The 72089-nt window shown below is 36.9% G+C and overlaps 2 protein-coding genes across 5 annotated transcripts; both read right to left on the reverse strand.

The window, feature by feature from the left end:
* Positions 1-22346: 22346 nt before the first annotated feature.
* Positions 22347-27270, reverse strand: LOC113348414 (protein PHR1-LIKE 3-like). Of its 2 annotated transcripts, none has more exons than XM_026592176.1 (6): positions 26841-27270; positions 25305-25381; positions 25139-25193; positions 24291-24360; positions 24140-24209; positions 22347-23383 (listed from the first exon to the last, which is right to left on the reverse strand). In XM_026592176.1, the coding sequence occupies exons 1-6, from the start codon at positions 27058-27060 to the stop codon at positions 22898-22900; spliced, it is 978 nt and encodes a 325-aa protein (XP_026447961.1). In that variant the 5' UTR covers positions 27061-27270; the 3' UTR covers positions 22347-22897. The 2 variants fall into 2 exon arrangements, with proteins under 2 accessions (XP_026447961.1, XP_026447960.1); XM_026592175.1 differs by having other exon boundaries at positions 24291-24369.
* Positions 27271-42873: 15603 nt separating this feature from the next.
* LOC113348415 (synaptotagmin-5-like) lies at positions 42874-49479 on the reverse strand. Of its 3 annotated transcripts, XM_026592177.1 has the most exons (13): positions 49141-49478; positions 48955-49059; positions 48711-48761; positions 48489-48609; positions 47207-47328; positions 46616-46717; positions 46415-46489; positions 45540-45619; positions 44886-45036; positions 44574-44804; positions 43655-43948; positions 43449-43562; positions 42874-43097 (listed from the first exon to the last, which is right to left on the reverse strand). In XM_026592177.1, exons 1-13 carry the CDS (start codon positions 49243-49245, stop codon positions 42951-42953), a joined length of 1698 nt encoding a protein of 565 aa, XP_026447962.1. In that variant the 5' UTR covers positions 49246-49478; the 3' UTR covers positions 42874-42950. The 3 variants fall into 3 exon arrangements, with proteins under 3 accessions (XP_026447962.1, XP_026447963.1, XP_026447964.1); XM_026592178.1 differs by lacking the exon at positions 46616-46717 and having other exon boundaries at positions 49141-49479; XM_026592179.1 differs by lacking the exons at positions 48955-49059; positions 49141-49478 and having other exon boundaries at positions 48524-48609; positions 48711-48754.
* Positions 49480-72089: the final 22610 nt, after the last annotated feature.

The following is a 72089-nucleotide window of genomic DNA, read 5'->3' on the forward strand; positions in this document are numbered from 1 at the left end:
GTAAAATTCAGGAAGAACTCAGGAGGGATGTTGCGGGCCCGAGGTGGCATAGTCGCGCCCAGTCATCCGTTTCGTGGAGCAAGAAGGAATCTTTATTTTGTTCAAACTCTAGAAACTCCATCCGCATGAAAAGATATATTGACCTTCTTCTGTTTTCTGTTGCTCGTCCGGATTCGTCCTTTCGTCTGCAGTGTCTCTCCAGTGGATTCCAAAATTTATCAAACTCCATTGCATTCTTGGGACGGATGGATGTGGTTGCGTTTTCGGTCCATCCTTGATTTTAGGTTGTTCAGTGCCTGGACCCTCTAATCGTGATGACAATATGTTGTGGATGCTTGTATTGGTCGAAATCTTCCGGAGACACTGGATGAAATAGATGAGTTGGGAGAAGTTTCGTTGGCAATGTGCTACTATCAAGTCCCCAGTTATGCTTCTGTGGAATGGGATGTGGTGAGCAGTCCCCAGTTATGCTTCTGTTAGATCCGATGGCTTGGCTGAATATGTGAATGTATCTTTGTGGCGTGCATTTGGAGTCTTCGGTGCACATGTACAGCTTCATGTTGAGAAATTCCTGAGGCTCGTAAAACTTCGACAGTGATGATGTTGAAATCAGAAATAACCTGGTTGAGGGGAGTGAAAGCGTCCGATGTTGGTAGTCCCCATGTGTATCCTACTTTCATTCCATCGCCTTGAATCCACGTCCACGGAATTTGATATAAGCTTATCGTACTTTTCTGGATGTGGCGCTGGGGTGATCAGAATATCACATGATGAAATATCCTGGATAGTGAAGTGGTAGGAATGAGAGAGTTATGTTGTTTATCATGGATCCCTCTGTTTCTTCAAGAAAAATTTTCAGCTGCGTCTATGGAGTTATCTCATGAGTCTTTGATGGTCGTCGGGATGGAATGCGATGAGCAGTCCCCAGTCGCATTTTTATTCAGTTTCTGAAGTTATTTTCCTCTGAGCAGGCTTGGGATCCTTCGCGTCCTTGTAAAGTGTTGAAGGCGTCTTCTGGAAAGATATGTGATGATTTTCTTGCGTTGCACCCTTGAAGAGTAGATGACCTTGTTGTGTCTATGACCCTTTGGTTGAACGTGTCTTCTGAGCTTTGACAGTGAAGGGATTCCGTGTATATCCTCAGTACCCAAGTATGGTTTACATGTTTCCATCTTGTATGGTCAGTGGGTTGACCATGATAAAGACATCACCATCGTGTGTTCGTACTAGTGATTTTGTTACTTCTTCCACGTGGAACTTAAAATATGGAGGAGTACAGGTTATTTTTATAGTGATTACTGCTGTGGTGAAGCTCCGGCTGGTATCAACAAATGAGCGGCAACAGTTCTTGGTAGCAGATTTAATTGGAAGAGACTACATTTTCGTGGTAACAAAGTAGGTTGGCTGGAATTGTATGGGCATCCATGGAAGTAAAAGGATTGGCTGGACGCGTAAGCGAGCAAACTGTCCATGATCAAGAGTTTTCGCGAGATGGATCAAAAGGCGGTCATGACTACGAAGGTTGGCTGGCTATGATCATGATCCTTGACATGGGGAGCGTGGTGGTACGACCCTTTGCAGGAAGAAACGGCGTTGAAGCAGCTTCGGCTCTTGGAAAGGATGTTGAAACTTAAGGAGCCAAATGTTGAAGCTTCGACTTCGGATTCTGGAGAAGCTTATGGAGAGAACATTGAAGCGGAGCGGCTGCTTGAGCGAGCGTTGAAGCGGAGCGGCTGTCTGAGCAAACGTTGAAGCGGAGCGGCTGCTGGAGCAAACGTTGAAGCGGAGCCGCTGCTGGAAGACGTTGAAGCGGAGCGGCTACGTTAGTCAGTGTGCTATCAAACTGGACACCCTTCAAGCGAACAATGGTTAGGAGTCACCAGTTCCATCTATCAATCGTGCTTTCCAGGAGAGGTTGGGGTTTCTAGGAGAGGTTGGGGTTTGGGAACGGTTTCTATGGTTGGAAACAGCTGCTTCCCTGATGCAGTGCGGTTGAGGGCTGCGAATATGTCTTGACGCTGCGCCTATAGAATAATAAGTGCATCATCATATACTGCACGATGTTGTGGGCGAAGTCCCCGGAAATCATGCAGCTCCTGACAGGAAGAGAGTCTTTGTGAACTCAGGGGAGTTGCTGATTTTCTTTGCTTCGATTTTGGAGAAGTTGTTCCTGATCTTTGCGTGTGATAATATTAGATTGTTGATTCCCTTCTATTGGGCGTTCAAAAGACAACGCTGGAAGGATGCAAGCTGCTGGCGCTGGAAAGATGCAAGTTGTTAGCGCTGGAAGGATGCAAGCTGCTGGCGCTGCAAAGATGCAAGCTGTTAGCGCTGGATCGTCTTGGAATGGGCGCTGGCTTGGCGTGGACGTTGGCTTGGATTTGGTATGGTGGGGACTGTTGGCTGGGCATGGCACGGACTGTTGGCTTGGCACGACGTTGGCTTGGCACGACGCTGGCTTGGAGTGGTGCGGACTTGTTCTTGCGGGCCCAAGTTGCCTCTTTCCATACGTAGCTCAAATAGGGAATCATTTTCTTATTCAAATTCTAAAAGTGTTATGCGTATGAAAGGGGTTGTCTCTCCTTTTTATCTCGTATCTTTGTTCTCACGTCCTGGTGTTAGCGGTAGCGCGGTAGCAATAAAGCGGGCAAGCGTATTCCATCTATGTACTCCAGCGTTTCTCTTTCAATTTGTTTTCTTGTTTTGGGGCAAATCCTAGCCATAGGTATACCTTCCATGAATATGTAGAAATATTGTTCTTCTCTTCGAATATCACTGTAGTAGCATCGGCTACCTCATGAATAGTGACTGGTAATCGTTATTATGCAAAGTAGGTACATAAGGGTAGATGACTGATTCCACGAGAAACTGGGCGTTAGGGTTTCTATGATATCCAAAAGTTGCAGTCCAAGGTGACCGAAGGTCCTTCTGCGGACGTGGTCAAACAACAAGAAGCATAGGTCGAAAGGCTGTCCAAAGAGTTGGAACTGAAACAGGCGGTCCTCCAAATGACGAAGGACGCCTTCTTCGAGAAGAGAAAAACACCGTTGAATGGCTTCCTTTGAATGCACTTCTTTCTTCTGAAATTCTTCTGTTCCGTTTTTTTTTAAAGGCAAATGAAACACCTGGCTTTATGGTTTTGATTTTCTGGATTTTTGGGTTGATAGGAAAGTGTTACCTATGAGGGTTTTGGATTATTATTCGGGATGAACTGTTTTAGGATGATGTCGTTTTTGGTTATGATTGTAAGTGACACAAACATCCCAGGGAAGATATGGAACCGTGAACGTTGCGTGTCGGTAGATGACATGGGATGAAACATAACATAGTTATCGGTTTTATCATTCCCGTGAAACTGGAAATAGTAAACAATGTATTTTGTCTAGGCAAGACTTACTCGGTTTTTTGGATCTGCTAACGAAAAATGAGTCAGGTGCAAGTACGAGTTTTGTGAGAAGCACCGCAATTGTGGAAAGTCCCCAGTCGTCCCTGAGTCACTTGATAATCGATTCGTCAATCCCTGGGCGGATCGTATGCTTTTAATCTATGGGAAGTCCCTAGTCGCCCCTTGCCGTGACATGACTGTAATCGGGTCGTTTGGTAACTGAGTCGTCGATCCCTGAGCGGATCGTATCGCGCCGTCTGGTAGTTGAGTCGTCGATCCCTGAGCGGATCGTTTGTCTCTACCGTCCTAACGTCTGGGTAAAAGTATGAGATCGAGGATTGAAAATTGACATTGTAACCGAAAGACCAATCTCCCATTGTGGTCTCCAATTGTTTGAGGGTGAAAACAGTTTCTGCTGGTTTCGGTAATTTCGTGTGATTTGGGTGAGAAACAAATCTAAACCCTAAATAATGTACTGCAAGGGAGTACTTTAGATTCGAGAGATCAATCTGTACAAGTCCGGCCTAAACCAAGAAATGGCCGTTCCAAACTTTCTTCGGTCACAAAGTGGAGGAGAAGGGTTGGTTTTGGGGAGGGAAGCGAAGAGAGTGTTGAGACCAGAATAGTTGATTCTGGAAGAGTAGTTGTTTTGTGACTTGTATCAGAAAGTGTGAAGCTAACAGATGGGAAAGCTAGCAAACATTTTCTGATTGTTGTGTGCTCCTGACCATATCTTGTTGTTCGGTGGAAATAGCTAATGCCTATTTATACAAGTCGAAGTGAAACGTACTCTGGTCTTATTAAGAAATGGAAAACGGGTGAGTAAATGGGAGGAGGTGGTAACCGGCAACGCTTGGAATTGATGTTCCATAAAAGAAAGCGTTTCACCATTACTCCCTGTATTTACTAACCGCCTCATCCTTATGATACTTTCTAATAACGAGCGTATTGTAAGTCGTACGCTGTAAACCACCAAACCAATTCCCAATGAGCATCCCCCAGTTTGTGACATGTGTTGATGTCTCGAGTGTTTTCGTGGAAAACATGTAGCATATTGTTGTTGTCTGGAAAGTTGAGATTGGGAGACTTGCCGGCTCGGTGGTGACCTTCAACGGTCGAGATTTTGCATCTTAAGAGGAAGGTAGCCATTGATTATTGCAACCTTTCGTTTGGTATCCAGTGGCATGAAAGTATGATCAGTATGGCTTTAATATGTCCCAGTTTAGGCGTGGCCAAAAGTTAGGGTTTTGGCTTTGTTTAGGCGCGACCAAACTAAGGCCAAAGGTTTCCATGCGTTAGCTGGTAACCTTGGACGGCTAAGATCTTCATCTTAGATGATAAAGTGGTCGTTGATTGTTGCAGGCCTACGTTTTGGTAGCCGCATAGGGAAGGTCGGCATGGTGGTTGGCATGCCATTGGCACATGTGGCATGGCATGCCGTGGCGCGGTTTGGCGTAGCCAAAGCTAGGGTTTTGTGCCAAAGGTTACCATGCGCTGTTTTGCGACCTTGGACGGCTAGGATTTGCATCTAGGATGGAAGGGTCGCCGTTTATCGTCGCACGCCTTCGTTTTGGTAGACGCATGGGGAAGGCCTGCATGGTATGGCGCGGCAAGGTGGTTGGCATGCCATTGGAACATGTGGCATGGCATGCCTTGGCGCGGTTTGGCGTGGCCAAAACTAGGGTTTTGGGCAAAGGTTACCATGCGTTGTTTGGAGACCTTGGACGGATAGGATTTGCATCTAGGATGGAAGGGTGGTCATTGATCGTCGCACGCCTTCGTTTTGGTAGCCGCATAGGGAAGGTCGGCATAGTGTGGCGCGGAAAGGTGGTTGGCATGCCATTGGCACATGTGGCATGGCATGCCTTGGCGCGGTTTAGCGTGGCCAAAACTAGGGTTTTGGGCCAAAGATTACCATGCGTTGTTTGGTGACCTTGGACGGCTAGGATTTGCATCCAGGATGGAAGGGTGGTCGTTGATCGTCGCATGCCTTCGTTTTGGTAGCCGCATGGGGAAGGTCGGATTGGTATGGCGCGGCAAGGTGGTTGGCATGCCATTGGCACATGTGGCATGGCATGCCTTGGCGCATTTTGGCGTGGCCAAAACTAGGGTTTTGGGCCAAAAGTTACCATGCATTGTTTGGCGACCTTGGACGGCTAGGATTTGCATCTAGGATGGAAGGGTGGTCGTTGATCGTCGCACGCCTTCGTTTTGGTAGCCGCAAGGCCGGTATGGTGGGGCCAAGGCCAATGGCGCAGATGGCTTGGCATAGTGGGGACAAGGGTTTGGTACGGACGGCTTGGAATAGTGGGGCCAAGGCAAGGTGCGTTTTTCTTGGCATGGTGGGGCCAAGGCAAGGTGCGGTTGTCTTGGCATGGTGGGGCCAAGGGTTTGGCATGCCATTAGCGCATGGTGCGGCTGGCATGGTTGGCATGCCTTGGCGCGAAGATGTGGCTGGCATGGTTGGCATGCCTTGGCGCGGAGATGTGGCTGGCATGGTTTTCCATTGGCACAGTGGTGCGGCTGGCATGTCTTGGCGCAGAGATGTGGCTGGCATGGTTTACCGTTGGCACAGTGGTGCGGCTGGCATGGTTGGCATGCCTTGGCGCGGAGATGTGGCTGGCATGGTTGCCATGCCTTGGCGCGGTAGCATGAGAATTAGGGTTTGCTATGTACGAATATGATGTCCGTCAATACTAAGGGTTCTGCCGTGGAACATGACACATGTATATAAAAAAAAGGTACCCTGGTAATTCTTATCGTAGGTATGTTGAATGATCCAATAAATGCGCTAGTGGTTGTAGTGACATCATGTCAGATGTAAGGTTTTACGATTTTAACCCTAAGCTAAAAACCACCATCAACAACTCCTAAATATTCTCTCATAACTCGGCAGTGAAGAAAATATTCTAAGGAATATTTTCTTCCCAGATTTAACTGCACACGTTGTTTTCTCATGCCAAAATACTCCCAACACGTCCAGTCATTGTCCAGAAATGGTCAAACATTCAGCAGGCACGCGAAAACCTCTTGATCACATACTCACAACTCGAAATGGACTAACCAAAACCTGAGATCCCTGATTACTTCAATGCGAGAATCTAGCCAATTTTATCCGACAAAATAAGCCAATTCTCAGCCATTGAGTCTCCTTCTATCCTTCCCAAAACGCGAACCCTAAATTCTGCCATTGATGAACACCGTTTCCCGCCAAACTGGAAATTTGAATGAAGAAGATGACATCCCCTAATAGAGATGGGGTGCGAATAGCAACTGGCGCCCTGGGTGCAAATAGTAAAGGAGGTTCCCCTTAGTAATTGAGGTGTCGATTATCCAAAACTAGGGTCCCTTTAGCACATGTCCTCCAGAGGTGCCCCGGGTAATCTTTCGAGGTGAATTTTCTAAAAATGTTTAGTCCCCAAAAATACCTACAAACATACAGAACACCATAATAAGTACAAATCAAGTACCAACAATACAAAAAATTGAGGAAAACTTAGACACAAAAATGTGTCTATCACTAAGTTAAATTGTGATTTATCTTATTTATTAAAAGACAATTACAAAAATACAATTTATGCTAAGTAATTATATAGTTATGCTAGAATTGTTTAACTTAAGAAAGACTCTCAAAATAAGAAAAGAGTCATAAAAAGGGAAAATATCTCACAAAGTTCAAGCTACCTTGCCTTGGTCATTCATTATAAATAAAGGATCCATGTAGATACACAAATCGTCCCTTGAAAAATTTGTGTATGTTGCATAATGTTATTTTCCACTACTTTTATTCTTCAATAACAAGAGTGAGATAATAAAGACTTTACTTGGGGATCGTAAAACACAAGTTGGTAATAATATTCTTAGCTAGTTATGCAACTTTTATCTAAGTTATTTCAATAATCCTCGTCTATCCTAAGGTCATTCTATTCTGATATAAGGCCATTGAAGGATTACTGATCATAAACCCTAGATTTGATAGATTTCAACCCAACATCGTATATCGACATTAGTTTTTCAAAATCTAGATAAGAAATAAAAATTCGTATATCATCAATTCTTTATGAAGTTTTACAAGATATCTTTAGATTTATTTTTTTTGTTTTTGTTGTACAATAATTAGGTATCAGAGTACAAACCCTAACTCTAGAAAAAAAATTTGTTATGTACTTTTTACCTGGTAGTTGTTCGAAACAATCATAAAATTTCCAAAACCTTGAATCATATCTAAAGGGAAATCAAACAGGTGTCTTGTGAAAGCTAAATATCAAAAAATTCTTCATTAAGGTTGAAGCAACTGTTAGGGTTGTAAAGAACGTCAGTTAAGGGAATCAAGTGCGTAGAACTACGTTGGGTTCAAAGACTTACATGAGCATGACTACAGCCGAATTGCTTAGAGGATTAATTCGGTCTCAACTACAGTCTAGTCCTTAATATGATAGTAGGATAGGGTATGTAGCATCTTAATATAGTGTGATATTCAAACTGGACTAGGTCCGGGGTTTTTTGTGCGCATTGTAGTTTTACTAGTTAACAAAACTCTTTGTGTCTTGCTTTACATTTTATTTTGGCATTTTAATCGTGATTGTTGTAACTAAAGTAAAAGCAAGTGATTCAATAATCAACCTAGATAGTTTTCGATCTCGGATTGGTTAAGATCATGTAAGACTTGTTTTTGATGAATTCATATCTTCAAGGTTACAAGACTTTTTGTTGTTGAATTCATATCTTGGAATATAGATTACAAAACTTGTTCTTGTTGGAGTTATGATTTTGTACAGTTCGAGTACATATTAGGTTGATCTTGGATATTGATTTTTGAGATCATCTAAGAGTTCTTGTACGTAAACAGGTACACAAATCATTGATCTATATTACTGATTGTATAAGAAAGATAAACTGTATATACAATCAAATACAATGATCTTTTATAAATATCTAATTGTTGATAATATTAGGTTTTGTCTCATAGGTTTAAACGAAAAAGTTGGTGGTGTATTTAGTACCATCTCCTTTTCACCTCTCCTCATTAAGGGCACTTTGTTTGATGCTCAGGACTCGTTATTAGAAAAATCATCAACCTCCAGAAAAGTATGTAATATTTTTTTAACAAGTATATGAAAATAAGTTTTGGGAAATGATCATGAGGTTACTCAAGTTCAGAAGATCTTAGTTTCTGACAACTTCCTAGGAACTCATCTTTTCATTGTAAATCCAAAGAGAAGTGCTTTCACTCATAGATTTAAAACCTGGCTAGTTTTGGGCCTACAGAAATTATTTGAGGACTACCACTAGAAGACAAAAACAGGTCATTATGAAGTAAAATCAAAAACCCTTTATCCAACTATTTTCCTTAATGTCTAATTTATCCCTGATTATTTATTGATAATTTGGGTGATTAATTGATGTTTAATCTTGTTAATCCGAGTTGATGTGCTTCATTCACGAAGAACACCAAGAATCTGTGGATAAGACTTATAACATAGACCGATCGTTCTTGATCCACGAAGAACGTCAACATAGAGTTGGCATATGTTCTTCATTTATGGTCGATTGATCACAATTGATCGATACAATCCTCTATAAGTGCCTACTTTAAGAAAAAGAAAAAAAAACTCAAAATTTATAAATTTTTACATAAAAATACGTCTATAATCGGTGGATATAGCTCCCACGTGTACCGTTTATAAAAAACTAAAATTCAAGAGTTTCTGAATTATTATTTTTTGCTAGAGAAATGTAAACTAATTGTAAATCTGGCATTTCTTCGATTATTTTGCTCATAGGTTCTTTATCCGATGTTGGAATGACCTCCTTATTTTTTGCGTTCAATTCGTATTTTGATCATGTTCTATAATATAGAGATAAAAATCTATGGGATCGTGTAAAAATTGAAACATGGTTAATGAATCCATTGATATAGGCATTATTATATACCGATTGTTGTTGATGTTCATCACACATAAAGAACATCAACCCAAAATCAGTTGATGTGTGTACCTTATCCACCGATTTTGGGCGACGTTCTTCCTATTTGATAAACATCAATAACAATCGGAATATGTAGTAGATCCACATTAACTGATCCGGGTAGAGTTTCAGAAAAATTTGATGAGGAAATTTCAGAGATTCATAGTTAAATCATTGATGAATTCATCTTAAAATGAATAGATTGAAGGGATTTAACTAGATAACTCGAATTGTTTGTCGCTGAAAATATCGTCTGAAACCTCTAAAAAAAGAGAATTGAATTTTTGATTGGGATTAGGTTTTAGTATTTGATTATCATGGAAATTGAAAACAAAAATTGATCAAAGATTGTTAATATAAATTGTTAGAGCTCTGCTCGGTCGATCTCGCAAGCGTTGTTATCTGAAGCTTGTTGTCAAGTTTAGTTGCCAAAACTATAAGTTTTGATTTCTAGTCTACTTATAGCTAAGTCTCGGATTAGGATAGTAAATATAGTTGAGCATTAGACTTCACGGCTTTCATCGATTGAAGACAAAGAACTACTAAAGGAAGCTTGTGGAACTTCACCAACAAAAGGTATGTGGAGACTTGAACTCATCTATCACTCAAAAGTCTATCTACTCTATCTTCTATTTGAGACAAAAAAGTTGTATAGCTAAATAGACTTCGATTATACACATTTGATATTTCGAGCTGAGTTTAACTCGGTACATATTTCTCGAAATACGTGTTGGTAAGCTTTCTCTTTAACCAAGTTCATCTTATATTCTTGACGAAAGTCAAAACATGATCACGTGAATATCACCTAGTAACAGTTTACATGATTTGTGTAGGACGGTCATTTGATGTAGACTCAGAATGTTTCGTATTGATCATTCGAGAACTTGAAAATTGCTTTGAAGCTAATAGTTTGTGTGAGACAGCTATTGTCGTCTTGCAAGAATGTTTCAATGATTGAAATGGGAGTTTAGAACAATTAACCATGATTGGATATAGCATAGTATGCGTACTTGTATGCTAAACTGTTGCATGTTATTCCAAGTCCGGGAACCATAGTATGCATACCCGTATGCGTACTGGTTGGTTAATGAAAGTCCGGGAACTTAGTATGCATACCCGTATGCGTACTGGCGTAAAGTTCATGTCCGGAAATTCAACTGAGTTTGGAGGTATGCGTACCCGTTCGGATACTGGCGAACCCAAACTAAGTCCGGCCACTTAGGTATGCGTACCCGTTTGCATACTTGAGTAGGTTATGTTCTAAAATCGATTTTTTCATGAACTAATACATTTATATATTAAGGAATGCAATCTTTTGCAAACCGTGGATATAATGTTCATGAATTGATTCGACTGAATCCAAATCAATATTGCTTCAGTTGGGTCTTGTATACTTCTATGAGAATATACACAATTGAACAACTCTTTAACTAGTTTCACTTGATTCATTTGAACTAGTTATGGTTAAGATGAATAAGTTTGATATGAAAGTGTTCATATGGCTAACTTCGGTTAACTATTATTGAGCCAACAAGGTGTACATGTATAGGTACGGTTACTCATTTCTAAATGCAGTCGCTTTATATTTGTGTGTAACAAGCTAAGTTCGATCTAACAGTTGAAAGATATTAGCTTGAGTCTAATCATGTTTTAATCTAACGGTGAATATTGAATGATTTGTTACCAAGGTAGCATTGATTTTAAACCATGATTTGCAACAGAGATTTGTCGTTGCGACCCCAGTCAGCAACAACCAGGGTCCGTTACGAATCCCTAAAAATGGTGTAGTGGTTGTGTGTAAGTTCAATCAATTGTGAATCCAACCTTTGGTTGTTGATTGAATTTATTGACACTTGGATATTGGTTTTTGATACCGTCCAAGTTGTTTCTTATAATAATCAGGCTAACGGATTTCTATCTGTTTGGTTTGATGATTACATTGAGAAATAGAGATATAACTCTTGGATATATTTCTTGATTGATCTCGCTTTATTAGTTGGTGCTCTCAGAATTATATTGGAGTTTGTCCATACAGATTGCCTAAACGAAATATCGGGTGAGGTTTTTAGACCCCCGCTTTTTCAATTGGTATCAGGGCAGGCAAACACGTTTAACACCTTATAAGTCTTTGTTTGTAGCGATCTGCCTCTATGGATAAAAGTTCTATATCAATAAACGTACCACCAGTCTTCGATGGCTCAAATTACTTACGGTGGAAAATTTCTATGCGTCCCTTTCTTCAAGCGCGTGATTTTCATTCATGGGTTTATGTTTTTAATGTCTATGATCTTCCAATGGTTACAGTAGACAATGTCTCTATTGTAAAGGATATTGGTAGATATGAATCTAACGAGATTCTCGCTGCAAAGCAAAATTCTGACGGTTTAAATGCTATCATGTGACGGTTTAAATTCTGACTACGGTTTAAATGTTATCATTACCCAGTTCTTCAGCACCATGTGACTACGTGCACTCGGTCTAAAGATGCGTGGGATATCTTAGAAACTGTATTCGAAGGGAATACCACTGAAAAGGAAGCTAGGCTTCAAACCTAAATTCTGATTGGGAAAACCTTTGTATGGCTGATGAAGATTCATTTGATGAGTTTAATCACAAATTGTCATCTTTTGCATTGGGCAAGACTATTCCTGAAAAAGACACTGTGATGAAAATTCTCAGATCGTTGCTAGCCAAATACGATTCTAAGAAACATGTCATCGTTGAAGGAAATAGCCTTAATAATTTATCCATATATACGCTGGTTGGGAAGTTAAAGATCTTTGATCATGAGCATACATCCAAATCTGGGAAGGATATTGCTTTCAAAGCACAAAAGAACATCAAATTACTTGATAAAAGTAAAAGTTTTGACCACTCTGAAGTTGATCCTATTAAGACTGATTCATCAGATGAAGATCTTGACAACTCAGTTTCACCGACCACTAGACAGTTTAGAGATCTTTTTTCGAAGAGAAATAAACAGTTCATCAGAGATAAACCCAGGTCATCAGTCAAACCTCGCGACCGTGCCCCTCCTAAAAAAAGAGACACTATCGACACTGATGATGAGGATATGCCACAGTGATTCAAGCATAAAGGTTTTGGTCATTTTTCTAATGAGTATCCAAATCGTAGAAAATACACTGGGAACAAAGGTCTTGCTGCAACTCTTGATGAGATGTCTGATCACTATGATTCAGATGAAGATGAAAATCCAAGTGTTGTACCTCTTAGTGAAAATATTGATTTTGATAATTGTAGCAATACGTGCATCAATCTTGATATTCTTCCCGGAGAAACTTCGTCAACCACTATGGAGGATAAAATGGATTTTTCCCTGTCTACTGAAAATTATATTTCACACATTTTGGGTACCTCATTTTGTTTAGTAGCATGCTCGGCTATGGCGTCTAAACCGTCCTCCACATTGACATGTTCTTATTGTACTTTTACTGGTCATGAACTCTCTATGTGTTACAAGTACAAACATAAAATAAGATATGTCAATAAACTTCAGCAAATCGATTAACAAACAAGCTCAAACTTGTTCAAAAGTCGTCTGAGGTATGTAAACTCATCTCTTCTCTGAAGTAGTTAATTTCTAAGGAAAAGATTAGATAACTAGTGGAAAAAAATACGGTCTAAACAGTCTGTGAAACAGGGTTCTAAGAATTCCATTCAAGAAAGTTATGGTGGACAGATTATTGTTCACCCCAGCACAACTTAATTGTGATGTTGGTGTATCTTGTCTCAAGTGCCTTGTTCAAAAGATACAAGAAATTGCACACTTCAGGCTTTAAGAAAAGAAAAGAAAAATTTGTTTTGTTTTTTTTTTGTTTTCGCATGTTTGGAGTTTTTTCATCTTTTCATATCTAATTGATATTGAAAGGGCTTTCCCTGTCTGGTCAATAAAAAGAGGGTTAAAATCGATAATTCTGCCTTCTCTAGGATTGAAAATTGTGCGTGCGTGAATCTTCTTTTGTATAAAGGTTCTGCAATCATACATTCCTTTTTTCTTCTCTGAGAAAATCTTTTTATCACAAGACTGCTTACTGAGCCTGATTTGTGAATTCCTCTCACAATCACACACTTATATGGAGACTCCAAGCATTATGTCTTCTGATGGAAAAGATACTAATATGATTGTTAAGCCATCAATCATGAAGGAAAAAGATAAATCTTTTGTACCTTCAACTTTGAAAAGAAAAAGAAGAAATGTGAAAAAACCAAGGGTTGTTCCTTCAAATCTCCAAAAGTTTTCTAGTGTTCTTGAAGATTTGAAGGAAACAAGAAAGGAGATACAACAAATAAAGGTTATTGATTTAGGACTCTTGAAATTCAGAAGGCCCTGGTTCGGCATCAGTCAAGAAGGTTTGTTGGAATTGACTCCTTTCTTTATGAACCTTATGTTCCAATGGTTGTTGACGACAAGGAGTTCGGGGACAAAAAAGAATTTTTCAAAGGTCTTAATGTCTAGAAAACTTCTTATGAGAATTTATTCTTGTGTTTTAAGAAGGATAACTAGGATTTGGAATAACAATTATTGTGAGTACATATAGCTATTACCAATGATTTTCATCTTGCAATGTTTTCAAATTTATTTATTTATTTAAATTTTAAAGTTTATTTGGAAGATGATTTTGTAGTATTAATATTTATTGGTTTCATATATTGCAAAAATTGTTATGGGATATGTGTGTTTGCGTCCGTGAACTATGATTGTCCCATACACGTCAAAAGTTAAGCCTATTGTGTCATTATGCAAATATTGATAGAAGATAGGATGAACTTTTGATTACAAAGATTAAGTGTATGATATCATTATGCAAATTTTGATAAAAATAGAATGAATCTTTGAATATTCCACAATATTGATCTTTCCCCGATCCACTTCTAAGTGAAAGTACTGTGCGGCTCCGTAAGTTCTCTTATGTTGAGCATTTCGGATTAAATTAATCATGGGTTCACTTGCGGTTAATTTAATTGATTTTTCTGGATACAAATTCATGTTTCATGTAATTTTTATTGTCCAAATAAATCTTTCTTTTCTTGCAAAAGTAAGGTCCCTCTTGTTGTTCTTTCAGGAATGACATTAAATGGGGGAGAGTTCTTATTTGAACTTGTGCTTAATTAACAAATCTTTCTGGGGAGTGTGGTTGTAGAATATTGTAGGAGTTTTCTTGTATCTTTATAAACTCCTTGATAAATACACTAAGCTTCGCCTATGTGAAATCGTCGAAACAAAGTTGATATGTTTTCTTTTAGTCATAAAAAATCTCTATGAGAATTTCATTATGATCCTACTAATTTTTGCACCTTTGCCAATTTATATTGACAAAAGGGGGAGAATTAATGTGTAGTTCACACTACAAATACATATGGTTTACGGATCATTATGTAAGAGGGAGTGATTTTCATGTGAGACGAAGTATTGATTAAGGGGGGTGATACATATCACCATAGTATTGTTGTAAAAATTGTGATACAATTGGACTTTGATGCTATGTAATAATATTATGACACTGCATGACAATACGAAAACATCTTGTTTTTATATTATTATAGCTACGGATCTTCAACAACTATGATGCTGAGTTGAACACGTTCAGAATCACTGGAGTACTTGGAAGTGACGAAGATTTCGAGTAATGTTGAAGAACCAAGGAAATCAAGCATTTGGATGACAAGCTTTATTTATTTTGTAATCCATATGTATTGATAGTTTTGTCAATAAAATTGACAAATGGGGAGATTGTTAGAGCACTGCTCGGTCGAACTCGCAAGCGTTGCTATCTCAAGCTTGTTGTCAAGTTTAGTTGCCAAAACTATAACTCTTGATTCCTAGTCTACTTATAGCTAAGTCTCGGATTAGGATAGTAAGTGTAGTTGAGCATTAGACTTCACGGCGTTCATCGATTGAAGACAAAGAACTACTAAGAGGAGCTTGTGGAACTTCGTCAACAAAAGGTATGTGGAGACTTTAACTCATCTATCACTCAAAAGTCTATCTACTTTATCTTCTATTTGAGACAAAAAGTCGTATAACTATATAGACTTCGATTATACACATTTGATATTTCGAGATGAGTTTAACTCGGTTGCATATTTCTCGAAATATGTTCTGGTAAGCTTTCGCTTTAACCAAGTTCATCTTATATTCTTGACGAAAGTTAAAATATGATTGTGTGAATATCTCCTGGTAACATCTTACATGATTTGTGTAAGACAGTCATTTGATGTAGTCTCGGAATGTTTCGTATTGATCATTCGATCACTTAAAAATTGCTTTAAAGTTAATAGTTTGTGTGAAACAACTATTGTCATCTTCCAAGAATGTTTCAATGATTGAAATGGTAGTTTAGAACAATTAACCATGATTGGATATAGCATAGTATGCATACTTGTATGCTAAACTGTTGCATGTTATTCCAAGTCCGAGAACCATAGTATGCATACCCGTATGCGTACTGGTTTGTTAATGAAAGTCCAGGAACTTAGTATGCATACCCGTATGCGTACTGGCATAAATTTCATGTCCGGAAATTCAACTGAGTTTGGAGGTATGCATACCCGTTCGCATACTGGCGAACCCAAACTAAGTCCGGCCACTTAGGTATGCGTACCCGTTTTCATTCTTGAGTAGGTTATGTTCTAAAATCGAATTGTTCATGAACTAATACATTTATATATTAAGGAATGCAATCTTTTGCAAACCGTGGCTATAATGTTAATGAATTTATCGAGTGAATCAAAATCGATTTTGCTTCAATTGTGTCTTGTATACTTCTATGATAATATAAACAATTGAACAACTCTAGAACTAGTTTCATTTGAGTCATTTGAACTAGTTATGTTTAAGATGAATAAGGTTGATATAAAAGTGTTAATATGGCCAACTTCGGTTAACTATTGTTGAGCCAACAAGGTATACACGTTTAAGTACGATTACTCATATATAAATGAAGTCACTTTTCATTTGTGTGTAATAAGCTAAGTTCGATCTAACAGTTGAAATATATTATCTTGAGTCTAATCAGGTTTTCATCTAATGGTGAATATTGAATGCTTTTACCAAGGTAGCATTGATTGCAAACATTGATTTGAAGACTATATAAGGGAGAACTCTAGCAACTGGGAAACCTAATCCCCACACCTCCTGTGAGATACTGGTTGCGACTAGAGTCGATTCTCCTTTAACCTTAGGTTTTTTCCAAAACCCTGTAGGTTAATGACTTTGTTGATGGTGTATTTTCGGCAAGAGATAAAATCGTAAAATCATGATACTGCATGTTTCTGACCCGGCTTCAGGAATGTATGTGACGATTCATATTTTATGATCCGTGAACCGTTTCACGATCTCTGACTGAGCGAACATTCCTCTCAGAGCCATGATGAATATGTTTCTCGAAAGGCCTCCCAGATGAGCGTTCGATGCTTCACACATTTCATCATCACCTCTACATAGAATCAAATGATTGGGCGGCTCCTATACATAATGTTTGTTAGAGAGCATAACGCCTTCAGAACGTCACGCTTCTCGTTGTTCCCTGACTACGTAGAGAGACCGTGTATAGAATCTCTTAATGATTGGGCGGTTCCTAGACATAATGTTTGTTAGAGAGCTTAATGCCTTCAGGACGTCACGCCGCTCGTTGTTCCCTGACTATACACCCCCTTAGAACGAGTATGATGCTTCAACTATCTCATATCTCGATTCTGCAAATAGATTAATTCTAGCATGTCATTCATCAACTGAATTCATAGAAAATAATCTATTCTATCTCATTACTTCGTTCCATGGCTGATCCTCAGCTGATTTCCATGGATTAGTAATAGATAACCATTTTATCTCATTACTCCGTTCCATGGATGATCCTCAGCTGATTTTCATGGATTAGTAATAGATAATCATTTTATCTCATTACTCCTTCCCCGAATCCCCAACTGGATTCCATGGATTAGTAATAGATACTCAACTCATTTTATTACTCCGTTTCATGAATCATTCTCAGCTGAATGTCATGAATTAGTAATAAATGTTCAACAATCGGGCGTATGGGCCACCACCGAGTAAGCCCCGAGAAATTGGTGCAAGTGTACTTGACAATAGTGCACGAAAGAGCACCCGAATGCACGAACGAGCATTCAAAAGTACGGACGAACGAGGAATTTATGAAAGAAAACAATATTGAATAAAATAAATAAGAGGTGTGGGACCGGGCCCACCGGCTGGCCGGTACCCACTTCCATTATTTTATTTCATTTTAATTTATTTCCCTCATCTCATGGAGACTCCTTTGTTTGAGCAAACTTCCTCGTTTGAGCGAAACTTTTAGTTTCTCCATACTTTCCATCAAACGATGAAAATATAGTAAAAAATAGGGAAATGTGTCATGGGACCGGGCCACCTAGACGGTCGGCCATGCCCTAGCCGTGGACGGTCCCACATATTGCAATCCCTTATTTTCTCGTATTATTATCACTTCCTTCATCTCATGGAACTCCATTGTTTGAGCGAAAACCATAGTTTTTCAATATTTTCTCAAATATTGCTCAAACCATGAAAAAGCCAAAAAGTCAAATGGTCACATGACCAACTAGGCTTCTCAGATTAAAAATTAAAATATTATTATTTTAATATTTTTAAAATATCGGTCGCATGAGCGAAGTTCTACTCGCTCATTCGAGCAAAATTGAGAGTTTTCAGTCAAGATCAAACTCTTCTGAAAATCCAAAATATTGCTCAAACGCGCACCAGAAAATACCAAAATTCTCAAGACTAAGACTAAGACACGAATGGTATGGTGACGCGGGCATGCCACCTTGACCGACCAAGGTCGGCCCTTAAGATTGCAAGGTGCTGGTCCCACACTCTTTCATAATTTTGACTTAATTATCTTTCAACTGCTCGTATTGGGTCAAAACTCTCTCCAACCAACTTGGGATTCGCTCAATCGACTGTCAGCTGGTCCCAAGACCACCAAGGGCCGGTACCATGACCCCTTGGTCGGTCCCTCATCTCTCCATAATTAGGTTTTACTACCTAACGCTCACACGAACACTATTTTAATAAATGATTAAACCAGCATTTGATCATCCTTTCACCAATTGGTCAACAAAGGACTTTGGTGCATGCTCACTCGAGCACTTATGCGGTACACATTCGACTATCACCCCGTGTAGCCGGTCACTCCTTCACTCAGTGACTTATCATCAATTGATCAGCAATTGATCAAAATTAGGGTTTCGAACAAATGCTCCGTAAATCATAACTCTGAGCGAGTTCAACACTAATAATTTTATGTTGATCCAGCAATCAACATATGGGTTAAAAATATAATATTCGGTCAGGCTACCAATAGTTTAGTTAATATTTTATTTGGTCACGTTACCAATAATTCAATAATGAACAATAATTGTTTAGTTGCTCGAATATTGATTCAACTATCAATATTCAGTAATTTATAGAATGACCAATACTTGCTCATATGCTCGAATATTGATTCAACTATCAATATTCAGTAATTTATCGAATGAGAAATACTTGCTCAGATGCTCGAATATTGATTCAGCTATCAATATTCAGTAATTTATCGAATGAGCAATACTTGATCAGACGCTCGAATATTGATTCAACTATCAATATTCAACAATTCATCATACGAGAAATATTTTCCCAGAGTATCAATATTCATTATGTTGATTCAATTATCAACATCATCCATTCGAAAATTATACGTCCCAACAGACATGTTCAATTCATGAATCCTAGAGCATTCGGCAATCATGCTCGACTGAACAATACTTAGACCCATCTTCTAATCAAGTCAACGACTGACTAATCAAATACACGTCTACTTTGCAGACTCCACGTTCGTGAGACATCAATCACGTCACATGAGGGATATTAATTAGTGGTTTGGTCTGGAGGCCTATAACACATGTGTTCATCCACGATAAGAAATGGGAGTAAGTCATGCAAGAAGTTGAGGGAGTTAGCAAAGTAGTGGGTGGACAATCAACTAAGTCTTCGCACGACCTGGAACTGGTTAAACCACGATTTATCACTTTTCCCACTCTTTTACTCGAGCAACCGTCACACTTACTGGAGATCAACGTGTCTACTATTCTGACAATATAAATAAGTCTCTGAATCCACGATTGAACAACAGACGAATTATAATCCGAGCAATCACTCTCAAGATTTCAATCAATCGACCAGAACGTATTCGAACTCAACAGTTCACAAAAAACTTGCAGAAACCTTAAACACATTCACAATCCTTGATCATCATTGATCTCACACATTTCTCAGCTTCCCTCCTACAGATCAACCCTCTTCCCTCTTTGTGACCGAATTGACTCTTTAGGCCAGAGTCCTACAGATTGATCTATCAAACTCAATGCACTCCCGTGATGTGCATCTGTTTGAGGTTAGGAAGTTTGCTCGGTATAGGAGCCTCCGTCCGCACGGTCGTCTCTCCATTCCCTGAAAAATCAGCAAATCATTTTCCCCATCAACAGACTTGAAGACTTCATTGGGATTGTGAAGCCATATCCAACTATTTTCTCCGTAGTTGCGTGTTTTGATCTTACTGTATTCTATCGTATTGAGTACTATCTTCTCTAAGATTTGCTCAAGATTTAATCTCCGATAGGCAAGATAAAAAGTAGTCACAAACATGTTCGTCTCATCGTTTGTGATTCCACAATATCTTGTTTCGCTACCATACAATTAAGATTATTGTGAGGTGATTGATATTACTAGGTTGTTCTTCGGAAAAATAACTCCGGCGTATCAATTGGTTCCTGTTCACCTTGATTTATCAAAAGACGGAACAAAACTCATAGGTATTTCTATGGGAGATAGATTTATCTATTTGATAGACTTTTCTGTGTGAGACAGATTGGTTTATCAAGTCTTCAACTTTGGGTCGTAGCAACTCTTAGTTGTGGGTGAGATCATCTAAGGTAATCAAGTGCGCAGTGTCCTGCTGGGATTCAGAGGCGTAAAGAACGCGACTGTACCTTGATCAGTGTGAGATTGGTTAGGGTCAACTACATTTCAGTCCGAAGTTAACTTGGAGTAGGCTAGTGTCTGTAGCGGCTTAATACAGTGTGGTGTTCCAATCTGGACTAGGTCTCGGGGTTTTTCTGCATTTGGGGTTTCCTCGTTAACAAAATGTCTGGTGTCTGTGTTATTTCTTTTCCGCATTATATTTGTTTATATAATTGAAATATCACAGGTTGTGCGTAAGTTCAATCAATTATGAATCCAACCTTTGGTTGTTGATTGAATTGATTGACACTTGGATATTGGTTTTTGATATCGTCCAAGTTGTTTCTTATAATAATCAGGCTCACGGATTTCTATCTGTTTGATTTACTGATTACATTAAGAAACAGAGATATAATTCTTGGATATATTTCTTGATTGAGCTCGCTTTATTAGTTGGTGCTCTCAGAATTATATTGGAGTTTGTCCATACAGATTGCCTAAACGAAATATTGGATGAGGTTGTTAGACCCCTGCTTTTCAGAAATGATTTGGATTTTTTTATTTGTTTTAGATGAGTTATAAAGTTAGTGCCGATGGTGGTTTAGTATTTTCATATACTTTAGACATCTCATATCACCTTCTCTAAGGTGGGCGGGGGAGGGGGGCATGTTTCAAATAATTTCTCCAGGCCCCGATTGGTTGGGGGAAGAAAATAATATTCCTCAATATAATTTCTCTGGGCCTAAACCAGCCAGGTTTTAGAAGACAACTTGAAAATTGGAAGGGAATGTTGCTTCCCTTTTTTTTAGCTAAGAAGAGAATGTTGCTTTCCCCCTTTTTTTTTTACTCGGTCAATAAAATTCATTAACAAACAAAAATATCTACAAGTGCTAAGGTCACGCCACTAGCCAAAGAGGCCATCTAAAGTTACATAGCCTATTTGAAACGGTAATAAACTTCGCCAGGCCATGCAACAACTAGAATGAACATTGACCTACCCCATAAGATTCAAAACTGTCCTCGGCCAACAAACATGTTTGTTTGGCCAAGGCATCTGCAGTAAAATTAGCCTCTCTATAACTATGAACATAGTGAATATTGGAATAAAAAGCACAAGCCATCTTTCACTTCTGAATCAGCTACCATGACAACTCCCCCTTTGCAAAGCTTGAATGCAACTCATTAAATCTGAGCAGACACAAATCCTCTTAATGTTCCAAGTCTCATCCAGCATCAATTCATAGATAATAGCACAAAATTGGTTTGCCAACCAAGGCCAACACACAAAACACCGAGCAGTCTTGAATTGGCATCTCTAAAACTAACACCTGCACCAGCTTGGCCTGGATTACCAAGTGAAACACCATCACAGCAAATCATAATTGCATCACTATTCCGGATGAGACCAACTGGCCTCAACAGGCGTGGAATTTTTACAAGCTTTAAATTGCACTTTGAAATGGGATTGCTGCTTACCCATCTACTAGAATGTGGTAGTCAAGTGAATTTTGGTATTTTTACTCATTTACCAAATGAATTGTTACATGATTCCAGAATCCACAACTAGCCAACTCATATACCCCTTGGGGGTCATTCTCTAGAAGGATTTAATAAATGTAGAAAATAGACATGCTTACAAAAGGGTTTGGACCATATCACGCCCAATTGTATTTGGGAAACTGGCAAAGAATCTCCGGAACTGAAACCCCTTTTCACATAAAGCGCCTGTTAGCCAAGGTATTATGGAATATTCTTCTGTTGCAAACTATCTTTGACATACACTATGCATGCTATAATAACCATTGCGCATATCAATAGACATGGTAGAGACATTCAGAGGTGGCAGCAAACTGCAACTGGAGTCTTTAGCACCAAAAATATGTACAACTTGATCCACAGGCAGACACATTTTGAAGGCAAGATGTGACCAGCTGTTTAGGGGAATTAATCCATGCCCAAAAAGCATCAACACTGTGGCAACAATGGAATGGAGGATAATCAAAAAACAAGAGGGAACAAATAGCCAAGTTACAACCATAAATCGTACAACAGCCGGATTGCACCACCAGCGAGGAGAAACAAAATTAATGTTACGGGAAGTCGGAACCATAAGTCACTCCTTGCCCTCCTAGCGTCTATGGGAGGACCACAATCAACTTAAACTCTATACCAGAAAGAAAATCAGTAACGGAGTAACCTTAGGACGAAAACACTCTATTCAGAAGGCAACAGTGGAACATTTAACCTACTAATACTGCTTTGAAACTTGGAACCATGTCTAGATGCTATTCTTGCCATTTTGTACACACTACACTTGATCATCTGTTATTTAAGCTACTATAATAGCTATGCATTTACAGCTTGGAACACGTCAAAATACTTTCTTGCCCCTTTCCTACAGAACTACAACCTGATCATCTGGCATTCACTAGCAGTGAATGTGATGGATGGTGAGTAAACAACAGAAAGCTAACATATTAAAGAACCCTCCTAACAAGTATATCAAGGACATGTCAAGTAGATGGATTTTTAGTTATATGTTCTGCTTATATTGCTTCATATCCTTCATATCCAGTGGTTTCTTGTGGGTTGACGCAACTCAAATCATTGTCCTGTGCTAGCCTTCTCGTCTCACACCAAATCAGCGAATTTGATACTAAATCCAAATTCCTAACTCGTTTTACACCGCCCGCACCAGTGGAAGTTTCCAAAGACAAATTTGCTGGACTTCCATGTGAAGTCAAGCAGCTTTCAGTAGAACAATCAGCTCTCATTGTTTGAAGACTATGAGGACTATCACTTTCAGGGACAATAACGTTGACTGCTTTTGTCGCGTTAAAAGAGTAGAGTTTTATTTGATCAGAGTTGGGTAAGGAAGGATTTGGTGCTGCCGATTCATCAATGTCTTTGGGCTCTGGTACTCCCCCTTTATCATCCATGCTGTATTCAGGAAGCATCTTCAATGCTCTATCGAGCATCGACGTCATATATCTTAGTTCAGCATCTTTGCGAATCTGCATGTGTTTCTCAACCTGTATCATATAATCCAGAAATAAGAAACACAGCAAACTTCAGAAATTACTCCTCGGTTTAGCAAACTTCATAAAGAGTGTCCAAACTGCAAATTCTCCCATTTCTTAAAGAAGGGTAAAATTGGAAATCAATACACTTAAATCAACTCGAATTGAACAAAATTAGCTAGAATTACTTGCTGTAAAAAAAAGGCGAAAATAAAAAATGTGAGAACTTCCTTTACATAAAGCATGCATCACATTACCAGGTCAGATTCCTATTTATAAACATGTACACCCAATAGTATAAATTAGTTGCCTCTATAAATGTTGGAACTAAAAGAGTTTTCCTCTTTTAGCAGAAACAACCCTAACAAGGGATACATGACCAACTCACTCCACAGATTTAGCAATGTAGCAAACATGGATTATCGATCTTTTAATAATTAACGAAGTTTCCTAGTATTACTCTATGTAACAATGACAACGGGTATAAGTGTCTGACACCGATACAAGGTGTTCAATAGCGACATAAAAACACCAAATACAGGGGCACGAGAGTTAGGATCAGATTAATGTTACCTACATATTTCTTAGAAATAAAAAGGTTACATCCAAGCTTATATGAATCATTTCTCTTTTTCCATTTTATAAAGCTCCATAAAACTAAGTTGCAAATAAATTATAGATTTAATAATAAAGCATATTTGGATTCTAGATTTTTCAGAATATCTAACCAGAGATAAAATTTCAATTAAAGAGGACAGAGAGACATACTTCAACTTGTAAATGTAATTTTCTCTGCACTTCCATCTGCTCCCTTAGTGCCTCCTTGACTTCGTAACCCCTATATATGGCATCTCTCAGCTCATTAGTCAATAAGCATTCTAAATAAAACCTTCCCGAAAAGATCAATTGTTTATCTTACTCATTGATATCCGAAGCTGGTAAGCCAGGAGATGAAGTACCCATGACTGGGCTACCCAAAAGGTATGATGCCGCAGTTGCTTCGTTTTGATCACAGATAAAGTTAGTTTAAACTTTACCAATGGATTCTATTAAAAAAATTACTCTTTCAAGTCAAACCATTATTCAATCACAACAATCAGAAATTAAATTGTTCATTTATGTACTATATTTCCAGTTGATGTGTCACCTTGCAGCTTTTAATCCTATATAACACGGCATCATAATTTTTACTTTTGCACTGTTGATACGTGTCAAAGCAGACAAACCTTATTACAAGCTTTCACAACTTTCTATGTACTTGTTGCCCCCGTGAGAGGAATTTTGCTCGAAGGTGAGCAAAGAAAAGGATGAACAAAACCAAAATCTGCAGCCGACCGTAGTTCATTACAGATTTTGTCCAACAGTGCAAATACTTCTAGTAGGCATTTTGATGATTGACACCCATGAAAGCTTTTTTTATCTTAAATAAGATAGATATTTCTATGCAGAGATACTAGATGAGGAAGCGCAGAAAGTAACATATATCTTAAACTTTGTTATAAAATTATGATCTAGAGGCATGCCCACTTTTTCATTTGCTTTTGGATCAGAATTCCTGACACTGCCCGATAATGACACGTGCAACATATGGTTAGACAGGAGGTTTACCTATCCACGAAGAGGAAATATGAAACAGAAGTTCGACTCTGGGTTAATTGACAGTGATGACAACTTCACAATCTCTTAAGTGCAACATAAAAGAACTTGGGAAGTAAATAAAAGGAAGAGCATGGAAATGCATAAGTTTAACGAACCACAATCACCTACCGTCTTTTGGTGCATCAACAAACTCCTTTCCGGATTGCTTACCTAGCCTGTATTTCTTAATGCAAACAAGTATCACTAGTTAGAAGAAAGATCACGGACTGTTCCCTTTACTTCGAGGTCCAAATTATCAAACAGTACAGAAAGAAGCTTGGTTATGAGAAAAAACCTGAAGATGGCTCTTTAAGTGAAAAAGAGTAAGTCCTTTTACGCCCATAGTCCGCATAATAGCCTTGGGTGTAGCTTCTGCAATTAGGATGCAAAAAGCTGAGATTACTGGCATAAAGAATTTGTTACAGCTTTAAGTTTTTTGGGTTTTTATTTTTTTACACAACAAATGGATAACTTAAAGTTAATACTGAATCAAACTAATGAACATCACTTATAGCTGTGATGGCACCACACAGAGGCTTTGATTGCAGTTCACTTATTAACTTCCCCGCTCCATTAAGTTCTATACATTCAGGTGTCTGAGATTTTTTAACCAATATTCTTACAAAGAAAATCGCATCCCAGATGGAACAAAAGAGGAAAAGAACTGTACACTGAAATTTTAGTGCGACGCGAATATCCAAGATTTATTTTGAAAGTTCAAGGGAATGAAAGTCAAAAACATAACGATAACCAGATAAATGTGGAAGTACCTCCTACTAGAGCATAAGTAAAGAAGAGGAAGAAACAAAACGAAAAGTATTACAACAAAGGAACTACAAAGATGGTGGCTCTGATTAACTATGAGGGAAAAGGGAGAACATCTGGGATCGGGACACAACCAGAACGATAACGCTTCAGCGTCCAGTACAAGTAAAAAACGTATAAACAGACCGAAAGAAAAAATGATAAATTCTTCTCAAACTGCCATGGATCAGAACCTTGGAAACAGTTTAGGTCTAGGAGTTCAAAAACAAAATCTTTTCAAATAAACCGCATTCTCAATTAACTTAAGCCTAAAGAGGAATGAATTTCTGTTAATGAGAGAAACGACAAAACTCCGAGAACGACAAATTGTTTCTGTCAAAATATGAAATTCAACAAAAAGATCACTATGATAAAAATCCCAAGGAAATCTAGTACACATTCCATGTTAAATTAGTTATCCTACAACTAAGGGAAAGGAAGTTACTTTCATTCACAAAGGAAGAATAATACTGCAAACAGAAGGCAAAAACCAATCCCGAAACACAATAAGCGAATCAGGCAAAGAGGACCTTCCAAACTAACACAACCAAAATTCTGCATGTGCATGCACTGCTAACCTCAAAATGAACCATCAAAGTATTTCTCTTTAAACTTTAAAGTAATATACAAATAATCTACACAGAAATTACTCTTATTCTCCGTTTCTATCATCTATTTTTCCCATTTCGTATTTCTCTTTAAAGTAATGTACAAACAATCTACACAGAAACTAGTCTTATTCTTCGTTTCTATCATCTATTTTACCCCATTCCTTAATTTATTTGTGGGTAAGTGGTAGAGCCAAGCAACACCAAATACAAACCCAATGCACAGGCAAGAGCACCAAAGCACAATGCATGTAAAAGTAGTACACTCAATCCAAATCTCCAACAAGAAATACTATCTTTCTAAAACACAATTCTACCAAATAATGGGGCAAAATTACAGGACAACACCAATGATCTCAATGCAAACAAAATAAAAGTAAACCCAATTACTGAAACTCAAAATAGAGACTATTGCTTACTATCAGGGCCTCCGAGTTGAGTGACAGCATCCACAAAACGTTCATGCAAGTCAGCAGTCCATCTGAGACGAGGTTTTGGATCTGAAGTGAGAACCAAACAAGGGTCCAAACGATGATGATGATTGTGATTAGAAGAAATCCCCCCACTTTGGATCTCTTCCTGATGATGATGAGAAATGACAGAAGCAGCTTCAAGGGGTTGAATCAAACCAGAGAACATCCTCTCCTTCTAATAAACAAAGACCAGAAAAAGTAAAAGTGCCCCAAAAAGAGAAAACACCCCTCCAAATTAGAGACTGAAGCAATTATCAAAGTCTTCTCCTTTTTCAGAGATATAATGGAAGGGAGAGGAAGAAAAACAAAAGGAGAGGAAGTTGGTTCTTTTTTTTTAATTTCTTTTTAGTGGTACTAAAGACTTCAGGTCTACAGAGAAAAACACTGACTTTTGTTGTTTGTTTTTGCCTCTTAAAGAAAACGTGGAGGTTTACTGGTAATGGTTAAAAAGATGAGGAGCTTTATTTCTGGATTTGGTTCTATCATCTCGTTCTTTTTATTACATATCCCGTTTTTTGGTTAAAAAGTGTGATCATTTTGTAAAACATCCTTTATTTATTCGGTTAGGGACACTGTTTTACCACTCAAATGCTATTATTTTGCCTCGACATTGTTTTAGAATCCGAATTATTTTTCAATAATCAGGTCATGGAAAAAGAAATATCCCAAAAGTGAGGACTAAGCCCCATACCATGTATTGATTGTATCGATTATTTTTCGGTCAAGGACGTGATTTTACCGCTTAAATGCTATCATTTTGCCTTTGACATTGTTTTAGAATCTGAATTATTTTTTAATAATCGGGTTATGGAAAAAAAATTCCAAAAATGAGGATTAAAACCTCGTACCATGGATTGATTACAATGATTATTTTTCCGGTCAGGGACATGGTTTTACCTCTCACATGCTATCATTTTGCTTTCGACATGCTTTAGAATCCGAATTATTTTTCAATAATTAGGTCATGGAAACAAGCATCTCCAAATGAGGACTAAAACCTCATACCATGGATTGATTACACGATTATTTTTCGGTCAGGGACATGATTTTACCGTTCACATGCTATCATTTTGCTTTTGACATTGCATCAGAATCCGAATTATTTTTCAGTAATCAGGTCATGGAAAAAAATCCTCAAAATGAGGACTAAAACCTTGTACCATGGATTGATTATAACCATGCATGTGAACTGAATCGTGCGATTCAATTCGAAAATTTCTAAATCGAGTCCAATCGTGGTGTTGAATCGCATCTTTGCAAAATCGGAAGATTCTTCCACTTTGACTGTGATTCTTGAATTTTGTATATCAAATACCAAATCGAGTCAAATCATATTATTATCCTGAGACCCTCGGGTTAATAATATGCACCCTCTACCAATGTTTCAACTTGGTTGTTGTTGTTCTAACTTAATATATTTTATATTTACATTAATTGTACATCAAATATCAAAATTAAGAATGTTTCATATAGTTCAACGATATTTATAGGCATATATGTAACGATTTAACAATCAATCATGAATCTTCGATTCACGATTTAATATACGATTGGATTCTCAAAATTGAAAAACGTTTCGCTCCGTGATTCACGATTTCACAACCTTGATTATAACGACTGTCGAGAAAGAATCGTTATCATTGATACAATGTTTTTTAATTAATCAGAAGAAAAAGGAAAATATAAAGGAGGGGGCGTAAGACCTGACCTCCAAGAAAAGAAGAGAATAATAAAAATTAAAATAAATTTCCTTTTGAAAGCAACAAATTGTATAAATTCTTGAATATAAGAGTTCATATATCGAGACAAAATCATTGCCGGAATGAAAAATAATAATTAAATGAAGATTATAATGATACATCACCATGATATAAGTGAAATCTATTACCTAGCTAATCAAACAGTCGTATAAACCTAATTTAACGCTTTTACACGTTAACCAGATCTTACACAAATTTTAATATTAAAATAAAACTAGTGAGATTGCTCCACACTTATAGAGTAAAGTAATGGTATACAATTTGTTATATAAAGATTGTTTAAAGTGGCTAGTAGGGTATTTTCTTTCCATATATTTTTTATGGCATTTATGTTACAAAAAATGGAAATGTTCGTTGCCTTATTAATATTGTATCTACATATTAATATAAAAATATTTACTTTAAATTTTATACCTGGAATAGTTTGATTTGAAAAGTCATACTAATCATGTATCTACGTTATCTTGCTTTAGCATATCTTCTCATTAGCAGCTTCAGAGTTGGTGGTGATTTGTTATGATTTTATAGCCATTCCATTTAGTTTCCAACTGGAAGACAACTTCTGCTCATTTTTCCTCCAGTTGTCCTCTAATATTGCAGTCCATATAGGGTCTCGTAGCTTGGATTGTAATAAGTATATAATTAATAAGAGTAAGTCCAATCCGTGAAGTCGTTGTGGGATTCTTCATTGATAAAGTTATATTTACTCTAAGCTTGTGAAAGTGATTTCTTTATCTGGTTATTTGAGTATGATTTGTAGAGTTTCATCCTGTATAAGGTTATAAAAGAGTGTTCACGTGACATTATAAGTTGGGTTGTTGACATACATAAATATGTTGACAAATTTTACTATTTGTCTTGCTGTCTTTTCATTGTTTTTCTTCTTTATATTTTCTGGAAAGTAGCCTCACATCTTTCTTTCCACATATGCCATTAGATTACAAATTTTTGCCCAACCTAAGATACATTTATCTTTGTTCTCCTCACCGAACCATGCACTTATCTATTCATGGAAAGTACTACAGTATTCACTAACATAATTTATATCGTAGTTTAGATGTATTCATACATGACTTGTAAAATTACATATGAGAAATAAATGAGTCCATGTTTGGAAATTCATTTTGGCGTTGCTCTAGAATCCGAATTATTTTTCAATAGTCAGGTCATGAAAATTCATTTTAACTCCATTTGTATTTACTTTTAATCTTCTACGTGACTGAGAATGTGATCTAGTATTAATTTTTATTTGAATCATTATGTCCTGATTATTAAAGTGACCAACTAGATGAACTACGTAGTAACTTTATGTGCTAATTTATGAGTTTTGATTTTCATCCGAGTAATAACTTCTTATCATCGATAAAGGAAACTTTTAAGCAATGGACTTTCAGTTTTGAGAGAGACAAAGAATGAAAATTGTATTCTTGTTGTTTCATAGACTAGATTTGTGCACGTGTTACGCATCAGGCATGTGGTAACTTTTTTTTTGTATTAAATAAATTTATCAAAATTCGTGTTCTTATTATATAATCTTCTAGATCATTCTGGTAAGAAATTAAGTTTAACTCTCTTGGAGACCTATGTTGTCCATAATATATAAGATTATCCTGTTTATTAGCGGCTAAGATTTGTCCTTGAGGTGATAAACTTGGTTTTAATTGAGTAAATTTATAGATGTTCATGAAATATAAAATAACCCCTAAACCATATAGTGAGTTAATTTGAGCGAGTGTTCCTATGCAGTTATAGGAATGATCACCTACAATATAGACGATTATATACAATATAATAAGATTATTCCATGCATTATTGGGCGAGAGTTAACTTCAAAGAGTAATCAGTTTATGAGTGCATGTAAATTATACTATGGTCGCGCGGATCTCTCAGGGTGCAATAGAATTTGATTTTAAAATCTATTAATTAAGTGCGAGAAATCATGAAATATTACATAGATTGTGAATGCGGAATTTTACATGGTAGAGAATAAAACTTAGATAGTAAAGTTTCCTGGTAATGATAAATCAGGCCCTGGTAATGAAAAAATATAAAAAGTCCTTATATTGGGACTTTAGAAATAACACGATTATGTTCCCGTGAGAAGAAGAAAAAAAACGTCGGAGTTGTTTATCTGTCATTATCTTCGAGGTGCATAATCATATATTTATTTATATCATTATGATTGCATATGGCTAAAAAGGAAAGGATGAATTTCTAGTCGAAATCAAAATTTAATTTTCCTCACAAAGAACCTAGCCATATGGCGAAAGGTGGTTATTATTAAACGTATTAGTGTTTATGGTTAGGAATTTGTATCCTCAACCTAACCGTAATTTTAAAAAAAATTACAATGTTTTTACAGCTAGGTCTTAATATTCAAAATCTAGTCATAGAGGTGTTATTTACTAACACAACTAGGAATAACCATTTACAACTGGGAATTTTGTGACGAAATATTAGATTTTGGAAATCCAATTATGGTTAGGAGTTTATCTTTTCATAACCATAAAGATCGAAAAATACTAAGATGTAGTTAGAAGTTCATCATTTCCTACCCATAGATGTGATTACATGATTTTGTTAAAATCTAAAAAAGAGTCCATGGATTTAGTTCAGTAAAAAACGCAATTAAAAATTGACACGAGTTTAAGAAAGATTCCATTATACTTTATTGGGTTGTCTCCCCAAAAAATATTCTTTTTCCTATATGATTTTTTGCAACATCATTCTTGTTTCATATTTTATCCGTTGAGAACCCTTGTATTCTCTTTGATTTGCGGTAGCTAGACCTTCCCTCCCACTACTCTCATAAAAATTTTAATGTTATGTTTTATAAACCTTTAATAGTGTAAAGGACTCTTTTACCTCAGCGTTAAACTTTTGTTGCTCTTTCTCAGAGTCTACTTTTAATTGTTCGAGAAAACGTGCCCAAGAAATGAAGTTTGCTTTATTCACCACTTGATGGGGTTCTGATAATACTTCACCAGTAGACGAGTTAGAAATACTATTTGAGCATGAAAAGAAAAAAATAATAATGTGATACTTTGATAGAATTATGTAGGTGTTTTAGGTCATAATTAAAACAAAATACCAAAATAACTTTAAACATTACATAGTAAATACAATGGTTTTACAATAGTTTTTCGAACACATACATCAATTCCACCGGAAATCTAGGGTATCTATCTATATAAAGCGTTTCTCTGCAAATTATAGGGTACCCCACTTATGTTTGTTTTATTTTATTTGATCCATAATGAATCAAACAACCATACCACAATAAATAAATAAATAATAATAATAATGAATCAAACAAAAGTGAGATACCCTATAATTTTAAGAGAAAAGCTTCACAAAGATAGACACTACATTTGTATTGGCTTTGATTTATGTGGTCAGAAAATTGTCGTACTTACTCTGTTATGTATAAATTTATTTTGATATTTTGTTTTCATTATGACCTAGAACACCTACATAATCCTACTAATGTATCACGTTTTTTTTTTCCTTTCATACTCATACATTTCTAACTCGTCTAACCATGAATCCACTGTACCCCATCAACTGGTTAAGTAAAGCAAACTTCATTATCTTAGTCATGTTTTCTTAAGCAATCAAAAGTAGACTTTGAAAAAGAGCAACAAAAGTCTGAACACCGAAGTAAAAAAGAGTCATTTACATTGTTAAAGATTTTTAAAACATGACATTAAAATATTATTACAAGAGTAGTGGGAGGGAGAGTCTAACACAAATCAAAGAGATAACACTATCAGTTATTTCATCTGTGCTAAACTTCATCCCCTGTTTAACTTCCATCAAATGATCTTTGACCCCATCAGCTTCCATCAAACGTATAACTTCACCATTGAAATCTGCATATCTTGTGCCCGCGACAACAACAACCTTTTGAAGGCATTGATTTTTTTTTTTACATCTTTTCTCAAAAATGCCCTTATCGGTGATAGAGGTTCCCATAAAATATATCTATTTTCCCTCCCCATTTATATTCAATACTTTGCCGAGTGGACGAGTTGATCTCGAGTCGCTAAAATAAAGTGTTGCTTCAGGATGTTAATGATTAATAAGAATGTTCACCGGCTTCTAATTTTCTGATGGTAAACAAAGGTGCTCAACAGATAAAATATGAAACAAGAATGACGTTGTAAAAATTTATTTATACATAGAAGAGAATATTTTCTACGAGAAATTCAATAAAATTTAATGGAATCTTTCCAACCTCATGTGAACTTTTTATTAGGTTTTTTACTCACTGAAATCAATGAAATCCTTTTTCATATTTCAAAGGAAATCTATTTCAGGGATTTTAGATTATTTACGAATGGCTTCACAAGATGACAAAAAAGGATCATTGAGTGGTAAAGTGAATAACACCTTACCTATATAATTCTCTCTTCCTATTTTTCTCTACTTTTGTCACTTCTTTATTTCATAACAAGTTATCAACATGTAGTTCTAATAACTAAGCTTACAATCGACTTATCTATTTTTTATATTATTTGTAGAATATATTCGATCTTTTTCTTTGTTTTTGTAAAAACTAAATCCTTTCATTTTGATTAGGTTTAACTGTTTTATTCTTTACATCTAAATTTAACTCTTTTACATCTAAATCGACTTAACTTTTTTATTCTTTACATCTAAATTTAAATCTAATATTTTAGTTGTCTAAATCATATGATATGATGTATATGATATAATGTATAAGACATGATGTATATGAAAACAATACTTATGAAATTTTCTATGAAAACAATATTTATGACTTTTTCTATCGTATGATATGATGTTTATGAAAATAATACTTATGACTTTTTCTATCGTAAATCATATGATATGATGTATATGAAAACAATACTTATGACTTTCTCTATCGTATCTTGGTTCGTTGTAATCATAATGATCCTTTTCTTATTTGTTAATTTAATCACTTCGACATCTTTACATCAATTATGTATACCATTCGTAACAAAAAAAATAATTTTTTTTGACAACATTTACCATATTTATATTATATTATCCTTATTAACTAAATAATATTTTTTTTCATATTGTAACAAGACTTTTCACGTTCAAAAATTATGTATGATTGGTTAATAATAAGATGTGAATAGTAGCTCGTTTGAAAATCATCTAAACATTTAGAAGTTTATGAGGGGAGGATTCGTGGACACACTTATATACACATTATCATACATGATTTCCGTTATTTTCTCCACAAAACTTAAACGACAATGAATATAAATATAATACTTTAATTATAATTTCCTCTTAAAAGACTCTACACTCCTAACAAAAATGAGCGCAATTTGAGACGTATAACACCACCATCTACCCCTTTGAATGCTGGCCATTAAAAGTTAATGTTTGAAATTAAGATCGGTAGATGGTGAGGTTTTGTATCTTGGATCATGCTCATTTTTGGTAGGAATGTAGAGTCTTATAAAAGGAACGTATCATCAAAATATTAGATTTAAATTCATTGTCGTTTGAGTTTTGTGGAAAAAATAGCGCGAACTATATATGATAGTGTTCGTATAAGAGTGTCAATGAATCCTCCCCCTTTGTTGAATACATCAAGTATATATTATCTATTATTTTTTTATATATGCTAGTTTGATTTAACTTTTTGCTTAATGTTATGCAGGACCCAACGAGCAAAAGATACGGAAATTACGAGGGTACCAAGTATACTACAATCTTTTCATATTAACCTATACAAACACACGCCTGGTGTAATTCTACCAAAATAATAATGGTCAAAGAATTACTTCAATGAGATGTAACTTGGTATATATTCTACGTTCGTGGCCGAGCTAACTATGGAATCTTACCAAGTGAATTAACGTGCAAGTGTTTTTATTTTATTTTTTGCTAGAAAGGAAAGATGTATAGATAAAGATTACATTTGATTTAGGCTAAATGGAGGATAATTGTCCAACCATTCACCTGATACATTGAATCTTCTACTATATTTAGCTGCTTTATCAGCTCAAACATTAAGATTCCTACTAACGTACTCAGTTTTAACAGAACTAAAATCCCGAAGAATAAAAAGACAATCTTCTAAAATAGAGTTGTTGAACCAGCTAATCTGATCCCCACTGTTATTGAGAAAGAAATGGCATTCTTAGTATCACTCGTGAAGCAAACTATGTCGTAACCTCTAGCTTTCTCCCACTTAGCAGCCTCAAGTAAGGCAACACATTCAGCTTCTTAAGGATTTAGTGCGTAGCCTGCGACTACCTTGCACCCATTGAACTCCCCTTTTTGGTTAAAAATGACAATTCCAATGCCAGAATTATTAGTGTCTTCATCATAATATACTAAATAGCAATCATGTGGAAAGTCTTCATTAAATGGAGAAACATGAACTTGATCAACAATAGAACGACTATTAGGACCAGATGAAACTAGGTATTCGTTGGTATCACTAATCATTTTAGATGCTAGTCTGACAGTACACATAGTACTAAGAGGTTTTGGTTTGAAGATGTAAAAGTGTATGTCCTTCACAATACACCACGCAGTGGTTAAGACAGAAGAACAGAGAGCATCGTTGGACGAAAGATATTTGTTAATCCAATCATAAAGGTTAATGGTAGTATCATAAATTGAAGCACCAAATTTCCAAAGGGCAAAGAATCCCAAACAGATTTAGAATAAGAACAATGCAAAATGATATGCTCAACTATTTCAGGAGTATTGGAATCACACATACTACAAGTATTATCCTGATTAGGTTTGAATACAGATTAGTTGGCAGAATCCCTTCAATGAATGTCCATAAAAACAATTGAATTTTAGGCAAAAGGAAGCTTTCCAAGGATTTAGATGAATATTAGGATCAACAACAACTAACTCACCAGTCAAAAGCTCATAAAATGATTTAACTGTAAAGCTACCGTTTTTAGTAAATGGCCAAATCAATCTATCTAAACCGGAAAACGGTAATCTAATTAATGTTCATTATTTTCTGACTGTTTTCTTGAATAAAAAAACTTGCACTAGGTCTAAATTCCAAGTGTTAGAATCTTTATCAATCAAGTTGTTCACACATATGTTAGGATTAGGATGAGAGATGCATAATGGGGAAGACATGTTTGGCAACCAATTATCAATAAAAGCATGAATGTTTTCACCATTTCTAAGGAAAAAAATTGCTCTAGCGCTGCTAGATCATATTTAATCTAGCAACACCATGCCAACCATATGTCCGTCTGTGATGTCAGCTAACCCGGTCTTTAACCTCAGTTATACGTGAACGGATTTTTAGTTACCAAAAAAACTTTCAGCATAAGGAATATCTGGATACAGTATATCTTTATTTTGGCGGCAACTATAAGAAAACTTCTCTTCGATAATGCTATTGCTTTCTACCAAAATTTTTATCGATACCGTCAAGATGGTCAGGATCATATCGGACCTAAAACAACCCCTCACCTAGAGAACCTCCTACATCAAAACTACAACAACCAACACTACCCATGCCTAAACCCGATCCTGAACTTTCAGATTCTCTCATTCCAAAATCAAAATCAGTTGTGTAATCTTCGCTTGTCGAAAACACAGCCCAATCGTTATTATGAAAAAAAAAGCTGCAAACAGTTGGTGAGGAGAAACCAGTTATGGATAAAAAATAAAAAAAAAATTCTTCTGCGGTAGAAGAACAAATCGTGTTCACTGAACGATGTACTAATTTTCAAGATTATCCACTAACATAAACAGGAGATAAACAAATCCACCAAATTAAACCGTCAATAATGGTGTTTGTCATATGATCTATTAACTGTGAAGCAATCAATAGCCTTCGTAGGAAGGAAATTTTTTAATATTTTTGTTGTTGTTTTGCTTTGCGAAGAAGAACTGACGTGAACTTTTTTTTTTTTACTTTAGTTATAATACAATACCAATAGGATCATTCCTTGAGACGTTCACATATACATGGAGTGGATTTAGTGGGATTTGTTTATTATATATGCACACAGCGAATCAATATTGAACCTTTAGAAACTAATATCCAATCCTTTTAACTATTTGAGAAATTTTATTGAGACAGAGAATATGGTGATTAGATATATCACAATACAGTTGTGAAAGCTTTATACAGATTGTACATGTTTTGGATGAAATATTTATCTTGATTAGGAATCAAGAACGAGGGAAGAATTGAGTAGCTAAAAACAATTAAGAAGTAAATATAGGGAAACTAAAAAGTTGGGGCTTATTTAGAATACGGCTTGACTATGCTTAGATATACTTGAGGTTAAATATGAGTTAGTTGACATAACAAATATACATGGTTGGCCTTGGTGCTGCTAGAGCAAGTTTTTTCCCCATTTCTAACTTCCCAAATAGCATGTTTCTTAATGATAGTAAGACCATGGCATATATTTTTCCAAACCCATGAAGAATCCTTAATATTTAAATGATGCAAAAGGTGACAATTCTTGAAGTACTTGCATTTTAAAATTTTAAACCATGGTTCATCTTCAGAGTGAATAAGTAACCAATCCGTTTTAGCCAGAAGAGATGTATTAATAAACTTTAAATTTCTAAAACCTAATCCACCTCTCATTTTGTGACTGCACGCTTTATCCCATATTTTAGGGTAAAAACCTCCATTAGAATCTTTCCCCACCAGAAGTTTGGGATTGCTCCATCTTATGAATGAGGTCATCCTGGAGAAGAAATGAATTCATATGATAGATGGAAGAAGAATTCAAGACATTATTGACCATTACAAACCTATTAGATTGGGTCAGATTCTTACCTTTCCACTTAGCCACTCCTTTCGCGAAATGATCAACAAGAAATGAAAAAGTCTCATTCTTTGATATTTTCAGGAAAAGTGGAAAACCTAAGTGTTTGTCATTAGGATCAAATTTCTTAACATACACTGATCTAATGAGAGAGACACAATAGTCCGAATACACATTCTTACTAAAGAAGTATCCATATTTTTGAAAATTTAGCACATGGCCCGAAATGAGAAACATTAAGTTATTAGCCTCATCATGAGTGGATTTAGTGAATAAGAGGCAATCGTCGGCAAAGAGGAGATGAGAGATATTAGGGGCCTCTTTACTAACTTTAAACCCATGAATCAGCTGACATTCTTCAACATGCAATAAATATCTAGAAAAAGACTCCATGCATAAAATGAACAAATAGGGAGATAACAGATCACCTTGTCGGAGACCTCTACTAGGTTTGTATGGAGGACAAGGTGACCCATTAAGAAGCACAAAAATACTAATGTTGCTAACGCATTGATAAATAATCTCACACCAAGAGGCAGAAAAGCCAAAGCATTTGAGAAACATCAATAAGAAAGGACCCCTCCACACGATCAAACGCCTTAGACATATCCAACTTTAGACCCAATACCACATTTGTTTTTTTTCCTTTTCCTTTTCATAGAATGAACTAATTCTTGGGAAATAATCACATTATTCTGAATATTCCTGTTCGGAACATAAGCAGATTGGAAATGTGATATGATTTTGCCTAAAAGAGGTTTCATTCTATTAGCAATGATTTTAGAAATTATTTTATAATTAGTATTGTATAATGATATTGGCCTATAGTCAGCAGGCGTAACAGGATTGTTGACGTACAAGTTGAAAAAACGGGGGTCTAACAACCACACCCAATATTTAGCTTAGCAATTTGTATGGACTAACTACAATATACTTTCAAGACAATCAACTAAATAGTCAAACTCAATTTAAAGAAAAGTATATCAAAGAGTTATATATCTGTTTCTTAATGTAATCAGCAAATCAAACAGATAGAAATCCGTGAGCCTAATTAATATAAGAAACAACTTGGAAGGTATCAAAAACCAATATCCAAGTGTCAATCAATTTAATCAACAACCAAAGGTTGGATTCACAATTGATTTAACTTATATAAAAAAATATAATGTGGAAAAGAAATAACACACACACTAGAAGTTTTGTTAACGAGGAAACCGCAAATGCAGAAAAACCCCGGGACCTAGTCCAGATTTGAACACCACACTGTATTAAACCGCTACAGACACTAGCATACTCCAAGCTAACTTCGGACTGGAATGTAGTTGAGCTCTAACCAATCTCACACTGATCAAGGTAAAATCACGTTCCTTACGCCTCTAGAACCACGCCGGATTATGCGTACTTGATCATTCCCTTAGCTGATCTCACCTACAACCAAGAGTTTCTAAGACCCAAAGTCGAAGACTTGATAAACCAATCTGTCTCACACAGAAAAGTCTATTGAATAGATCAATCTATCTCCCACATATATACCTATGAGTTTTGTTCCGTCTTTTGATAAATCAAGATGAACAGGAACCAATTGATATACCGGACTTATATTCCCGAAGAACATCCTAGAAATATCAATCACCTCACAATAATCTTAATCGTATGGTAGCGAAACAAGATATTGTGGAATCACAAATGATGAGACGAAGATGTTTGTGACTACTTTTTATCTTGCCTATCGGAGATTAAATCTCGAGAAAATCTTAGAGAAGATAATACCCAATCACGATAGAAAACAACAAGATCAGAACACGCAACTACAAAGAAAATAGTTGGGTTTGGCTTCACAATCCCAATGAAGTCTTCAAGTCGTTAACCTATAGGGTTTTAGAAAAAACTAAGGTTAAAGGAGAATCGACTCTAGTCGCAACTATTATCACGCAGGAGGTGTGGGTATTAGGTTTCCCAGTTGCTAGAGTTCTCCCTTATATAGTCTTCAAATCAGGGTTTGCAATCAATGTTACCTTGGTAACAAAGCATTCAATATTCAGCGTTAGATGAAAACCTGATTAGACTCAAGCTAATATCTTTCAACCGTTAGATCGAACTTAGATTGTTACACACAATGAAAAGTGACTTCATTTAGATATGAGTAACCGTACCTAAACGTGTGCACCTTTGTTGGCTCAACAATAGTTAACCGAGGTTAGCCATATGAACACTTTCATATCAACCTTATTCATCTTAACCATAACTAGTTCAAATGACTCAAATAAAACTAGTTCTAGAGTTGTTCAATTGTTTATATTCCCATAGAAGTATACAAAACACAATTGAAGCAAAATCGATTTTGATTCACTCGAATCAATTCATGAACATTATAGCCACGTTTTGCAAAAGATTGCATTCCTTATTATATAAATGTATTAGTTTATGAACAAACCGATTTTAGAACATAACCCACTCAAGTATGAAAACGGATACGCATACCTAAGTAGCTGGATTTGGACTGTGTTTGCCGGTACGCAAACGGGTACGCATACTGTCGTACGCTTCCAAACTTCAGTTGAATCCAGTACGCGTGCATGTATGCATACTATAGTACCCGGACTTCAACTGACCTCGCCAGTACGCGTACAAGTACGCATACTCTAGCTCCCAGACTTTACCTGACCTCGCCAGTACGCATACGGGTATGCATACTGTATTCCGGTCTCGGATCAACACATATGCAAGTACGCATACTATGCACATAATCCAATTATGGTTAAGTGTAATAAACTCCCATTTCTAGGGGTGCACATATCCCACCCTTACCCGCCACCCTATCCTACCCGTCACAATTTTTACCCGTATCCTATCCTACCCGATAATTGACGGGTAGGGTGACGGTTAAACTTTATCTTATCCGTCGTCAAATGGGTAGGGTGACGGATAAAACCCGAAATTATCCTACCCTACCCGCTTACCCGCCTGATATATTTAAAAGACCAAATAATCCCTATCCTTTATTCTGTCTCGTGTCTATTGTACTGTTATTTTAAAACAAACAAGGGGTAAAATGTTAACTCCATTGAATTTCAAGACCTGTAATTTTAGTTTAATAATCCATCTTTAAGAAAAATGAAAGACAGCAAAAGCTGGCAGAAAGATGTGTGATTTAAGAAAACGAAGAAGGAACAAGATCGAGGACTTGCCTACTGATTGCCCATATCTTCGTATCCAATGTTCACTTCGTTTGCCAAGACCTATGAAATATAAGTGCATGAGAAAAGCAGAAATAACATGAAAGAAACAATACCATTTATCAGAAGAAAAACGCAGTGAGAAAGAATGATAAGCTTTCATGATTTTCCAGTTTAATAAAAGAGTTCATTCAGAGCAGTTGATGGATAAGATATGAAGCAATTACCTGTGATAGGACGACAATCTGTTCTCTCTTGAACTTCGCTGAAGAGTATCTAGCCTTTGCAAGTAGTTTGAACTGATGAAAAAGAGAAAGATTCCATCAAACTTTGGGAGAATTGATATCAGCAACAAGTTATACGAAAATGATTGCAATATCAGCGATAGAAAGGTGAAGGTCATCTATTGTAAGACTTACCCCAATTGTGTCTTCACACTCTTCACTGTAAAAAAAATAACAGAACATAAGAGGGATTGTATAATAGAAAGTAGGAACCAGAACATAGAAGGGGAAAAAAAAACACGATTATACCCGCTACCCTATCCTACCCGACCCGCCAAATAATGGGTCGGGTAGGGTCTTACCCGTTTAATGGTGGGTAGGGTGGCGGGTAAAAAATTTCTTACCCGCCATTTAGCGGGTAGGGTGGTGAAATAGGCCATATCCTACCCACCCTACCCGTTGTGCAGACCTACCCATTTCAGTCATTGAAACATTCTTAGAAGACAACAATAGCTGTCTCACACAAACTATTAGCTTCAAAGCAATTTTCAAGTGATCTAATGATCAATACGAAACATTCCGAGTCTACATCAAGTGACTGTCTCATACAAATCATGTAAGATGTTACCAGGTGATTTTCACATGATCATCTTTTGACTTGCGTCAATAATATAAGATGTACTTGGTTAAAGCGAAAGCTACCAACACATATTTCGAGAAATATGTAAGCGAGTTAAACTCAGCTCGAAATACCGAATGTGTATAATCGAAGTCTATATATATATACGACTTTTGTCTCAAATAGGAGATAGAGTAGATAGAATTTTGAGTGATAGATGAGTTCAAGTCTCCACATACCTTTTGTTGATGAAGTCCCACAAGCTCCCCTTAGTAGTTCTTCGTCTTTAATCGATGAACGCCGTGAAGTCTAATGCTCAACTACACTTTCTATCCTAATCCGAGACTTAGCTATAAGTAGACTAGAAATCAAGACTTATAGTTTTGGCAACTAAAATTGACAACAAGCTTGAGATAGCAATGCTTCCGAGTTCGACTGACCAGTGCTCTAACACGAGTGTATTTACTTTAATTAAAGATAAACAATATAATACGGAAGTAAAGTAAATCACAGAGCACACAAGATTTTGTTAACAAATATGGTTTTTATTCACATATAGTAATGTATTTGTATCTTGGCACTTTGTTGAAGAAACTTCATCAACTACTTTTGCAAATTATCTCTAAGAAGTTAGGAATCCATGACATAGTTTCTCAGTGTGTTTAAAGAAGCACGAAGACTCGAGAACACTCAAAAAATTTGTTCGTCAAAATTGAAAAGTCTCAACTCAAAAGATTTACAAGCCAAGATTTGATTGAAATACTACTCATCAGGGAAAACACCATCATCAAAGGTACACTTACTGGACTTACCATGTTGTAGTCTTTTTCTTTGATAAGGTTTTTCCCAATGTGTTTTCCTTGGTCTTAACGATGCAACATTTTCGTATCCAACACTGTTTTAAGTCTTTACATGCTTAGGGAATTTTGGGTTTTTCTCTTTTGATTTTCCTGCTATATCATAATGGTTTAGACACAGTGGTCATCAAGGGAAGCGTTATAAACCGGAGAGCTTAAAACTCATATGTTTGGGTACTAACTCATATATATACCTATTAATAGGAGAGCTTAACATTATGTAATTACACACACATAAAAAAAGTTCTCTCTTATTTTTTCTCCATAGTTTTCTATCTTCTTTATTTCGTAAAGAAAATGAATTATATTTACCAGTTTACTTTACAGTTAGACGGGGATTGAATTCTTAATGTTCTACTTAACAACGTGAATTAATTGAATTGAGAAGATTGAATTCTTAATGTTCTACTTAACAACGTGAATTAATTGAATTGAGAAGACACACAAAACACTATGTAAGATGTACAATACATTTGCTCCTTATCTTGGGCTTACTGATGTTGTTTAATATTAGCCCATAACTTTTGGCTTTCAAGATAGTATCCTTTTTTTTGCTATCCTGGGCTGAAACCAAGGTTACTAGGCTTCAGAGCCGCGCCTGCTTTTGATATTGGTATAGAGACACAAAGGCGCTTTGGAATCATGCATTTCGATATACAGGTTGTGCAGTCCACTTAAGATGCAAATTCAGCTTTCCACATTTTGTTCCTTCTACATGAAAAGAATCCTTGTACTGCCCTTCTAATATGACTCTGGTGAGAGTCAAGATGCATCTCCCCATATAATCCTGAAGAGATTCAAAGAAGACTGTCACAGTAGGTATAATCTCAGAAAACTGCTAGTTTGTGAACACAGAAAACCAGAAGGCTTATGAACTCCTACATTATTAATATAAGTCTGAAGATTTGGTAAGAGTGTGTTCAAAGGTAATAATTATACAAATCTTTATAGCAGATTCCAACATTTCGCTGTCATGGTTTTTTAACATGTTAAGGGAGTTCGTCATTAATTTATTGAATTACTAAAATTGTGAATCAGGTTCAGGATATCTCACTCCTGGTTAAACCAAGGACACGACTAGTGATGCCTGACTGTACCCATAGAGAAACAAAAAGTGAAATCCATAATAGATGTTTACCTTCCCAAATAAATCATGATCATAAATGTCCATCTGTAACATATCATGCAAACCATCCTCCACAACAAAGTCGAAAGTCTGATTCCAAACTGGATTTAGGCAATTATTTATAACCTGGGAATGCACACAGTTTTGAAGTTAGAACGCTAATAGAAGATCCCTAAATAGGGTAGTAACATGAGATAGTACTGCAAAATAAAATTTACCCGTGTTTTGCTTCTCGTTTGACATTTTTTCATTTGTAGCACGACGTAGGGGTCAGCCAATCCCATTAAATCAGCAATCGGCAAATCAACAGCAGATATCACTGTCACAGATAACACTCCTCTAAGAATAACTTCCCTTCTCTTTATTCCAGTTTTCCCAGGATCAAGATCTATCATCCCATCTACTCTACTACTGAGAGCCCTCTCCAAGGAAGTCATGGAATACTTGGAGGCAAAAGGGTTAACAGACTCTTTTCCTGTGCCAAACGGACAGTACAGAAGCTCTAGGTGCACCTATTGCAAGAAATTTAGTTAGGTTATTGTTATTATATAGATTGACTCTATATCCAATTTAAAAAACCGATGGCTGTTCTCTTTCCACTGATTACTGGAAACTTACCAGGTGGCCTGAGAAGTTGCCTACCCTAAACAAATGACATCAGGGTAAATTGTCCCTAAAGGTTTCTGTAAAAGCGAACTCCTGTACTGAATAATGCAACTGCAACATACTTGTGATAACAAGTGAAGACTACAACCTGTCTAACTATATTCTAACACCTTGCATAAGTTACAATAAAGAATATAAAAAATAGAATGAGGGTAGTCCAACAAACATCAATATAGACATTAAAAATTAGCTGTAAGATGCGATTTGATGTCAGACGGTCAATAAAGTGCCTGCTCATGTGTTTTTAGATAAGGGGATGCAGTGCTTATCAATTGACCAAAAATGAAACTTCATATTCATGGACTCTGTTACTGTCTTCTAAGTTCTAAATAATGTTTTTAGAAAAGAGAGGACACACGTTCTCTTATAGGAAGAGTGTGAGGTCTCAGAGGTAGCGAATACGTTTTCTCCGCAAATACTTTTCAATACAAAATCGCAATTAAATGACTGCAGTACAGGTTATGTTCTTACCTGACCCCGATTCTTCTTATCTCTCTGGACATCCAAATCCTTCACCAAGTTCAACCATATATCCTTCACTTTACCTGGCTCAAGGTCCTTCAGCTTCAAGCAAACGCATCCTATAAGCTCAGCTGCCCGAATTCCGTCATCATCAAAAACCTTTAATACTAAGTTCTGAGTAGTTTCATCTTCAACTATAAACTCATAATGTTCATTCCATACAGGATTCAACTGGTTTTTCTGAAAGAAAAAATACTAAATTAATAGTAGTCGGTAGAAAGAATGAGTAGAGTCTAGAAAGAAAAAAAAATGTTCACCTACAATTGTTTTGCTTGTTTTCATTCTGTTACGTAATGGACGTATGTATAACACAGCAAATGGATCAGATTTTCCAATGACATCCTTATTTGTGAGTTCCTTGGCTTGTATAAGTTTCACTCCTAAAGTTCCAACTGGTTGCAACTCAAGCTCACTAATGAACAACACAACTGCAGTTAAGGGAAGCTGGCATGACAAACAGAAGACATGATGCTTTCGAGTTTTTAAAATAGTAACCTCCACGCAGCTAGTTGGCAAGCCTACACAACTTCTTACAAGCCTAACATATGCACATATGACCTATTTCGCTAGCTTCCAATATGCAATGTGGTCCCACTCAAAAATGTCAAAATCTATGTTATCTGATCACAACTCAGGAGAGGTAGTTAGACCGAGGTTCGAAACACTTCAAAAATATCCCAATACATCAGATTGAACTGCTTCACAAGCAGAAACCATTCAACTTTTCTGAATTCAATAATAGTTGGCAATGTATCCTACTGGTACTTCAAAAAGCTGGATATGTGATGAATTACAAGATTTTAGACATCCAAGTCTTATATCGGTAAATTGTATCTGCATGTGGAATGAAAACTATTCTTTTGTTCTAGCAAATGAGAATCTGCATTTGCCTTCTTGTACTTATAAAAAACGCACCTGTAATCCCCGGGTATAATTGGAACAACTTTTCTAACTGGCCATGTTAAAGAATCTTCGATGGCGTCGCGAATTGTTTCCTACAAAATATCACAAATTCATGATTTGTAACCTCCCAGAACACTATTTCTTTTTCTATTGCATAGACATGAATAATTATAGAGAAGCATATCACACCTCTACTGTATGATATCCAGGGTTCCCTTGCTCTACACAATAAACATGTTTCTTTGTATAGTAAATGTCCTTTTCAATTAATAACTTTGATCAAAGTTATACCAGGGATGAAATAGGAGTGCTAGAGTAGAAAGGAACAACATATATTTAGGCATCAACATACATGACTTTTATAAACATAAAGTGATTTGTGTTACTTCAATTCAACCTGAGCAATTCATCGTTAATACCTCATTTTCCTGTTTATATTTTGGGGCAGCAGAGGAAATCCAGATATGGAAGGGTATGAACTATATATAGAAGCCATAAAGGTGACTGCCTTGGTGCAGCCTCAGGAGGATTAGTTATTGCAACTAAGATTATATTTAAAAATCTCGTTATTAAAAATGCAATAGAGTGAGAAATCAACCGAATGAGGAATGTTCCAGTGAACTCTGATTTTTTATCTATACTAATTGCAATAACTAAACTTCAATGGGTGGTTATATTTAGCTGGCAAACAATTTGCAATTTACATAAACAAAATTAGCTTCAACCACTTTTATAGAGAAGTTAATTTCAATGCTGACATACTTTAGATTTTTCTGTTAGATATTTTTTGTTTGTTTGTGAAGATAGGGCTTTTTTTTTTTAATGATATCCGTACGATTTATAAAACACTTCCAGATAAATAAGAAAAAATAACAGAAAGGACAAACCTCAATTGCATCAGAAACTCCAGGAATTGATGATATATCACCTCCAACAACTTTAAGTGTAAAATCCAGCTTTTGCTGCCAATTAAAATCTGGATATAGTCATATCATGTGGTATGTTTGTGAACTACAGCTTTTAATAGGTTCAAAAGCTTTAGAATGAATCTCCATTGAAATAGTAGCTCATGGAGAAGAACACCACACCTTTTCTCTTAAAGAATAAGAAACAGCTCCAAAACAGGGAAATTCCTCAACTAGAGGCTTAAACATCAACCTAAAAATCCCAGTGAAACCAATATCTTTGACCTAGATCGAAGAATAGATAAAAATAGTTCACTTAGAAACAAAAGAAAGTAAAGGAAATAAGAATGTCCAATATTTGGGTAACAACATGAGTTTGAGAGGTTTGTGAGAGTAACTTCTGACTTTTCTATGTATTCATGTTGTGGTGATAATTGCTGATATATAATGTTATCGAGCTTCTATTGATTCAAGAAGTAAATTTTAAGATAGAAGTTAATCCAGTATACAGATCAACCAATAATGATTATGCAGCAGGTCCACTTTTTTTCTTTTACTTACTGCATTTAAGTCAATACTCACCAATCCTGAAAGCGAGTTGAACTAGAACTACAATGGTACAATGCTTTCAGCACATCCATGCAAACACCATATTTCAGTGACAATATGCACTTGTAGTAGACATAGGTGCTCTTGTTCATTTCACAAAAGAACATGCAGTTTATAAGATTGAAAAATAAGTTAAATAGCCTAAATGGCTGTACCAAATATTACCTGCACAGGCAGAGCAATACCAAGTTTAGTCTTAATATCAAGTATGATGCTCGGGTTTCCATCCCACTGCAACTCCAAATCCATAGTGATGCTTTCTGTTCCATCTTCAATGATAGAAACTCCTAACAACGATGATGAACTCACATCAGTTTCTTGATCAATTTCACCAAATAAAAAAATCAAACCAGTAGCAGTAAGTTTACAGAATAAGTGGCAGACGAACTGGTTTACTGCAAACAGATTAATGACAGGGAAGGGGGGAGGGGGGCAAGTTTTATTTACATAACTTCACAGGCCACGCTAGTACATCTGGAGAAATTTGGCAAAGATGCAAAGTCACATAAAGTGTCACATTAGCCTTGAAATTACATGAATAAATATGCTCAGTTATATGGTTTTAAGTTATCAGACTTCTAATTAAAATCCAATGGCCACTCGAAGAAAGTGACATAATGTTTATAACCGTACGTTAGGCATCAAGAAATCTAGGCATACTGAATCAAATTTGTATCACAATTTCGTGACCAGTAGATGCACCGCTACAGGGTTAGCTGACAGCTTGGTACATCGAGGCCGGTGGCACAGTGGCCGTTGATTGACTAAACTAAATAGGACTAACTGGCAATATATAGCAATTTGCTTGCATAGTTGTCAAGAGAGTTGTCAAGAGAGCCAATTTTGGGTTCCGGTCACATATACAAATGATGCTAAAATCCCAAAAGGACTGACAGAAGCTATTGAGCTCATTGCTGGTTCATGAAGATAACTAATTTGGTATCTTCACAACAGATTACATATAACCATACCTGTCAGCTGCTTTTTGGCTACATTGACACTAAAGAATTAATCGGCTGCGCTTGGTTGATTCTGATTCAAATCCGTCAGATTCAATCACCTATTTTCAGCATTGCCCTAGTGGTGATACGTATTAAAACACGAATCATAAAATAATCGCCACAAAATGGCTCTGTGGCGGTGATATGGATATGGGAGTGAATCCATTGGAGTAATGAGACCTAATAAGTTGAGGGTGGGACAAAAGACAGATACCCTATGCTGAAAAGGCGAAAATGTTTTTCTTTGTTTGTTTTAACACAACTAGTGCATACTACCGTAGATCAGAAAAACGTTAAAATTGGTTAAGCAAATCAAATTATGATTCAATCATTGCATTAAATGAGCATTGGAATTCTTTAAGTGAAACCAATCAGAAAATAAACTTCACAGTTCCTGAACTGCAAATATTTACTAGTTGTGTGACATTTTAAGAAGTCAAACAAACCTGTAAGCTGAGGAGCAACAGTACCAAGAGTAAACCTGGAAAATTTTAGAGAGGACAAGATGACAGGTCTATATTGTTCGAGAACCGGCTCAACATTATTTCTTATGAGCTCCGACGCTGCCTGTAACACAAAGAGAAAAACAAAAATTACTTCTTGTCACAATTCCAATCCATTCAAGCATATCATTCACAAGAAATGTATGAAAAACAATCCTCAATTACCTCATTAACATACGGCCAAATCTTTGTAAGGTGAAGGTTAAGCCAATTTAACTGCACAATATGAAAAAAAAATCCTCAGAATTCAAATTTTCATACATTTTCGCAAAAGGTAACTCAGATGCTGATGTTTTGGCTCAGTTTTATGCCTAAAAAACACCATATCTGATCACGATACAAGTTGACATTTGAAATCTTAAGTGCTAAATTTTAAAAAAAAAATGTAAAAAAAGGAATAAGAACTCAACTTCTGCCTGTGTGAGAAGACAACCCATGAAGGATAAAAGTCGTCGGGAAGAATCTTCTTTGCATCATTTACTGTCAATCTTGCAAAAGACGCCACAATCGCAGCCTATGAACACAACAAAAGAGATGATCATTTAGTTATACGAATGGATTCAAACAAAAAATAGAAGATAATACTTGATTTTACCAAATGAGAGCGATGCTTGGATCGGGATTTCTCATAATGAACAAATGCTGCAATGAGACCAATACCCACGGAAATCCCAATGATCAGACCAAAGAAGAAGGACATTTTCAGTGATTTAACTGCAGATCTTTCTTCTTGTTCTCTTGCTACTAAAGACTAATAAGGAGCTATGGAATCTAAGGAAGTGTCCATTGCCGGATTTCAGGGGGAAGACAGAAGAAAAAACATAGAATACTTGTAAGCGTCGTCCAAATGGGAGAGGAAAGAGGAGGTCAATCATCTACTACTCGTAAGTCAATTGAATCGTGGACCAGCTCAATTGGCCGACTTTCTAAAATGGGGAGCAATTAGGAAACAGATGGCACCAAGAAAGTTGGTATTCCGGTCGTAAAGTTCTAAAAATTATAATTTGGCAGGGGGAATAGATACGGGAAGCGAATTACTTTTGTTGGCAGGGAAATGGATTCCAGAGGAAAAGCAGTTCGTTTTCCTTCCTTTTCATCAAGTTTTAAATTTTGTTTGCTTTTGTGAACTTTGAAAACAACGTTGTTTGTTTGACTTGTGTTATTAGGAAGTTCGTGGGTTTCATGGACCCGACTAGATTTGGAGCAAACGGGGTGGGACTAGATGCGGCGCCCTTTCCTGTCGGAAATAAAAGATGTATTTGTGGCGAAGATCCGTGCCATATCATGTCTTGCATTTATCCGATAACGTGCGGGTTACAGCCCCATGACTATCACTATCAGTGTAATACAGGCCCAACGAAACAAATAATATAAGAAAACTCTAAAATCCCAGAACTGTCTGAAATATCCTTGTCTTTTCATACCAAAACGATCATTTTCTCGTTCCATCGTTCTCTTTTTTCTATTCTTTTTCCTTTTCTTCTCAAAATCATAAACAGATCTACGAAAAATAAGATTCGCCTGATAAACAATCGATTGGAAACCTGAGATTAGAAATCAATTGATTCTCCTGAAACCTGAGATTAGAAATCAAAATTTGAAACAAATTATGACCTAAAATCAAAAAAGCTGGTAAAATGGTGAAGAAAAATGCTCAACAAGTGAAGAAGAAAGATGAATTGCTCTGTAAAACGATCAAAAATACTCCAAAAGGTAAATTGAATCTTTTGTTTCATGTTCTTCGTAAATTATTTGAACTAATATGGATCGACGTTGTATCTGTTTGGATTTATCATCGTTTTATCTGTTCTTCGTAAACTAATCAATAGTTGTGAATTGCTTAGTAAAATAATTACTCGTGTTGATCTTATTTAGACTGAAACTATTTTTTGAGCAAGTAACTCTAGTCAAATTTGGTTACAGTATTTTCACTTTTGTCAAATTTGGTTCCACCAAAAATCTGTTGATGTGTTGATTAACTCTGTAGTTTTGATGAAACTATTGTTGGTTGCACTATTTTCAATTCGTATAATTTGGTTCCACCAAAACTCTATTGGTATGTTGAGTAACTCTAGTAGTTATAATGAAACCAAAAATGGTTTCATCATTATTCCTTTGTCGAATTTGGTTCCACCAATTGGTGGTGTTGGTTAATTCTGGTAGTTTTTGATGAAACCAATTTTGGTTTCATCATTCTTCCCTTGTCGAATTTGATTTCATCAATACTGGTTTGGTGGTGTTGGTTAATTCTGGCAGTTTTGATGAAACCAGTTTTGGTTTCATCATCCTTCCCTTCTTGGTTCCACCGGTATTGGTACGGCAGTGTTAGTAGTGTTAGTTTATTCTTGTTTTGGATGCTAAAATAAGTTTTGTTTTGCAGGGAAAAGACATGAAGATTCCCTTTTTGGTTCTACCAGTAATGTTTGTCATTTCATACCAACAATTTTCTTTTGCAAATGCTAACCATTGAGAAATTTGCTTTGTAATTTCTGGGTAGATTTTGGTCTTCATGTTTGATATTACATGAAGAGCTTCTTGAAGGGAAACATGGATTCTCATGAAGGGGATATATTTCAGAAAAGGTGGAAAACATGAGAGCAAAGTTGTGCTACAAGATCCTGATGGAAAACCCACTAAAAGAATCATAAAGGAAGACATAAAAATTAGTGTACAGTCAACTAGTTGTAAACTTGAATGCTTATAATAGTTTATAAAAGGTTTAAATGATTCATGAATGGTTTCAATTAGTGTATTGTCAACTAGTTGTAAACAATGTTTGTAGTGGTTTACTTATGTTAAATCCAAACCATACTGTCGCGTAATGTTATGTCTGTTTTTGATGAAACCAAAAAGGGTTCCAGCATATTTTGATTCCACTGTAGCAGTAAAATGATGAACCAAAACGGGTTCCAACATATTGCATTTGAAACCAAAAAGAAAAGTATCGTATCACTGCTTGTTTTAAACACAAAAATTTGATATATTTAAAGGTATGGAACATTCTTATGTTCCAAGGGAGAAGTCTAATTACAGCGAAATATTAAACTATAATAGGAAACACACCAAGGACCGTTTTTTGGCGATCGACATTCAACACAATGTTATCAAGTCATGATAATAATTAATAACACAACAAGCCAAGAAAATTCTGATATACTTTGAACAACTCAATAGTGCATAGTTAGAAAACCAATGATGAAACCAAAAAGGGTTCCAACCTATTTTGGTTCCAAAATAACAGTAGAATTGATGAAACCAAAAAAGGTTCCAACATATTGCTGGTGATTATCTTCACTGCCAGTATCCTCCATTTGAAGAAACTACAAATGCATCTCAGTCATGAACCAAAAAAAATCAACGGGTTCATTCCCTTCATTCCTCAACTGATTTTACAGGCACAAACTCAACCAATGCAACTTCAATCACTCACTACCACCATTAAACCCATCTTTTCAGCTCCAACATTCATCACCATACCCACACTGATGTTGCTGCAAATCTATCAAATCCACCAGCAAAACCATCTCTTCTTTATAATTTTCAACAAAACCATTAAAACCTTCATTCTTTTTTATAATTTCCAGCGTGAAACATCACCGCTCTTCTTTCTGTCAAACCCTTGAATTTCAACAACAAAAATCAACCAAATTCATCAAAATCTCAGCTACATTGATCTCTGTCTACTTCAACAATCAATTCCACCAGCAGTTCCATAAATAACCCATTTAATCTCCTTCATCGATAAATCGCCAGTCTCAACCTCAGATCCAATCTGAGCTCTCAGCTGCAGCTAACTAATTATGGAAAAATCGAATAAGAATAGATGATTTCTCATTTTAGGGCTTAGGTGGTGTTGCTGGTGGTGAAGGGGGAGGAGGAGGCGATGAAGGAGGTGGTGTTGATGTTAGATCCGAACATCATAACCGGTTTGGTGGAAGCAGAGGGTGTTGTTGGTGGCGATGCAAAATGGTAATAGACGAAAAAAAAGGTGGTGTTGCCGTGTTGGTGGATACGAAGGAGGAAGAAAAGGATGAGTGTTGGTTTCAGATCTGGAAGTGGTAGTGGTTTGGTGGTGGTGCGGCGGAAGGAGGTGGTGGTAGTCTTAAGGGAAGAAGGCAAAAAAAAAAATGAAATCACGAGAGAAGAAGAAAGATTTATGAACACATATACAGTAAAGGGTAGGTTTGGAAATACATAAAGTAATAAAAACTAAATTTAACAATTTTAAATGAAAATGGGGTTTTTGTTTCATTTTTCTTGGATATGGTTTTCATTTAGCCCAAGTAATATGGCTGGTGCTTGTGTAACTCAAAGAGTATCACCTTGGTTTTTTATAGCTTAATATGTTTTCCGATCGCTATTAGTTTTTGTCCCACCTTAGTGTTCCTATGTGTGATTTAAAATTAAATTTTTATTTTGATTTTCAATAATTTTATTGGGATCTTATAAATCTTTGATCGACGTATTTGAATCTTATGTTTGATGGACGTATTTGAAGTTTATGTTATTAATAATGCTAAATTTTGTTGATATCCGTAAATTTGACAGAGTTTATTGTATCTTATCTTTTGACTATCGATCTTAGTGCTTACTAATTACCATGTGAATTCGAATTTTATGTAGATTGAAAATGTTGAAGTAGTGATATTATCTCTATTATTGTGTAACAGTATTACAAGTTATTTAATTACACATGTGAAATTAGGCCAAGAAGATGTATATATAATCGGGGTCTGATGCAAAAATAATTTAAACGAGGTATCCAATTTAACTAATGTCTTCATACCGAAAGTCAGTTTATTTTACGGCGGGTAGAGAGATTCGTATAAACTTTATGCTCTGGCTAAAATAAATATAAATGCCATTATAAAATTAAAAATAATATCAAAACCCCTGATCCTAATGGATATATTATGGATTTTAATGTTACGCCATAGGATATTATCAACACTTGGTCTCCTTTCTATTTTGCAAGAAATTCACTCTAGGGAGTCTTTAGGTTGGAGAATAATTTATTCTTTCATAACTTTAATATCTAAGAAAGAAGATTGAGTACCCCAACTCAAATTCTTTCAAAACTTCTAGCTAAACGATTCAAGACGGTGATGTCAAAGCTTATTTCTTATTTTCAAGGTGTTTTTGTTAAGAAAAAATAAATTTTAGATGATAGTCTTATTGTTGTGGAGTGCGTTGATTCCATAATGAAAATGAAGAATTATTGTATCACGTGCAAGATTAACATGGATTAACATGGAGAGAGCTTTAGATAATGTTAGAAGGTCAGCTTTATTGAGAAGCTAAAGACACATGATTCTGGTCCAAAATGGATTAATTGGATGAGATTGTGTATTACTTCATCTCCATCTATCTATTTTCGTGAATGGGATTTCGATGACCCGCTAAACGGATCATCAGGGTGATTGTCAAGGATCTATCAACTTGAAACAAAAATAGCTCATGAACAATAAGTTGTTCTTAACCAAGATTGTCAAGGACTCTGGACATCCATTGCTTAAATCATATTTTGAGATTTATCAAGACAAGCTTGACTCAAAATTTCTTCTTTGCAATATTAAATCTACTAAAACCATATGACATAGTACCATAAGATAGAACGGTAAATATCGTGAGTAAGTAGGATGGTTCAGTCTTCACGTACATCTTTGTCAATGAAGTTCTTCAAATGTCTTCATTTGATCTTCAGTCTTAAATCTTCGAGGGTTATTCAGTGATGTATGATACAGTCAACTACCATACTCTAATCTTAGTCCGAGACTTGACTTTAGTAGACTAGAAATCAAGATATAGTTTTGTGCATTTAACATTTATAACAAGTTTGAGATAGAAAAACTTGCGAGTTCGACCGAGCAGTGTTGTAACACAAAGCTTTATATCAATGTAGCGGCCACCAAAATTAGTTAATAATCTAGGTCAGGTCAGGCACGCATCACTTAAAAAAACTCATGGTGTACTTAAATATTGGCCTATAACAGTCACTCTAATGTTAAAATAACAAAAATAACAACTAGTATTAGTTATATGAAATAATTTCGCAAGTTGATGGACGAGCATTTTGGACCATATTATTTGGAAGGCTTGTTACTGAGAATATTCGAAGGATATTGTATGAAAGCAAACAAAAACGATCCCCCGATATGCTTGGTAGTATATAGTGTGTGCACTATCCATGAAAAATTGTCCAACGAGAAAATCCACATCGACAGAACCTAAATGAAGGAAAGAGAGTATACATGTTGACTCGTTAAATCCTTTACAAGGAAAAACTGAATGGACAAAAAACCTCGGGGAAGGAAAAAATATTACAACGCAATAAGTACATAAATATGCCTTTGCCGAATATCCGTACATATACATAGTAACCTTTATTTGTTTTATAGGTGATTGATGAAAACCCAATATTAGCACATAACAATAGTAGTATTGGTATTGGCAGTCGACTTGTGCTAAAAATTATTGCAATACAATCCTCTTGTTTTTTGTTAATTCTAGAGGCCTCTTCACTTGATAAACTATTGTGAATCATTTATTTAAATTTGATATTAATCATCAATATCAATGCGATCTTTGGGTCCTCAACATTCAACATATACCTAGCAACGTTATTGTCGTCTCAAAAAATCCTTGTCAAGTAGCAAAATCCCAGTAAAAAAAATAATCTCGATAGAAGGGAAAAAAAGTACAACACATTTTCACATTTAAAATTAAAATATGTCGGCATCATATCCTTAGATTGCACTTGATGTCGGAATCTCCTACAGTTTCCATTCAAGGGAATTTCCAGGCAGTTTCTTTACTCACATACTTTCGAAAGTGAGTATAAGTAATGACTTATTAAATAAGTCTGCCACGTCTCCCTTGATTACTTTCATAGGAAAGAAGATTATAACTCCTTCATATTCACAAAATTATGGACTATACTTTGAAATGACGAGGGTACCGAGTACAATACAAGCTTTTCGTATTATTTACACGGGTTAAGAGAAAATAAAATGGTTTAAAAAAATAGTTAGAAAATATTAAATAATTAGGGGAGGCAAATTAATTTAAAAAGATAAATAAAACTAATTGGTAGGGAATTAATAAGGATTAGTAAATATGGAAGGAAACAAATAGAAGATTTAATAATTAGTAAATACGTGAAAACACAAAGTTGTAGGTCACAAATTTTTATTGTTTTTCGAAAATCAACCGGAAATTATTATCTATTTTTTTTAGAAAATCCACACGTACGGTACATATACATAAACTCTCGGTGGAAGCAAAAGATTTTTCCCAAACAATCCATCGCCATCCCCTACCTTACCATCAATATCCATGTCCAACTCGTATGTTATTTTGTTAAACAAGCCAAAATGCCCAATCTTGCAGATGGGACTGGACAAATATTTCAAATCTAAGAGCAAGTTGCTGCACTGCAAGTCAAAATGCTCAACATGCTAAGAATGAAGATACTCGGGTAAGCTGCTTGAAAAGTTATCGGGAGCTTCGTTTTACTTTTTAAAACACTCCTCAAGGTTCAATCCACCATATACTAAGTTACAACGACCAAAACATGGTAACTGTACTATAAAGACGTTTGGATGCTGAAGCTCGGCGAGAATCTCAGCTTTGTGTCAAAAGTTGACAAGCTGGACGGAACATGTTAAGATGCTTAGGGTCATAAACAAACACAAATGAAAAAAAAATGAAAAAAAAAGAAAACAAAAAACATCATATTTTATTTTTTGGAACTAACAGTCAGGATTCTTAGCAACTCATCTTCCTTCGACAGTCCACCGGTGAATGGATTAATTTGCTTAACAACCACTAGTAGAGCCTTTCACTTTTTATGATATAAAGCAACAAAAGTTCCAAAGCCAAATTCTCTTAAATCTAAATACATGAAAACACAAAATAGTCGATCGAAGATTTTTATTGTGTTTCTAGGATCAACTTTCAGGTGACATCATTTATGTTAAAGAGTATGTATTTTAACGTTTTGAGTCTGAAAGAACGTCTAATTGTACTTTCATTTACAGAAGGTTAAATAGGAAAATCTAATACAAAATAGATAAGTAAACCACTTACATTCAAGAGCACATTATAACCCTTTTTTTCTTGTTTGTAGAGGATTAATGTTCATCTCTTATTTATTTCTCAAATTATTCACTAGTTACTAAGTATTGTATTTGTTTCCTTTCTTATTACTAATCGTTAATCTATGTTTATTTCCTACCATTTATTTCTATTATCTTTTGAATTAATTTGTCACCCCTAACTATTTTATGCTTTTTAACTATTTTTTCTAAATTAATTTATTTTCACTAAACCTATGTAATCTTTCCAAACTAATTATTATTTTTTAAATACTTTTTCCTACTAATTTATTTTTTAAATTTATATTATTCTAACCATTTTATTGTTTTTTTACATCTAGGAATCAAAAATTCATCAAAGGATCACATTTTTTATTTTCAAAAGAAAAAAGCATCACATAAATCACATATGAAGGACAAAAATTACCATAAATAAATGACAAAATATCAAAATTTTTAGGACAAAAAAGATGATATATAAATTAACTGGGGAAAATGTTAAAATTAGTTTTGGAAAACGTTAAAAAATACTAATCAGTTATAAGAAATATATGGAAGATGTTAGAGCATCGTTCAATCAAACTCACAAGTTTTGATATATCAAGTTTGATATCAAATTTAACAGATCAAAAGTATATCTTAATTTATAGTCTACTAAGGTCAGTCTCGAACTTGAAATAGAGCATGGTAGTTGAGTATCAGAATTCATCAATCGACCTTGAAGACTGAAGAATAACGACGTCAATGGAAACTTCATCAACAAAGGTATGTGAAACTAACTATCCTATTTACTCACATTATATATTATTCTATCTACTAAGATATGTTATATGACTTTAGTATAATTATGATGAATATTTCAAGAAGAATTCAGGCAGTGTAATTTTTTTTGCGTAATAGATTGAGAACAATTCATTCATCAAAATATCACAATTGCATTATAAGTTCATAAGGAGTTATCAAGTTAGTTTTTATGTTCACAAACTAATTTACTCAGTTCGCAACTTGAACTTATGAAATAAAGATTTGATGAATTAAATCTCAAATAACTTGCGTACACGAACTGGTAATTTGCTCAGTTCGCGAACTGGTCGATTTTGAGATGTTCGTGGACAATTTTTCTTTCAATAGTACATGAACTGACTTATACAATTTGCAAACAGGTTGATTTTGAAAGGTTCCTGGATACTTTTTGTATTTGAGTACACGTATTGTTTTGGAAAGTTCGCGAACTTATTAAATACAAAAGGGTTCTGAATTACGAGTCGAATATTTATTGACGAACTGTTTTGGACAATTCATGAACTATACTTGTCTTGTGATATTAAACTTCAATTTATGCTTGATGGTTCTAGAAAAACTTAACCATTGTTCTTTGGTTAACTACTTGCTTCATAACGTGTATTTCGACTAATATAAAGTTGTCATGTGCTTACATGAATAATCAATATAGAGAATTTAATCTTGCTTGGTTATAAAGGAATTTGTAAAATGTAACAAGTTCATGAATCTAGATTTGTTTGTAAGCTACCAAGCCATGTTCATCAATATAAATAGAGGAATATTTGCATAGTATAATCTAAATATAGGAACTTATGTGTCCTAGTTGCGGCCAGAGTCGTCCTATAATGACCTAGGTTTCCTCTAGAGAAAATATATTAGGTTATGACTTTTAAGTCTTCGATAAGGGATTTGTGAAACCCGGTCAAACTATCTTTTACCTGATAGATCTTTGTTATATGTACCTTGTTCTTATTGATTGTTGTAGCTTTCGATTGGGAACAAAATGTAAACTTTTCGATTAGGAACAATATAACAGCAAAAAATATTACTTCAACAAGATGTAACTTTGTATATAGCTTAAGTTCGTGCCGAACCAATTTATGGGATCGTACCAAGTTTGATTAACGTACAAGTGTATTTACTTTAATGATAAGAATAAATGATATAATAATAAAGTAAAGTAGATTATACAACACATGAGAATTTTTTCACGATGAAAATTCAACATAGAAAACCCTAGGGACTAGTCCAGTTTTTAATACTCTCAAAATTAAGCCTTTATACAAATTGATTGCCACAACTTTATATAATAGAGACCAAGTAAACTACTTCTAGTTACTCAGCTCCTTCAGTATCCCTGCACCTACAACCAATTTGGTGTACGCACGTGGATCCATATATACAGTCTACTATCTCAAGTTGCTTCACTGGTTGTGAACACTTTTGCTCTCCACTCCTTTAAATCGTCACTCTAAATTGTAAAATACTGGCTTATTTTAGTAACCACCTCACTTTATACCTTCCAAACCCGACAGTGGTCGGAGAAAAAGTTGAGTATAAAGAATATTTTGTTTATTCAATATAAACTCTTTTGGTCAGAGGTCAAACCAAGACAAAGATTATAAATAATTTATCTTAACGAACAAGCTCTATCCATATATCTCTACTAGGAGAAGAAACTAGACAGCTTGTGTGATTTTTTAACAAGTATAATGTTTATCAAAATAAACTGATTGTTTGAATCCCGGGGAATCTAGTCTGCATTAATTATCACAAATATTAGAATACCGGAAGAAAAAAAAAGTCTTACAGTATTCGATCGAATATCTTCAAATTATCACCTTTGTTAGAGCATTGCTCGGTTGAACCCACCAAGCGTTCGTATGTCAAGGTTGGTAGTCATATTTTAGTATCAAAACTCTTAAGTCCCTTTATTAGATTACAAGAGTTTCGTTAGGTTAGAATAGGAAGTCTAGAAATGTTGAGACATACGAGTATTACTCTGAAGACCTGATGATTCTGAAGACGTATCTAAATCGAGATAACATCATCCTTCCACTTGAGATTAGTAATACATGACTTGACTTGTTTCCGTTTCTATATTATAAGATTTCAAGTCGTTTCTGATTGAAAACATAACATGCAAAGTTATATATGTGAAATTGTAGTATAATAGACTTGCTCATCATATTGTGATCAAAGTTTCAAAGAACAATATATCAATAGTGACAAATGCTTTAAATTGGTATATTGATTTACGAATTATAATGCTTATTTCTTGAAATTCGTAATTGCGACGTCAACATAATCTTTGTAACTCGCTATTAGATTGTGTCTTGAACATATGCTGATTTTATAACTAGAAAAATATGTTTAATTACATAAGTTTAAGGAAGTAGACGTACGAACTTGTGTTGTTACCGAAACGAAATCAAAAGGATTGATGGTCCGGTTTTCATTAAAGATTTTAAGGTTGGTTCGATCCTAACCTATATAGGGAATCAAGGTAGAACCGATCCTAGCTTATGTTGGTAATAAAGGTAGAATCGGTCCCTACCTATGTTAGGAGTCAAGGTAAACTCGATCTTAAATTACTTTAGGTATCATGGTAAAACCGGTCCCAATAGAAAAAATCGGTTTCTCTAAGTCACATACACTTTATGGTTTGTAAAATAGGTGTTGATGGTGGTTTTTAGATTAGGGTTAAAATCACAAAACCTTACATCTGACATGACGTCACTATGACCACTAGCGCATTTATTGAATCATTCAACACGCCTACGTAAGAATTACCAGGGTACCTTTTTTTTTTACATAAATATGTGTCATGTTCCACGGTAAACCCTTAGTATTGACCAACATCACCTTCGTACACCAAACCCTAAATTCTTACACCGCCGTGCCAATGGAAAACCATGCCAACCACGTTTCCGCGCCAAGGCATGCCAACCATGCCAGCCGCACCACCGTGCCAATGACAAACCATGCCAGCCACGTCTCCGTGCCAAGGCATGCCAACCATGCCCGCCGCATGTGCCAATGGCATGCCGTTCCAGCCACATCTCCGCTCCAAGGCATTCCAACCATGCCAGCCGCACCACCGTGCCAATGCCAAACCATGCCAGCCACGTCTCCGCGCCAAGGCATGCCAACCATTCCAGCCGCATGTGACAATGGCATGCCGTGCCAGCCACATCTCCGCGCCAAGGCATTCCAGCCATGCTAGCCGCACCACCGTGCCAATGGCAAACCATGCCAGCCACGTCTCCGCGCCAAGGCATCCCAACCATGCCAGCCGCACCACCGTGCCAAAGGCAAACCATGCCAGCCACGTCTCCGCGCCAAAGCATGCCAGCCGCGCCACCGTTCCAATGGAAAACCATGCCAGCCACGTCTCCGCGCCAAGGCATGCATACCATTCTAGCCGCATCACATGTGCCAATGGCATGCCGTGCCAGCCACACCTCCGCGCCAAGGTATGCCAACCATGCCAGCCGCGCCACCGTGCCAATGGCAAACCATGCCAGCCACGATTCCATGCCAAAGCCATGTCGGCTCCGCCACATGCCGCTGGCTGCCAAAACGGAGGGTTGCAACAATCAACGACCACCCTTCCATCTGAGATGCAGATCTTAGCCATCCAAGGTTGCCAGCCAACGCATGGTAACCTTTGGCCCAACGCCAAAACCCTACTTTTGGCCACGCCTAAACCGCGCCAAGGCATGCCGACCATGCCACATGTGCCAATGTCATGTCGTGCTAGCCACCTTGTCGCGTATAAACCATACCATGCCGTCCTTCCCCTCACGTCTGCCAAAACGAAGGCGTGCGACAATCAACGACCACCCTTCCATCTTAGATGCAAATCTTAACTGTCCAAGGTCACCAACCAACATGGTAACTTTTGGCCCAACGCCAAAACCCTAGTTTTGGCCATGCCTAAACCGCGCCAAGGCATGCCGACCATGCCACAGGTGCCAATGGCATGTCGTGCCAGCCAACTTGTCGTGCCTAAACCATACCATGCCGTCCTTCCCCTCACGGCTGCCAAAACGAAGGCGTGCGACAATCAACAACCACCATTCCATCTTAGATGCAAAACTTAGCCGTCCAAGGTCACCAACCAACGCATGGTAACCTTTGGCCCAACCCCAAATCCCTAGTTTTGGCTACGCCTAAACCACGCCAAGGCATGCCGACCATGCCACATGTGTCAATGTCATGTCGTGTCAGCCACCTTGCCGTGCCTAAACCATACCATGCGGGCCTTCCCCTCACGGCTGCCAAAACGAAGGCGTGCGACAATAAATGGCCACCCTTCCATCTTAGATGTAAATATTAATCGTCCAAGGTCACCAACCAACGCATGGTAACCTTTGGCCCAATGCCAAAACCCTATTTTTGGCCACGCCTAAACCGCGCCAAGGCATGCCGACCATGCCACATGTGCCAATGGCATGCCGTGCCAGCCACTTTGTCGCGCCTAAACCATATCATGTCGGCCTTCCCCTCACGGCTGCCAAAACGAAGGTGTGCGACAATCAACGACCACCCTTCCATCTTAGATGCAAATCTTAGCCATCCAAGGTCACCAACCAACGCATGTTAACCTTTGGCCCAACGCCAAAATCCTAGTTTTGGCCACGCCTAAACCGCGCCAAGACATGCCGTGCCAGCCACCTTGCTGCGCCTAAACCATACCATGCCGACTTTCCCTTCACAAATTCCAAAACGAAGGATTGCAACAATCGACGACCACATTTCCATCTAAGACGCAGATCTTAGCCATCCAAGGTTACCAGCTAACGCAGGGCAACCTTTTGGCTCAATGCCAAGCCCTAGTTTTGGTCGCGCCCAAACAATGCCAAAACCCTAGATTTTGGCCACACCTAAACTAGGCCATATTAAAGCCATGCCGGCCATGCTTTCATGCCAATGGCTACCAAACAAAGGGTTGCAATAATCAACGGCTACCCTTCCTCTCAAGATGCAAAATCTCGACCGTCGAAGGTTACCACCGAGCCGACAAGTTTCCCAAGCTCAACTTGCCAAACAACAACAACATGTTATATGTTTTCCACGAAAAAACTCGAGACATCAAAACATGTCATAAACTGGGGGATGCTCATTGGATATTGGTTTGGAGGTTTACAGCGTGCGGCGTACACTACGCCCGTTACAAGACAGTGTCATAAGGATGAGGCGGTTAGTAAATACAGGGAGTAATGGTAAAACACTTTCTTTTATGGAACATCAATTCGAGGCATTACGGGTTACCACCTCCTCCCATTTATTCATCCGTTTTCCATTTCTTACGAGACCAGAGTACGTTTCACTTCGACTTGTATAAATAGGTCTTACCTATTTCCACCGAACGACAAGTTCTGGTCAGGAACATACAACACTCATAAAACGTTTGCTAGCTTTCCCATCTGTTAGCTTCCCACTTTCTAATGAAAGTCATAAAACAACTACTATTCCAGGATCAACTATTCTGTTCTCAATACTCTCTTCGCTTCCCTCTCCAAAACCAACCCTTCTCCTCCTCTTTGTGACCGAAGCAAGTCTTGAACGGACATTTCTTGGTTTAGGACGGATTTGTACAGATTGATCTCTTTAATCTAAAGTACTCCCTTGCAGTACATTGTTTAGGGTTTAGACTCGTTTCTCACTCACACACCCGAAATTACCGAAATCAGCAGAAATCGTTTTCACCCTCAAACAATTGGCGACCACAGTGGGAGATTGATCTTTCGGTTACAATGTCAACTTTCAATCCTCGATCTCATATTTCGACCCAGACGTCAGGACGGTAGAATCCAAACGACCCCCCCAGGGATCGACGTCTCAGTTACCAGTGATGACACGACAAGGGATGACTGGGGACTTTCGACAGTCATGGCGGTGCTTCCCATAAAACTCGGTCTTACACCCGGGAGATTCCTTTTCATCAGGAGATCCAAAAACCGAGTAAGTCTTGCTAGACAAAATACATGGTCTACTACTTCAAATCTTCACAAGGGAGATAAAAAACCGATAGCCATATTTTTCCCGTGTTTCATGCTTTCTACTATCGCATAACATTCACAATTCCATAACTTCACTGGGGTACTCATGCCACTTATATTCATAACCAAAAACATCAATATTCTGAAACAGTTCATTCCAAATAATAATCCAAAACCCTCAGGGGTAATACTTGTCTATCAACCCAAAAATCCATAAAATCAAAACCATAAACCAAGCACTTTGTTTGCCTTTCAAAAAAAAAAACAGTCACCTACCCGTACGTGCCTACTTTGCATAATAATGATTACCCGTCACTATTCATGAGGTAGCCGACGTTACTACGGTGATATTCGAAGAGGAATTGTTTCTGATGAAGTGTTTTTACAAGTTTATGAAAGGCATACCCACGGCTAGGGTTTACACCAGTTCATAAGAAAAATATTTCTACAGATTTATGGAAGGCATACCTATGGATAGGGTTTGCACCAACACAAGAAAACAAGAAAACAAATTGAAAGAGAAACGCTGGAGTACATAGCTGGAATATGCTTGCCCACTTTATTGCTACCGCTACCACCAGGACGTGAGAACAAAGATACAAGATAAAAAGGAGAGCCAACCCCTTTCATACGCATAACACTTTTGGAATCTGAATAAGGAAATTATTTCCTATTTGAGATACGTATGGAAAGAGGCAACTGGGACCGCAAGAACAAGTCCGCGCCACGCCAAGCCAGTGCCATGCCAAGCCAACAGTCCACGCCATACCAAATCCAAGCCAGCGTCCACGCTAAGACAACACCCATTCCAAACTGATCCAGCCCTAACAACTTGCATCTTTCCAGCGCCAACAGCTTGCATCCTTCCAGCGCTAACAGCTTGCATCTTTACAACAGCTTGCATATTTCTAGCGTCAGCAGCTTGCATCCTTTCCAGCGCTAACAACTTGCATCTTTACAGCATCTTGCATCTTCCCTGCGCCAGCAACTTGCATCCTTCCAGCGTTGCTCTTGAACGCCCAGTAGAAAGGAATCAACAATCTAATTTCATTACACGAAAAGATCAGGAACGACTTCTCCAAAATCGAAGCAAAGAAAAATCAGCAACCCCCCTGAGTTCACAAAGTCTCTTTCCCTGTCAGGAGATGCATGATTTCTGGGGACTTCTCCCGCAAAATCGTGAAGTCTGTGATGAAACATTTATGTGAGATTCTATATTTTCCCAAGGCGCAACGTCAAGGAATATTTGCAGCCCTCAACCGCATTGCATTAGGGAAGCAGCTGTTTCCAACCAGAGAAGCCGTTCCCAAACCCCAACTTCTCCTGGAAAGCACGATTGATATATGGAACTGAGGACTCCTAACCATTGTTCGCTTGAAGGGTGTCCAGTTTGACAACACACTGATTAACGCAGCCGCTCCACTTCAACATCCTCCAGCGGCGACTCCGCTTCAACGATCACTCCGACAGCCGCTCCGCTTCAACGCTCGCTCCATCAGCCGCTCTGTTTCAGCGTTCTCTCCATAAGCTTCTCCAGGATCCGAAGACGAGGCTTCAGCGTTCAGCTTCTTAAGTTTCAACATCTTTTTTAAGAGTCGAAGCTGCTTCAACGACGCTTCTTCCTGCAAAGAGTCGTACCATCACGCTCCCCATGTCAAGGATCATGATCACAGGCAACCAATCTTCGTAGTCATGGACAGTTTGCTCGCTTACGCATCCAACCAATCCTTGTACTTCCGCGGATGCCCGTACAACTCCAGCCAATCCTTTTACTTCCACGTATACCCATACAATTCCAGCCAACCTACTTTGTTACCACGACAATGTAGTCTCTTCCGATTACATCTGCTACCAAGAATTGTTGCCGCTCATTTGTTGATACCAGCCAGAGCTTCACCACAGCAGCAATCACTACAAAGATGGAAACATGTAAACCATACTTGAGGACTGAGGATATACACGGAATCCCTTCACTTTCAAAGCTCAGAAGAAACAGTCAACCAAAAGGCCATAGCCGCAACAAGGTCATCTACTCTTCAAGGGTGCAGCGCAAGAATATCATCACCTCTATGTCTAGAAGACTCCTTCAACACTTTACGAGGACGCGGAGGATCCCAAACCTGCTCATAGGAAAACAACTTCAGAAACTGAAGAAAAATGCGACTGGGGACTTCTCTTCGCAGTCCATCGACGACCATCAAAGACTCATGAGATAACTCCAAAGACGCGGCTGAAACATTTTCTTGAAGAAACAGAGCCATGATAAACAACATAACTCTATCATTCCTACATCTTCGCTATCCAGAATATTTCGTCCATACGATATCCTGAGCAATCCAGCGTCACATCCAGAAGAGTACGATAAGCTTGTATCAAATCACGTGGACGTGGATTCAAGGCGATGCAATGAAAATAGGATACACATGGGGACTACCAGCATGAGACGCTTTCACTCCCCTCAACCAGGTTATTTCTGATTTCAACATCATCACTGTCGAAGTTTCACGAGCCGCAGGAATTTCTCAACACGAAGCCGTACATGTACACCAAATACTTCAAGAGCACGCCACAAAGATACATTCACATATTCATCCATGCCATCGGATCAAACCGAAGTATAACTGGGAAATTCTTACCACATCTCATTCCATACGATAGTCCAAGATTCAGAAGATGGTTCGAAGGATTCGCTTGGAACAAAGTCCTGGAAGACTTGATAGCAGCACATCGGCAACGGAACGTCTCCCTATTTCATCCGGGGCCGACAGAAGTTTTCGACCATACAAGCATTCACGGCACATCATCATCACGATTAGAAGGTCCAGGCACTGAACAACCTAAACCCGAGGATGGACTGACCACAACCACAATCTCCAAGATTAACCCTGACATGATCGTTGCCGAGAATATATTCCATCCATCCATCCCAAGAATGGAATGGAGTTTGGTAAATTTTGGAATCCACTGGAGAGACACTGCAGACGAAAGCGCGGATACAAACGAGCAACAGAAAACAGAAGAAGGTCAATACCTCTTTTCATATGGACGGAGTTTCTATAGTTTTGCACAGAATAAAGTTCCCTTCTTGCTCCATGAACGGGAATGATAGACGCATTTATGTGTCTATTTTGTTCTCAATGTTCTGTATTGTTAGACTCGATTAAATACTTATTGTGTTATTTTATGTTTTTGTAGATGTTTTTGGAAAAATAAGCTCTTGCGGCGAAATTGGCTCGAAAAGTGGTGTTTTACACCCTAGGATAGAGTACTAAAGACACCCCAGAAATGCACCGGAAGAACCCAGAAAAATTACTAAAGGCACCCCAAAGGACATGTGTTATTCGGACTCCAGCAACGAATAAGGGGGCGACCACTGGATAAGGGGTGACCTTCTTCACAAATTCAAAAAAATATTTTGGCGGGAAAATATTTGCTCTTCACTGTCAGATTTTCTCGATTGCATTTGGACGTGATTTTGTGCGATTCAATCGCTGAAACTTTGTGGAAAGATGTAATATATCATAACAGAGCTGGTATAGGTGATTGTTTCGACTGAATTTGGCTGGATAATCACGTGGAAGAAATCAGGGCAACACGGGTTTGAAAATGATATTCACGGGTTTTCAGCAAGTTTGATGTGTGCTGCTCGTGTTTGGATGACAGTTAGTCATTGAAGATGCGTGTAGAAGCTAAATAAGGGAGTATCAGAAGCTGTTTACGCGTGGAGAATCATTTCAGGGAAGAAAATATTCGGAAAATATTTTCTTTTAACACCGAGTAATGGAGGATCATGGAGAGTTAATGAGCGTGATTTCTTGTCGTTGTTGGGTATAAATAGGTTCCCTGGGTGTCCTAGAAGGGTGGTCGAGAGTTTGGGGTCGAGAGGAGGTCCAGAGAAGCAGAAATCAAGAGTTGATGAAACTCTGTTTCTGCTGCTGCTGATGATGAAGAACACCAAGAACACGAAGAAAAGACACGCAATGACAATCGTTTATCAACAGTGTCTAAGACGCACAGCCGTGGGTCGCAGTGCAGTCTAAACAGCAGCAGCACTTGTGTTTTATCGTTCATTCTGTGACGCTTTTTGTGCGTCGCAGATTACAGTTTTACACCATTTTCTCCTTTTCTATCCATTGTAAACACCAGTTGAGCTATAAAAATATATTTTAAGCGTGTTTTCATCATGAGGAGCTAAAACCCAACACTGGGACGACGGAGGAGGCTGAATTTCATCCTTGGGGTAATTTATTTTATTCTTTTTTTATGACTTTTGCATTAATCTAAAATTGAAAAATGATTTGAATTAATTGGTTGTTATTTAATTTGATGATGTATGCTTAGCTTAGTTGTTTTGATACATCATGCTTAGGACTTACAATCAATGTTTTAAGAATCTATCTTGGCAAAATCAGAGTCTATGTTAATTTTATTGAGTTTTAATTGTCAAAGAATATATGAATGAACATTGTGTAGTGAATTCAGCCAGATCCTTAGTCCCAGTACCTCTCACCCATTGTTAATATTTTTGTATATATATTTTTATTAAATATAAAAATTCAATTTCCTTCACAAGTATGAAACGAATCCTATTTACTACAACCCCATCAAAAATCTTAATCATTTTGGCGCCGGCGACGCGGATTTGTGCTTAGGTAGAATTTTTAGGTTTTTATTATTTTTTATTATTCCATTTGTTCTTTTTACGTCTCTTTGGTTGTGTCTTTGTATTACAGGTTTGAAGTTGGATACTAAAGACCTTGGAATCAAAGCTTAAAGTTAAAAGAGAAGGAAAAAAGACAAAGCAAAAAAATAAAGAAAAAAGAGAGAAAAAAAAGAGAGAGATTTATTTATTTTATTTATTTTTTTAAGAGACTTTCCTTTTTTTTTTTGTAATTATTATTATTATTATTTGTATTTCTTTTCATTGGACTGGACTTTGGACAATTTATTTTAATTTTAAACCCTACGGAAGGGTTATATAAAAAAAATTTAAATATAAACTATTTGCAGGGAAGGACGACGATTACAATATCGTCTCAGCCCCTCGGGTTCGCACACTGACAACGGAGTCAGTGGCCCGAGTCGACTACAGCGGTTCTTCGCCCGTCTGGTACGGGAGGTAAACTTCTAAACACCCGCGAATCTCCTGTCAGCGGGTTTACTGTCTGCCTTAAGGTGATTATATGTTGAGGACTGAACCGGCTGCTTTAATTTCCTAGTAAAGGGCAAGAACTGGCCATATAAGATAAGGGTTCGGATTTCATCACCGTTCCATTCTTGCCCGCCTTAGGAAAGCGAAACCTAACGCGAACCCAAGCTTACAATTTGATTAGAACGAGACCGGTAGGGTAACGAGCTTGGTAGGAAAATCTTTCGAAAAATATTGGTTACTCTTTTAAGCATACTTCAAAGTTCTTGATGGTTTCTTTAAGTTGAACGTGTGACTGCGCCGCCTTGTAATACCGGTGAGGCTTTGGGTATCAAAGCTCCACTGAGCTTCCCTCGCCTCGATTCAACTTACATTAGCTCGGATTGATTCCATAGGGGTGGCTCAAATTGTAACGAATTCCTTTTCGAAGGAATAGAAGCTGGTCTAGAAAACAATCTAAGTGGAGCCATCATGCTTTTTGTTTGCTAGAAATCAATAGGTTTGATTTGGTCGAGTCATCCTTGTTTGTGATTGTATAGAATTCCCTTGTAATTAAGAATGTCGAACTGGTATGACAGAAGCCAATACAATGAGTATCGATCTGAATTTGAATATGGACCTCATCATTTTTATGACCATGGTGGGAATAGTAGTTGGGAACGCCAACCTTTTCAAGGTTATGGTTCATACCATGGTGAGCCCAATTACTATCCACACGCGAATTGGTCTTACGAGCAAGAAAATCAGGAACACTGTAGTATTGGTTACTCGTTTTTGGAAAATAGTCCTGATTATGATATTTCTGAACCTGTTCCATCTCTAGAAGAGACCCAACAACATATTGAAAGGACGTATAAACGTTTAGTTGCAATGAATAGTTCAAAAGAAGAGTGTACACGATATTATGAGATGATAAACGAGAGTGGTGAACGTATAAGTGTTATGCTCAGTGAAATTCAGGCACGTCTAGAGGCAGAAAATGAACAGTTGGCTAATGCTGCTCGAAATAATCTAAATTTCCAAAATAGGGTTTCCAATTCTACCCTTGATATCAATAGTGAATATTTGCCTAATTTAGAGGACGAGGCTAGAATAAAAGACACTACTTATTTAGATAAGGTTCAATCATCTTTGTACTATTATAATGATGAGGATAATAGTAATGAAGAATCTGAAATATGTAGGCATAGTGATCAGGAATCTATTAGTCCAATTGAGCTTTATAATGATTATATTATTTCTAGTTCAAATCCAAATAATTTTTATGATTATTCACCTATTCAAAAGGACGAGGATTTGATTAGGGATACCACCGTTTTAGATGATGTAGTTTTTCCTTTTGATTACGAAGCCGATAGTGGTTTAGAGGAACGGGTTTATTCCGAAAATGCTGTTTTAGAGTCGAGCGACTTAGAAACAATAGTATTATATGAAGAAGATATACCCGTAGAGATGAGTAAATATGCACTACCTGATAATAAATTAGAAGAATCAATTGACCATTTTCAAGAATCTAATGATCCAGAAATTAGGGAGATTGTAACTAGTCTATCTAGAGACACTGAAAATTCTAAGTTTGGGGGTGATTATCACCTTCTTAGTGCCTTACCTTTAACTCTCAGAAAGTCCCTTCACTTAGGACTTGATATCTCTGCCTCGACAATTTTACAAAATTACCTTCATACTCGTTTTCCCGAACCTAATGATGTCCAGGAAGAAGTTCAGTCGTTAGAAACCCATCCTATGGTTGATGTGGTTTGCCCAGGCTATGATCCCCAGATTGACTTTGTTTTCCCACCAAATAGTTTTCTTCCAACTGTGGGAACATTTATATTCCAAATGTGTCGAATATTAAGTTGTGAGACTAAACCTAAATGCTTTAGGAAATTAGAATCGACACATTTTCTTAAGAATGACCACTACTCTCATTATGGTCAACTTTGTGAGTCAAATATAATTGACTTAGAGGATCCCCAATTATTCAGGTTGTTGTTATGTGCTTCTAAGTTCTTAGTTGAGTTTTTCCAGACTCTAATACCTGAACCGGATCTTAGCTTTGAGGAAATCCAACCTATGAAAACCTTTTATTTAGACCCTTTTATAGAGCCTGAACCTGAACCACAACTAGATGTAGTTGTCTTAAGAAAGGGTATGTTCGGTATCTTCTTGGTCTGTTGTAGTTTCCTCTTCTTGTGGGTAACACTTTTTGATCCAGATGACCCACAGTTATTCCGGCTACTACTATATGATTCTACGTGGTGACTAATCCTTGCTTAGTCTGGCTGAAGACTTTAAACTTAGCATTTCTTGGGAGGTAACCCAATATTCATGCGACACGGTAATATCTTTCCTCTCTTTTGCGTCATTGGTAACAGTTTCTCCTTGTTCATGATTTTAATTTCATCTTTAGAACATTGAGGACAATGTTAGATTTAAGTTTGGGGGTATGGGAGAAAGTTCTTAGTTGCAATAAATAAGCTCCAGAGACTAGAAATTTATGCTTATTAAGGTTGGCACTAACTAATCTAAGTGGATGGAAGCATTTTGGTTGTAGGATTTGAGGAACCAATCTGATTAGATGGAAACATCTAAAGAGTCTATTCATAAAAGCACAGAGCTCAGGTGTTAGAAAAATAAAACATGGTAGTTTCGCCATATCCTCGTGATGGAAACATCGAAAGAATCCCGATCACTTCTTTTTCTTTTCTTTTTACCATTACTAGGGTGAAATAGAGTGACTGAGATGTAAAAAAAAATAAAAAAAAATAAAAAAAATTGAGACCAGACCAACCGGAATAAATACAATAAAGTCGACCACTGGTACCCTTGTATATGCCAGCTGAGTTAACCTAGAGTTAGGATTATCGACCACTGGTTCTCTTGTATTTGCCAGTGTGTGTTGATATTAGTCCAGACCAGTATCTCAGTCCATTAGGATAGGTTCACCTTAGTCAACATCATCCACATTTTTCTCTACATCCATCTTCTTAATCTATCCATGTGATTGGTTGACTCCGGTTTATGATGTCCAGAAACTATCTGAGTAGAGCTCTGTCACTTTATATGAATTTTAGTATGCTTGAGTGCAAACTCGTGTACATCAATTGGAATTTCGCATCAGGGTACTTCCTCCTGCAGTCAATAAATATGCCAACCAAGGAGATTCTTTAGTGCCTTCCAAGGTTCTGCATAGATAGCTAGGGTCTGGAGTAATGGTTTTGTGGGCACACCTCTGGTAAACCCTCCCGAGATTAACTCGGTTTTATTTATTTTTTATTAGTTTTGCTCGAGGACTAGCAAATAATAAGTTTTGGGGTATTTGATAGACGCATTTATGTGTCTATTTTGTTCTCAATGTTCTGTATTGTTAGACTCGATTAAATACTTATTGTGTTATTTTATGTTTTTGTAGATGTTTTTGGAAAAATAAGCTTTTGCGGCGAAATTGGCTCGAAAAGTGGTGTTTTACACCCTAGGATAGAGTACTAAAGACACCCCAGAAATGCAC

Source organism: Papaver somniferum, chromosome 2 (genome assembly GCF_003573695.1).
Source record: "Papaver somniferum cultivar HN1 chromosome 2, ASM357369v1, whole genome shotgun sequence".
NCBI classification, from domain to species: Eukaryota; Viridiplantae; Streptophyta; class Magnoliopsida; order Ranunculales; family Papaveraceae; genus Papaver; species Papaver somniferum.

What these genes read in the sequence shown, in the direction of transcription:
- LOC113348414 (XM_026592175.1), bottom strand. Translation starts at nt 27,060, where the DNA reads ATGTTCTCTGGTTTGATTCAACCCCTTGAAGCTGCTTCTGTCATTTCT. An exon ending in ACTTAAAGAGCCATCTTCAG is followed by an intron (nt 25,194 to 25,304) that starts GTTTTTTCTCAT and finishes GTTTGCATTAAG; the next exon opens with AAATACAGGCTAGGTAAGCA. An exon ending in AATTACATTTACAAGTTGAA is followed by an intron (nt 23,384 to 24,139) that starts GTATGTCTCTCT and finishes TATATGATACAG; the next exon opens with GTTGAGAAACACATGCAGAT.
- LOC113348415 (XM_026592177.1), bottom strand. Translation starts at nt 49,245, where the DNA reads ATGTCCTTCTTCTTTGGTCTGATCATTGGGATTTCCGTGGGTATTGGT. An exon ending in TTTGGCCGTATGTTAATGAG is followed by an intron (nt 48,610 to 48,710) that starts GTAATTGAGGAT and finishes TTTGTGTTACAG; the next exon opens with GCAGCGTCGGAGCTCATAAG. An exon ending in ATTATACCCGGGGATTACAG is followed by an intron (nt 45,037 to 45,539) that starts GTGCGTTTTTTA and finishes GTTGTTCATTAG; the next exon opens with TGAGCTTGAGTTGCAACCAG.